The sequence below is a fragment of the Parus major genome, chromosome 1 (genome assembly GCF_001522545.3).
Source record: "Parus major isolate Abel chromosome 1, Parus_major1.1, whole genome shotgun sequence".
Lineage (NCBI taxonomy): Eukaryota > Metazoa > Chordata > Aves > Passeriformes > Paridae > Parus > Parus major.
In genome coordinates this window covers 26250495-26307475 of record NC_031768.1, presented here as the reverse complement: position 1 = coordinate 26307475, position 56981 = coordinate 26250495, and the positions used below count along the sequence as shown (strand labels likewise).

Genomic DNA, 56981 nt, shown 5'->3' with positions numbered 1-56981 from the left:
TGAGGCCAGTGTTTACATTTTATTTTAATGGAGCAGATTCAGTTACTCGGCGTGGATTTTCTTTTAACAAATCACTTTTTTAAACAAGATGCATCACGGCAGCATTTCAACCATATTTCAGCAATTCTCAGGCACCCAGGTTAGCGTGGAAAATGACAGAGCAGCCATCACTTTAATCCTGTTATGTCTATTGCTCCCAGCTTGTTCTCCTCTGATGAAACACACTGCTGTGCCTCGAAGAGGCAGGAAAACATTTGTTGCACCCGTGGCCTATTTCTCTTGTTAGATCACCAGGTTTATACACACCAGCACTGCTCAGGTATCCCCAACGCTCTTACACAGGAATGGTTACAGGACAAGCTGAAAATGTGAAAGGCAACTGTGACCAGCTGCTTCCTGAGACATCACCATGTGCGAGGGTTACTTTTCATGCTGGATGCCCCATGCTGGATGTGCAGCAGCTTTAGTGCCAGTCACTGCAAAAGTCAGAACTTCCAGACCTGCTCAGCACAGCGCTCCTGCACAACGCTCCGCACTTACCGGGGCACCGCGCCACGCGTGCCGCGCGCCGGGCCACCATCTGCAGCAGTGCCCGTGCTGCCATCTGTGCCCTGTGGTATTTTCCACTGGGAAATAGTTTTCTTTAGTCTTGTCCTGGGAAGGAAGAGGTGTCCATGGCAGCTGGGGGCGTTCAATAACTCGAAGCTTTCAGCACCTTGCAGAACTGGTTTCCTTGAAGTTTTTCCACTCCAAATTTGTAATCTAATCTCAGAGCTTGATTTAGACTTCTGCATTTCTCCATAAATTAAGAAGCAAGCTTGAGTTTACTCCAAGAGTTTTGCTCATCTGGGAGGCAAAGGAAGGAAAGGATTAATGTGTCATTTTTATTTTCCCATTTAAATATGTCTCATACAGAAAAATGAGCATGAATCTTTGCAAGGCAGGAAAAAAGCAACAGATCTGTAAAAGCTGTGTGTGTCTATAAATTGTTGGGCCTGTAGACCACTTGGCGTAGACCAGCCAAATAACTCACACAAATCCACAAATAGAAGGACATTTGAATGTAAGTGGATACAACAAGAAGGACCATGATAGTCTGGATTTGTAGAGAAGGAAATCAGTGAGTAGTGATTGTAGCCCCGTTTAGGAAGGGGTAGCCAGGATTTTGGGTACACCCACTGCCTCTGTGACAGAGACCTTTAGGGACCAGCCAGGGCATCCCTTGAAAGGGACTCACTAAACCACGAAGAAGGTTTTGCAAATGGGCAGTTTTGCAAATTCGACCAATTTTAGAACACCTGTTTAACTTACTGCTGTTAGAAAACATAGCAGGTGATTTTCCAAAGGCTTTGATGACATGGCTGACAGCCTGCAGCTCTTGGGAGCAGCTGAGGGACAGACGGTGATGATTGCTCCACAAGCTGAACACAGGGTGTGACTCTTGGGGTGTCCTGTGCAGGGCCTGGAGTTGGACTCGATGAGCCTTATGGGTCCCTTCCAACTCAGCTTATTCTGTGAACATTCTGTGATGGACTTTGCCTTCACTACTGTGATAAATACATATATATAACACATAAACCACACACATGTATATGTGCATTACATACACATCTCTTTATGCACATCACCATCACTTCTTTAGTAACAGAAAAGAGACAGTTTGATTGATGATGTGACTGGTTGATGTCATTTAAGCTGATCCAGGCCTACCTGTGTTTGCAACCAGAGCACAGGGTGCATTGTAAGAGTTTCAGATTTCAGCTGTGAAACAACACCAGGAAGTTGAGAAAAACCACCCTGAGGTCTGAGCTGTGATTCCCTTGTCTGAAGGGCATGGCCATTCTGGCAGTTTCTGAATTTCCTCTGATGACCTCCCACTAGTTTGGAGATACAGGATCCATTTAAGAAATCATCCAATGCTCAAACTTTCTATTAATGTTAGAGGTCTCTGAAACAAGTACTTTAAAAGGAAACTGAAGCAAAGATTAAGTCCTCCTTCATTCAATTCTCCAGTCCTCACAGAAGAGCCTTTAATCAAATAGAGCAGCACTCATTCAGATTTAAAGGCAGTAAAATGCATTCTCAAGCATTTCCTGTGGTTTAATATGAAAAACAGTTGCCATATTGTACCTCCATCCATTTACCCTGACCATAGGACAGTAAATTGCTCTGGAAACTCATACCAAATTAATGCTGGATTTTGCCCAAGACAGTTTGTTAAAAGAACTGCTTTGCTTTGTCTAAATAAATACTAATTACCTGAGAGAGGGGAGCACAAAAAAGCCAGGGAGAGTGATTGGGGTGGGGAGGATTGGGTCTGGCAGCATCTGGTTATTTATATGAAGCAGAGATCTGGTGAGTGCCCCAATGCACCTTCCAGCCTCCACATTCCCCATGCTGGGAACTGTGCTGGATGGGGAGCCAGCAGCTCAGGAGGTTGTCCCAAGGACATGGATAATCACATCACTGCCTCAATACTGGCTGGTGCCTGAAGCAAAGCCACCTTAGACATGACTGGATACTCCAGCAACTAGTGGGGCAGCATCTCCCACCACCCCTTCTGCACTGCCAGGCAACTCCTGAGGTGCAGCACAAGCAGGAAGGGATGGAGCAGCCCACAGCACTTTGGCCCAGCCGCAGAAGTGCTGGGATGGAACTCATCTACCAATAATACAGCCCCTTCCCTGTCATCCCCTGTGCCAACTCAGGCAGCAGGAGGGTGCAAACCAGGCCAGGTCAGTGTTTGAGACCCCTGGGCAGAGCTGGGTCAGACACCAACCTGTGGGCACCTAGCGGGCACAGCCATCACTGCTAATGAACCACCTGATCCCTGGGGAGCTCAGTCCAAAATCAGGACTGCTAAATGTGCATATCCAAACCTGCTCTGGGCTGTAGGACGGGGTTTGGGTAAGGGCTGCTGCCAGCATGGCTGTAGCCCAAGCAGGAGCTCCGCAGCTCAGCCAGTTTTCTCACTGACTACTTCAGGTTCACACAGATGCAGAGAAGTTTTTATTGTGCTGCTCTTCTCAGCAGTGAGGAGAGGAAACTGCACTCTGGAACCCCTCTACTGAAGTGTCCTGCTGATTTCAGTGCTAGGGAGGCTGGCAGCAGTGCAGACTGGTCCTGCAGCAGTGCAGGCTGGTCTCACAGCCCTGCAGCTGCCCAGCACTGCATCCCCCATTCAGCACAGCCCTAGTGGGATGCAAGGATGCAAACTCACTGCGTGATGCTGGCACAAGGGAGCTGCTGCTCCACCCTTGCTCTGGGGCAGGACCACAGCTCAGAAAGGGACCAGTACCTCAGTAGTCATGAACCACTCTTGGTAGATGTTTATAAATGGATTTATTTTGTCATCAGCTTTATCTTGCTTTCTAAAGCTGAGTTAGTTCCTAAACTGTATTCATTTTTGCACTTCCATTAATCTCCTTGGTTTGGTAGACTAAATTAACCTTTTTGAGGACAAATTAAATTTCTTTACCATTTTTGTGGTCAACCAAATTCAGGGGAACTTTTTCCCCTCAGTTACATTTTACAGAAATATCAGAATTATACTTGTGTGCATCTCTGTAATCCAAGCACTGGGGATTTTTTTTCCTGAGGCCTCTGCTAATTTTTGTATTGAAGCCTTCCTACCACATCCCAGATGTTAATAAAATTGGAAATGAGCTACACCAAGAATGCAAGGGAGAGAGAAAAAAACATGATGAGGGACAGTCCTTCATATCAATAAAATCTGCCACGTTTCTCCAGGCAGTGTGTGAAATATAGCGGGCACATAATCCACACGGCAATAAAAGGCTGCCACATGCCTCCCCAGCACCCGGGGAGCTATCATTTTCAATTAGGAACAAAAGCCTCTGGCATGTGGCAGCAGCAGCAGCAGAACTGAACACAGTTAAGGCAAAATTTAGTTTCATTACGGCTTGACGCTGATTACAGTTTTTTCTTTGTTTTCTCAGCGAGTCCCTCTGTCATCATAGGGGAGGTAGAATGGCAGTACGGGCTTTTCTAGTGGGTTGAGCACAACCAGAAGTGAGTCAAGGAAACCCTAAATTGGTGTTTTTAAGAGGACTGCAGCACAGACCTTTATAGCAAACTGGGCTTTGGGCTTGATTTTAGCTCCTTTAAGCCATCACTTTTCCACGGGCCAAACTGTGATAATATGCATTTGAAAATCCACTCTTGGTGCCTGCTCCTTTCTCTCTGCTGACAGCATCAAGTGCTCATATGATGCAGCAGTAAAGTGAAGGAAGGCATGGTGCCAGGCATGCCCCAGACTTAATAAAATTACATCAAATCCAATATATTAGTCAGAACACATCTCTTTTGTGTCTCACTTAAACCTCCATAATACCCTAGTAAGTATAACTCAGTTCTTACCTCAGGTTTTCAGAAGCTAATCAGTTACAACATTGCCTTGTGTTTATTAAAATATTTCTTATGTTTTTAAATGAATACATTTTGCAACCTGGTTCTATATAGTTTAGTTTTTTATATGTGTCAAATTCATATCTTTTCCTTCTGTTTTCCTTTTTCTAAATGTTTATGAAGTCTTTTCAACACAGGGAGAGAGATGTGAGCTCAGATCAGCCTCTGCCACTGTCACACCTGACCCCGGCTGAGGCCACCCCATGCTTTTGCACGCTGCTCTCGGGTTTGGTCTGGGCTCAGCAGGGGCTGAGGCACACAAGGGGAAGTGGATTGGCTGGCAGGGCTGTTCCAGCCCCAGGGAGATGCCCAGCGAGGGTGCAGCTCTGGCCCAAGGGCTATGGGGCTGCCATAGGCAACACAGCAGCAACCACAGAACTGTGAGTGCCAGCGGTGGGGCAGTGTGGAGGGCACCCCTCTGCCACCAGACCCAGGGCCCCAACAACGTCTGCAAGTAAACCCATGGTTATCCTTCATCTGCTGGTGGGTCCTGCTGTCTTCTGCTTCTGCACCACTGGCTTTTTCCTTCCCCCTGTGTTCAGCCCATTTCTGTCCTCCATCCCTTGTGGTCCCAAAGCTACTGCAACTCCAACCCTTGTCCAAGACAATGGGACCTGTGAAACCTGTAAACAGACACAAAGCAGACTAGCATATCCACCAGCATAAAGCAAAAAAGACCTCCAGGCTGCTAATGTTTTTTATCCAGCTCTTGTGAAAATATAAGGGCAAAAAAACATTAAATAAGTGCTCTTCCTGCTCTAATCTGCCTTTTGAGGAATTACCGTATTTTATGCATCCAGTGCAAAGGGTTTTACCTCTGAAGTAATGGATATGTATGCACAGACTCACCCATGTAAAATTGCCCACAGCCCTGGCTCTTATCACCTACTCAATTTTTGTGCAAGCCTAAGGGGAGCTCCAGCCCTGAGACAGCAATTACCATACTTATCCCATGTCGTACAAAATGACAGAAATTGAATCTTTGATAGGTGCTTACATTAGGCCCAGAAAGATTATTTTCTAGTGCTCTTGGCCACTGGGAAATCTCCTTGTTTCAGAGCAAAACATGAACAGAGATCCCAGGGCCCATGGGGATCACAGAATCATAAAATATCCTGAGTTGGAAGAGACCAATACGAATCATCAAATCCACCTCCTGGCCCCACACAGAACAGCCCAAAAATGACACCAGGAGCTTGAAAGTGTTGTCCAAATGCTTCTTGAACTCTGTCAGGCTTGGTGCTGTGATCACTTCCCTGGGGAGCTTGTTCCAGTCCCCAACCATCCTGTGAGTGAAGAACTTTTTTCTAATACCTAACCTAAACCTCCCCTGACACAATTTCAGCCTGTTCCCTCATGTCCTGTCACTGGTCACCAGAGAGAAAAGATCAATGCCTGCCCCTCTGCTTCCCCTTGTGAACGAGCTGCAGGAAGCTATGAGGTCTCCCCTCAGCAGGGAAGAAGGCTTAAATCTCAAGTTCATACCCTCTCTCTCCATACAACTTCTTCCACTTTAAATACTGAGGCTTCTTACTAAGTGTCCCTGGCCAGGCTGCTGCCATGCCACTACATAAATACACTGCCATACAGATAGTTTGGAATCTCCAAGCACCAGCAAAGGCTAAAAGTTCTCTCTGGTATCAACACTTCCAGTAGAGCTGTCTACCCATTCCATCAGGGTTTCAGGCAGGGCCAGGAGGGGTTGGAGAGCCCCCACTCCTCAGGGGTCCATCAGGACCAATCCAGCTTTTCCCACCAGTGGCGTGCAGATGGCCCAGCCTGAACGCCCACCCAGCCGCTCAGAGCTGAGCCAGCTGTGCCACGCTCACCAGCAGGAGCTCAAGGCACAACCTCACACCCCTGGCTGTCAGACAAGTCACTGCTTCATTCCTCCAGGGCACACAGCAGAGGAGCAGTCTAGTGGGGAGCACGTGTCCTGGCACATAGCCGAGTTGATGTCAAGCTGATGTCTTCTCATTAGCGTTTGTAGGAAATAGCATGCTGCATTTGGAGCCAATATGGAGCCAGGAGGTGCTGCAGTCACAAGTGAGCACAGAGAAATGATACAAGGGGGCCTGAAAAGTTTGCAAATCCTGCACAGACAAACTTCTGGAGAAGGTGCAAGCCAATGTTCCCAAGGAAAATAATCAAACTGAGACACATTTAATGGAAGAGGCACTCAGAAAGCAAGGACTAATATATGCCTATAAAGCAAGAGATGAAGAATGAGCATGTGCATGGTCTCCAGAAAGAGACCAAAGAGGAGCCTGGAAGAGCTTTTCTCGGTGGTAATTACACAGCACTAAAAGCATGGGGTCATATTGCAGTTTTAAGGACATTGAGATCCATATTTAATTTCCGCAGTCGATCCTGCAATAGCATTGTCTGCAGAGAAGGATGCAGAAATCCCTCCTTGCCCCTGGGCAAGAGCCTCTGCCTTGCTAAGAACCATGGTGCAGGGGGCCACAGGCAGCTTCATCACAGCCACATGTCCCCAGAAAGGTGCCACCAGCACTGCAGTGTTTCCTCTCTCCTGCTGCTTTCATTCGGGTGCCATGGCACACAGTCCTGCGCTGCAGACGTGACAGACTGTACAGCAGTGCATAAAAAACTGGTTATTTGATAAATAATGAGCAAGCCCTCCCAAACAGGATTAACCAAGCTCTTATGTTCAAAACTTTTGCAAAAGGATGGCAAATGTTACTCCTTGTCCATGCTGCATTTGCGTTACATGAGCCAAAAAGCTTGCAGTTAATCATCATGAGCCTGCACTGCATTCCCAGGGAAGAGTCCCATCCCTCCAGGGCAGATCGCACAGCTGCATCAGCCCTGCTGCCAGAAGTTCCCTGGCAGGCTGCAGACACTAAGGCAAGGGGATAAGACCCTTATGACCTACAAATGAAATCACAGAGAAGCATGGAAAGAAAAAGCAAGCTGGTGCTGGAATGGGAACCAACAGAAAAAGAGACATTATTTTTCTCTTTGCTAAAAGGCTCAGGTTTAATCCCCGAATTCTTTAAAAATTAGCCCCGAAGTAAAAACATCATTACATTTGAAAATCAGCCCGTTCCCTGCTATTACCAGCTGAGCAATTGGGGCATTTATCTGAAGGGCAAAGAGGTAGTGACAGCCGTCATTTCTTTCTGAGTGAAGACAGACCAGTTCCATCAGACTCTAAAAATGTTCCACCAGCCACCAAGCAAGGCTGAGGCTGCCCTCTCATGCCAGAGAACAAAATGTTTCATGGTGTCCAGAGGAACTGTTTGTGCAGAATGAAATGAAATGACTGGTTTTATTTTATTGGGTTTTGTTGAGAAAGGAGAAGAAAAAGCTTTCTCTTCAGTGTTCCGTAGGAGCCAGGACTCAAGTCTTGCCTTTGACAGAAAAATACTACTCCTGCCACTGCTGAATCTCAGCTGGTGAACCTTCCATCATCTCTAACATTCACTGCAACAGAACTCCTCCTGTCCTACTACCCCTTCTTAAGAGGATCAGACATCACCCACTACAACAGCAAAAGAAGTCATATCAGAAACCCCAGATGGAAGTTCTTTCTTTTAAATAGGGAGTTTCCTGTTGTCTTACCTGCTTATAGCTGCACTTTCACTCTCTACTTTGATCTACTTCCAAGCCCATCCTCAGACACCACAGGAAGCAGTGAGCATCTGCACCGTGCCTGACAGAGCCAAGGTGCCTTCCAGCTCCAGTGTCAACACAGCAGGACAGGGACATCAGCTGTGCAGTTTTTACTTTGAAGGGTATTTCTTGGATCTAAACCACTGAATATATTACCAAAGAGCATTCTTTTGAACCTAGGTAATGCACATTTTCAGCTTTAAGGCTGAGAACCTTCACCATATTTAGCGAGCAAGCAGCTAACATGAAAGAGGAAGGATATACTGTTATGTCTAGAATTAAAAGAAAATAAAAATCTGCAACGATAAAATACACCGTTAAACTGGTTTAAATCAAAATAATGTCTTGTGCATTTGAAAACTAAGATGAGACAGAGAAATCTCAGGAGTCTTCAACATCCAAGCATTAGAGCAAACTGTATCAAACTCCCCACTTTGGGAAGGTCAGGATTTTCCTGACTATCATGTTGTGCCGACCCCAGCCGCTCTCCTCTCTGCCCCCAGGTTGCTCATGCTGAAAACCTCATCCCTTCCAGACACCGTTTTACATCCCATGCTACTGAACCCTTCCTGCCACTCCACTCTCATGGAGTACAAACTGCCTGAGGATTTCCATTCTGGCTGTTCCTGAGGAGTAAAATCCTGACAATCCTTTAATCTTCGCCTTATAAAGTGTGGCTTTCACAGCTTTCCTTTGCTCGGGGGTTTGTTTTTATGCTTAAACATAATTTTTGGCTGGCAGCAGGACACAGATTCAGGAGCTCCATCCTCTCTGGGGTGATCACATAGCACCCCTCACTGGCAGCCTCTGGGAAAGGGCCTTTAAAATACAAAGAGAAGAACAAAACCCAAAAATGTACCAAACAAAAGGTAGAGAAACCCAGACTGACAGCAACCACAATATACCTTTCCCTCCTAACTTCAAAGAAATTACATTTCCGAGACCATTGTAAGATTTTTTTTAAAACAGTCTTTCCTACAAACAGATCTGTTTTTTGAAAAAACAGAAGTGCTGAGATTCATATCCATTTTTTTTTCTGTGAAACTACACAAAAACATTTTATTTGAAGAATCCTTTTAGTAAATCATTAACTGAGTTCCAACTATCAAAGGTGAGCAGACTAAGGGTGATACAAAAATACACATCCAGAGGATACTTCAGTTGGTGTGTCTTTTACATTTGCCATCGTTAAAAGATTAGGGATAATTTTGTAGTCTTTGTGCAGTCTTGACTGAATGCTGGCCAGAGTTAAATTAATTTATTTGAAATCACATACATCTGTAAATTCCTCTGCAGTTATGGATGGGCTGCTTGCCATTTTACATTTCTACATTTCAACTTTATTTCATATCAAACACGAAATACTTTCTTTTTTCCTATCCAGTTAAATTCAGCAATGCACCTGCAACTTCCCAGGCTGCACAAGGCAGAGCCCAAGAACTTCTGCATGGGGGTTTTGTCTTTCTGTTAAGAGGGCAGGGAAATTATTGTTTCAGGTATTACATTCTGAGATATGACATCTGTATTATTACACCTTATAAAAATTTTAAAGCTGTAAATAATCTTTTAGAAGCACATAGGGATTGTATGGGCTTTTTTTAAACATCCTATCCAGGCAAATTTCCAAGCAAGAAATTCAGCAATAGGCATATTAGGCTGCAATTCCTTTATTTGCCTACTTAGCCTACTCAGCCAACTGTTTGCAGCAATTGTTAATTCACAGCATGCACTGCAGTAGCTTTACTTATTGATCTAGTAAGTTCTGCCAATATACAAACTCCATTATATCATCCCATAAAACCCTCAAGGAACACTCCTGACCTCACAGGCACAGAACAGCACGTTTAAAACACACAACCAACATGCAAGTCCTTACTGGAGCAATCTGCTGTGCCACCCACCATAAATACATTACACTTAGTAAGAACATCACCAGCAGTGCCCTCAGGTTATTGTGATCTTTAGTTTCTGTGATCATATTTGCAATGACTGGATTCATAAACTGAACTATTTCTAGCCCACCAAAGCCAGACTAGTGAGGTCAGGGATGAGCCTGAGGCCTGATCGAGACAGGAGGTTACAAAGGGAGTTCTGGCAAGCACCAGCTCCCAGGGCCAGAGTGCTGCCTTCCCAGAAACAGAAGTTTGGGGTGGAGCTTGGTAGAAGTGTTTTTTCTGTTTTTTTTTTTTTAACTTCTGATGACTCCAGAGCCTCCAAGAAGTCACATATAAAACAACTGCCTTCCCAAAGATCACTGTCACTCAGCAACCACAGAAAGCCCTGCCCTGTAGGAAACTACAGGAAATATATTCACAAATTATTTCAGAGTGTGAAGAGTTTTAAACCCAGCCCCTTACTCTGCCAAACTTGGAGAAGGGATTTGAAACGAGCTTTCTCACATTTCAGACAATGAACTTGTCCACCAGGCTAAGGAATTTTTGAGAAACTCTGCTCATACTGGAGCAATGAGAAAAATCTGACATGAACTTAAACTTGGAAATATTTTTTTCTTTCACAATCCATGCATACTTTACCATCTCAGTAAAGCTGGAGAAGGCCAGCAAGATGGATTAACAACCAAGGATAAATTACTTATCAGGGAAGCCTCTCCTCTGATGAGGACACACTCAGACACTGCAGGTCCACACCACAGACATATTCCTTCAGGAAACCCAGTATGGTCGTGGTTTGTGGTTAAACATGTATGTGAGTTCCTCTATAAAATCCAAGTGGCTGGGAAATTGAGATGCTGCAGCATAAAGCATTGAAATTTTGTATTTAGGGAAACCAAGGTCTCATATAAACCTAACCCAAAGTAGTCAGAATTGAGAACACGTTCTCTTCCTTACATAAATCACTTCCCATAAAAGCGCTTCTGTTTTATTTATCAGTCAGAACAACACTAGGATTGAGATCCATGTACAAGTTTGGGGAGCAGAAGCCTGTGCTTTTTACCAGCAAAGGATGTTAGCCCAAGTACCTAGTCCATCACAGATTTCCTGCAGGACTGTAACTACACATTAAAACCTACAATTTATTTACTTCCATGGCTCATTTTCACTGAGTGGGTGCAAATTTAAAAAAAGAAATCTAAATATTTTTATATTTAAAATCTTGAAAATCTGAGCCCTACCCACTGTGGATCTCATTTTCCAGTGCAGAATCTTTTAACTTTTTAGTGCATTTTGTGAGAATAAATACAATGAAGATTGAGAAGCAGTCAGAAGATACTCTGACTTGCCCAAGAGATTTTTTTTCCTTGAGAAGTTAGTATAGGCAAAAAGAAATCCTGTAACTTTGGAGACAAAATACACGTGCCAATCTCAAACCCCACCAGGACAGGCAATGGAATTATTTCTCACATGTAGGTATTTGCACTGCACATTTGTACATTTTAAATTATTAGGGGTATATATTGATTTGACCTTGGGGCAAAGCTTAGATGTCATTCATCTGCTGTGAACACAGCCATAAACCAGCACTGGTATTTTGCATTCCTCTGCACAGTGCATCAGTACTGCCTGCTATGTTTTAACCTGGTATGCCTTTTTCACCAGAGCCTGCAAATCGAATGAGTCCTGTCACACCCTCTGATGTGATGGGGGTAACAAACATTTGAGGAAAGGCTGTAACAGAGTTCTGTGTGTCCCATCTGCCTGGCTGCTCACACACCTTGTCAGCTGGATAGGCCAAAAGGCACTGGGATTGTTGTTTCCCCAGAAGCTCAAAGGACTGACCATCTTCACGCTGCCAGCATGAGTGGGAATGGAACTCAATGCCTGCCTTTCCCCAGACTTACCAATGAAACCGAAGTAGAAGCCATGAAAAACAGCTGTGCAGACACCAGCACCTTCTCATCGTCTTTCTAAACGTGCCAGTTATCCTCTTCTCTCCAAAGGGGTGATGACTACCAGTCTGCTTCTTCTAAGCCTTGGGTGAAGGCGTTAACATCTTCCAGAGGAGGGAACAGGTCCACATTTCCACTCTGTGAGGACAGAGGTGTAAAATCTGCAGAGAGCTCTGCCCTGTTGTCTCTTCTCAGTGGGAACGATCAGCCCCGCAAAGTATGTGGACTAACGGGGTAGTAAAGATTTCCATCTCCCAGCACAAGGGAATGCAGAAACTGCAGACAGGCATCCAGACCAAGTGTGAAGCACTAAAATAGTCCTTGAACTGATCAGGAATCACACAGCCCGAGGACCACACTTAGCTAGCCTCTGTCACTTGCTGTGGGTGGTCTATATATCCACAGACACCAGCAAGTATGAGACACATATATGTAAATTACAAATAAGTATGGATTTGTATACATGAATAAGAATATACCACAATCCTTCACACTTGGATATGAAACTCAGAGAAAGGCAAATTTCTGCAGGAAGCAAGAATTTAATTTTGAAATCATTGGTTATGTTGGCTTCTCATTTATGAAAACGGCACTTAAAAACTGTGATACATTGAAGTACCCAGAGAAATTATTCCTTAATGATTGCAAGTACAGGTAGCCCCAAAATAAAGAGATACAGATCTGTTACCAAAAGACATTTGTGTAGCTCCATAAATACTCTTTTTCAGAAAGTCTAAAGCTCACAGGATGGTCACCCAAAATCATCCTGACACATCTCACTTGTAGTTCTCAAAAAAGAAAAATATGCTATTTTCTCACACCTTTCTAGGAAGTAATTTTAAAAGATTCTGTCTCAGAATGAGGAGCAATTGTACTCTAAGGTTTTCAAACTACAGAGACTGATTCCAGCATTTTAATGCATCCACCACATCACCTTAGAGCTCTCACAGCACTTACTTTCATGCTGCCTTCTGTGCTTACAACTTTCTCTCTACAGAAAATAAGTTAATATTTTCTTAATATTTGAAGGGAAAAAAAGAATTGTTCATGACAAATGAGCTACAGCATTATGGAACTGCTGATGTTGGAAGGGGCGTCTGGGGCCCACCTACTCCAAACCCCGGACAAAAGCAGGTTTAACGAGACGGGGCTGTTTAGGGCCAGGGCGCAGCTGCTCAGTGCCACGGTCCTGTCCCCAAAAGAAAAAGCCATGTGCTTCGAGCGCACCCTGCCGATCATCCTGCTGAAGCTTTGTTTGTCTAGTTCTAAATCCTGCAAGTTTCTATGTTTAACTATCAGCGCTTTGCTGCCTCGATGGTAGGGTCTGGATTTTAAAAAATACATTTATTAAAGAAAACGTGGATACATAGGTGCCTCAGTTCTTCATAAAAATTCAGTTGGGTATTTTACCCATCCATGAATTACACTCAATTATTTTTGCAATGATTCGCTGAATGTGAATTACAGAAGTCTTCACAAAGGTCTTGAAAAATTATTCATTTTTCTTTTAAGCATTTTTCTTTCTATATAAATATTATGTTGCTGCTGTTACAAGAGGCTCATGTTTCCATAAGTCAAAATCATAGAATCACAGAATATCTCAAGTTGGAAGGGACCCATGAGGAGTGAGCCCAAGTCTCTGCTCCTTGCAGGACTACCTAAAATTAAACCATATGACTAAGAGTGTATTCCAGATGCTTCTTGAACTCTGACAGGCTTGGTGCTGTACCCACTGTCCTGGGGAGCCTGTTCTAACCATCCTCCCAGTGAAAAGTCTTTTCCTAATGTTCAATCTGAACTTCCTCTGACTTTCTGGCACTTGCTGCTGTTAATTTCCATCAGCTGGGGACTGCACAACTCTGTAGCCTATCCAGATGTCTCTGTAAGGCCTCTCTATCCTAGAGGGAGTCCACAACTTCCCTAATTTAGTATCATCAGTAAACTTCCTTAATGTACATTTAACTCCTATGGACAGTTCATTTATAAAAACATTAAAGAGCACTTACCCTAAAAGTGAGCCTTGGGGTGACTGACTGCCAACTTGATGTAATCCCATTTACTGCAACGCATTGAGCCCAATCTGTCAGCCAGATTTAAGATAAAATTCCTTACTGGCTGTGTCTTGTAACTTTAACTAAAGATGTTTGTGAATAAATATACAAAATATATATGGAAAATAACCTTAAGAAAAGGATTCAAAATGAACAAAGCCTTCAGATTTGTAAAAGGGTGTAAATAATCTTGCAGCAGCCACTTGCAGAAGGTACCATAACAATAAAGAGACCTTAATAAGTGGTTCTGAAACCATTTCACATGCAGGATAAACCTCTCTGAAGTGTCCAGCTGAAAAACACACAGCTAAGATAAACCACAAGGAGATATATGTTTTTATTTACCACCACTATTAATTCTCTACTTCCAGACAATATTAGTTAGTTGCTCCTTTATAATTCTTTGAATTGCATCTGACTGTCAGGCTGTGCACTTGTGCTCTTACCTGGTATCTCATCTTTGGGCAAACTTAAACAAAATAGTAGTGGAATTTTCCACACTTCCAGATGATCTCCACTATTTAAATGAATATAAGGAAATGAAAAGGAAAACCCACCAGCTCTCTCACTTTGTGCTACGTTGTTTTTGTGCTACAACTGAACAACCCCCCTTTGACTGTCACCTGTTGCAAAGACCTGCACAGGTGCCTGCACCAGGTTTGTTTTGCTGCTGAGTCCTGCAGGGCTAGCACGTGCAAGTGCACAGAAACCCATCTGACCAAGACATGTGGTAGCACATGCCCCTGTTCATGGTTCCCAGCTGTCAAAGCACAGCACATCCTCTAACACTGGCCAGGCACAGAGCTATTTAGGTCAAACAGTACTTAACTATTCTCAGTCTTTGTCCTCAGCAAAGTGGCCAGACTACAGACAGCTAAATCTGTCTTTTGATGCAGTTTTGTAACACTCATGAAGTGTCTGAGCTGTGCTTGAGCTAACTAACATCAGCAGCTGGAATAGCACACTGGGAGATAACTGAGCGCTGACAATACACATCATTCAATTTTTATTACATTCTGTTCAAGGTCAGTTGATAACACTTCCAAATCATTTTAAAAAATACCTTTTTCTTTTCATTTGGCTATTACCTGCTTTAACAAAGGCATATCCCTTCTTTCTAATGCAACGAATGCAAATGGCCCATTCAATGGTACAAAGTCAAACCAAAAATAGTCTTTCATCAAGCTACATTTTGGTCAGGAAGGAGCAATCACAGGGCATGGCCCTGCCCCATTTTCTTCTCTTGAACAAAATCATATGTTGTCCAAGTGTGTGGAGTCTCCTCTTAAACTTTCCTCCTATGTTACAGCCTGTTCTGTCTGTAGAGATGATTGAATTAGCAGCTTGACCCTTTCCTGGTCAATGAAGGGTTTTATGTCTCATTATATATTCCCTCTCACTGCTACTGAAGGAAAATAGTACTTTATGTACAGGTTTAGGCAGAGAATTGATTGAGAACAGCCCTGCACAAGACCTGGGGATGATGGTTCATGGAAAACTCAACATGAGCAGGCAATGTGTGCTTACTGTTCAGAAATCCAACCATGGGCTGCATCCCAAGCAGGGGGAGGGAGGGGACTCTGCCCCTCCACTCTGCTCAGGTGAGACCCCACCTGGAGTCCTGCACCCAGCTCTGGATGGAACATGGAATTCATGGACCAAATCCAGAGGAGGGCTACAAAGTTAATAAGGGGACCAGAACACCTACCCTACAACAACAGGCTAAGAAATCTGGGGCCGGTCAGTCCAGAGAAGAGAAGGTTGTGTGGAACAAACCTTCTGGTATTTGGAGGAGGCCTGGAAGGAAGCCAGAGAGACTCTGTCAGAAACTGTAGTGATAGGACAAGGAGCAATGGGTACAAATTAAAAGAGGGGAAATTTAGGTTAGATAGTAGGAAGAAATTCTTTTCTGTGAGGGTGGTGAAGACTGGAACCCTTGGGAGGTTGTGGATGTCCCATCCCTAGCAGTGTTCAAAGCCAGGTTGGATGAAGCGTTGAGCAGCCTGGTGTAGTGGGAGGTGTTCATGTCCATGTCAGGGGCTTGGGACTAGATGATCTTTAAGGTCCATTCCACCCATTCAAAACTGTATGGTATGCATCACTGTGTGAGTAAAATAGAAGGTGAGGTTGGTGACTGAACAGCTCCCCAGGGCAGTGGTCATGCATGACACCAAGTCTGTCAAGAGTTCAAGGAGTGTCTGACAATGTTCCTTGTCACAGTTTGGATTTTATGGTAGTCCTGCAAGGAGCAGAGAGCTCGAGTCAAGGAACCTTAAGGGTCTCTTCCAACTCCTTACAGTTTTCTTCCAACTTGAGATATTCCATGACTATATGCTAAGTGGTACATGACAAGTATATCACAAATCACACTGCCCTTCTGGTACGGTTCACACAAATCACCTATTTTTTCCAATCAATAAATGACGTGAGATATTTAAAACAGATGCAAAACCTTTATATTTTTCAGTTCAATGTGAAATCTTACTCCTTTTTAGTAATTCATGAGGGATAGGAAGCAGAACAAGAGTAACACTTAAGCAAAACAAATCTATTTTATTTCTGTCAGTTAGTATTTCATTTTTAAACAGTCCAACAACACAACTCCAGAGAACCGTACCTCTTAAAGTTTCCCATTAGTTATCATGACTACTGAAATCATACAAAGCACTTAGAACTTGTTTTAACCAACCTGGAGTTTTTGTAAATCTTCAACTGTAACTGATTACCGCACTCAAAAACCTTACATACAGGTACTTTCCATACTGAGTTAGTAATATCAAATGAACCATCCTGCAACAGTACAGGATTGCAAAAACATCTCAGTAAATTTCTACTAAAAAGACTGTATATCTGAAATTTAGAACACTGCTCGTGCATAAAAGCCTATAAACAAAAATCTGTCAGCAAAATGAGTAAATTGTTCAAATATGTCAGTAGTTGTATTAAATAACAGTGGACTAATAAACAATACCATTTGAAAAGAACTCTTTAGGAAGCTTGTAGTGGATATATTCATTGAATACTTTTGCAGTACACTCTTCACAGTCTGAATGGAACTCTTTATGGCAGGAACACCTTCTTTGGCACAATACATTTAAAATGAAAGCACGCTGACCACACTTATGGCGTGATGTTTAAGGCAAACACATATCAAGACAGAGCTTTACCAGAAAGCCTGTGATGATAATTACAGTAACCACCACACAGTGTGTGTACAGATCATGCTTAAAAATTATCCTTTTGCAGAATGCAGCAACAAGACCTATTAGCCAAACATTTTAGTAAGAAACTGGAACTCTTATACCTTCAAGAGCATACCATGAACCACTGCTTTCTCATGAGAAATTATCATTATTGTGTCTTCTGTCATCAGTATTACATAAAGCTGGAACTGAAAAACCACAGCAAGCATATAAACTTAACATATTCTGAAGAAATAAAACTAAACAAGAAGAATTATTCATAGTAGTGCAGATAATGACTTTTGTTACCAAGAATTCCACTTTCATATGTAAATCCAGAATCAAAGGAATCTAAGAAAAGGGATTCGGTAACAGCAGTTGAAATGCAATAAATTTTGGCCAAATTAGGCTTCTAGCATACACCCCAAAATGTCAAAGCTTGATGATATCTGTGGAAATATGTGCACCAATGTAGCTTCTAAAGTTCTTCAGAATCTAGCAGTTATAAATAAATTCAGAACCAAGAAATCTGTTTTCAACTGCAGGAAGTTATTAATTAACAAAATGTTATCTGCAGTAAATTTGTAAGCTATCAGGAAAAAAAAAATGAGTAAGTTAATTTAGTTCTGGTTTGGGAGGGGAAAAACATTTAAGTCAATTTAATTTATTATATGAGTATTTAATTCAATGTTTTTTATATAAATCAATTTGGCATGTTATTCTGAACACTACTTTTGAAAGTATTTCTGAGTTTTCACAATTTATTCAACTCAACTTTGAGAGTGGTGAAAGAAAGAAGTGGGTGGGTGGGAAGAAAGCGAAATCTTTACTGGGTCATATTCTGCACTTTGTGTTTTTACAGCAAATTTTATCAATCTCTTCTCTCAAAAATCTGTACTAGGAAGACACATCTAATATGGGCCAACAGTAGTTAGACTGCTTCATAAAACTAATAACATATCCTACATTCAAAACCTGAGTGCTGCAATCAAATACTATTCCTGAAATTCCCTGGGTGAATTTCTCTCTCTAACTCCTCCTTCTCACTCTCCCTCTTGCTCTGCTCTCCAACATTCATAGTTCCTTCATCTCTGACATGAAAGCATTGGACTTCAAGTTGAAAATCTTGGTTCTTTCATGGAAAAAAGAAAAGAAAGACAAAACAATGCTCATAGAACAAACAGCAATTACTCCAAAAGTAAATCCAAGCATGAGGGTATTTTACACACTTCTGTCTTCTTATCACAGAATAGGAGCATGTTTCTGTCTTTTCTAAAAGATTACTGAAATTTGAGTTATAAAAGTGAATGTGAAGAATTTTTTTATTGCTGCCTCTGATGACTAGCATCAGCACTTACTTTTTGCAGTCCTCGTGTCTTCGAACTAACAACAGGGGTAGAGACAGGCACTTGTGACTGGATCGATACAGTGACAGCTTTCTTTTCAATAAACTGAGCTATTTCATCTTCTAGAAGTTTTTTCTTTTCCCCTAATTTCAACTCCTCTTCTTGATGCATTAGCGTAAGACGTTCAAATTTAGTCAGTACCTATTTAAAGAAAGCACAAAAAATAACATTTCCAACTGTCAACACAAGGTGGTGATATCACAATATAAAAACCCTCTGCAAATTAACAGTAAAACCCATCTCAACTTGTGTTAATAGCTGTTAGAAATTGCAGTTATTTCCCCAAACTGTTAAGACTAAAAAACAGCAATACAGAAAAATATTAACTTTTATCAGACTGTTCTCATGATCCAGGCTATTATACTCAAAGTACAGGAAAACAGGGAAGGCACTAAGTGAATACTAGATTTCCTACCACATTTTATTGTATCTTTATTGTATCAAAATGAAGAGGCCTTTAGAGATGAACCAATTATCAACAGATTAAATCAATACATCTCAAGAAGAATATAGTTCCCTAAAATCGAGTGGGGAAGTGTATATTGATCAGATTTAAATATTATTAAGAACACAGTGTTAATCCGGTTGGGGAGTTACATGTGGGCTGCAAGTAGCTACCTACTTTCCTACAGTAATTGTTCTTTGATTGGGTTTTTTTGAAATATTAATGCATTTTAGTTTCCAGACGTATTTCAACCAGTTTAAACCCACTGTGAAGTTGTGTGTGACAACAAAAGGGGTACTTAATCCTTTCTCATCTCCCATTTCCCCCCACACAAATTCTCCTAGAATCCTGCTTTTACAAAGAAGAAACTAAGACTATAAATGTAACAGGATGCCTGTTGTACATAGCAGAGCTGAAAAATTATGTAGGTGCACCTACAAGTTTCCTCTAAATGAAGGATGTGAAAGAAATCTGAAGTACAACAGAAATTCTTGGCTTTCTTTGGTTTCCAGATACAAAATACAGCAGCGAGAGTACATAACAAATGTTGTTTAGGAGTGATTGCATGATCACTTTCCCACATCAGAAACTTGGAAAACTAATATCCATAATTCTGCAATATGCAGAGTTCACAAACAACTCAGTATAAATCATACAAGGATAATATCAAAGGGTTAGTACAGATACTGTGTAAGACCTTGCTGAACCTGCTTTGAACATGGCTAAGCATTCTTCCAGTTGGACTGCCTCATACTGAGAACAACTGGATCTGACTTTTTTTTTCTCCACAAGTAGCATGGGGGTCTTAACAGATTTAGAAAACAAATATTAAGCCGCCTTCTTATTTAAAACATGCACCTGAACATCTGAAAAAAAAATTGCTACAGCTACTGCTACAGAAAAGAAATTAATAAAAATACACAGGTTTCCAATTTCAATTAAACCAGTGTTTGAATATAAACACGCATGACCATGATAAGAGTCTGGCAGAAGGTAGATGAGAAGATCCTATTTTGCTAGTCCAGCTTGAAGGGACTAGATCTTCAAAAACAGAGCCAAGAAATATACCACATCTTCAAATAGTCTTAAAGCAGCTGGGATGAGATGAGATTTTGAAACCAGAACTGAAACAAACCAACAGAATACCAGACATACATACACACTTTCAAACCTCTCAGCATGAGTGCTGAGCTTAGATTAAATAACTGAGTCTGGAAGTCAGGCAAACACACATGGCCTGCTCTGAAAAGCCTCTGAAAAGATTTTTTTCCTAAAATCTTGGTTTTAACAGGGCAATCTATGCACGAAAAGCACCTACTGTGTTGTTATGGCATGGTAATGTTTCTCACCACACTGCGGGAAAAGACAAAGAAACACAACCACTATATTCATCACTCTTACTTCACCATATCAACTCCCACTCTTCTATAGATGCATACCAGCTATCCACCAAAGCCTTTAGAACATGAGCTCCAGCCTTCCCTTCTTGGTAACAAGAGTGCCATTTAGAGAATCACAGAATCACGTACGCTGGGAAAGACCTTTAAGATCATCAAGTCCAAGCATGAACCCAGCACTGCCAAGCCCACCACTAAACCATGTCCCCAAGTGCCACATCTGCACATATTTTAAATACCTCCAGGCATGATGACTCACCACTTCCCTGGGCAGCCTGTTCTCCAAGCTTAAAAACCCTTCCAGTGAAGATGTTTTTCCTAATATCCAGTCTAAACCTCCCATGACACAGCTTTAGGTCCATTTCCTCTCATATTGTCACTTAGCACTTGGGAGAAAAGACAAACCCCAAACTCACTACATTTCTCCTTTCAGGTAGTTGTAGAGAGCAATAAAGTGTCCTCCGAGACCTCTTCAGCCTAAACAATCACAGCTCCCTCAGCTACTCCTCGTAAAACATATTGTCTTCTTTGCTGGTGTCTAATCCATCTGCTAATCAAATCAATCTGTGTAGCCAAACTGCTTTTGATTTAAAGCATTGCTGTCCTCAAAATATTAGGAAATAATAAGTATCAACCACTGATTTTGTTAAGAACTTAGCTGTTCCAAATCTCAGAAAACAAACTCAAGACAGACAGGCATGCTTGCCTGTTGCTCTGCTTCTTCCAACATTGCTGCTTTCTCGTTCACTTTCTGCACAAATCGTTGCTCAATCTCCTCTTCTTTTCTTTCCATTTCAAGGCAGAACTCGAGCCTCTTTGCCTCAATAACCTCCTGCAGACTGAAGTTCAAAAATGTAAGCAACTCTCCAGCACGCTGTTCTATTCAGGGTGGAAAACCAACAATCTAGAAGATTATTTAAACAATTAATACTCATCTGAAATATTAATTTCTACAGCTTCCTACATAAAAAATCATAAAGAAACCTAAACAGAAGCAAGCATCTTATCTTCCTATTTTTTATTTACATAAACAACCCTGAGTAAAATTACTTATGTATGCTAAGAGCTCCTGGGCAATTTACATTTTGAAGTAAATACACTTTAGGCATCTCATGTTCTACAAACTTGATTTATACCTTTCTGACTCCAACAGGCACAACTTTTTAAGTTGCTCAGTACTCAGACACTGAAATTGCTGGAGAATTCTCCCAAAATTTTCTTATTGTGAAACCTCAGTCTTCAAGTAGGACCATACAAAAACAATCTGGAGCATTAATTTAACAAAAAAACGTTCCTATATGAAAATGGAAGAAAATAACAGGATCTTCAAAACATATGAAACTCTTTTTGTAATGTCAAAATTTAAATAGGGCACAATTACAGCAATATAGAATGAATTCAATTTTGTAACTTGCTCAACACCCAAAATACAGGGTTACTTTCCAACATGCAACAGCCAAAACCTCAAGACTGCTTGTTTTTTTCTGAACCCTTGTTTCCAGAAGCAAATAAACTGCATACATACTATACTTATATTTGGAACTATATAGGAGGAATAAATTAGTTCAGATCATTGAGCAAATCCCTGGCAAAAAAAAAAAAAAGTCAGCAAGTAAATCAAACATTTGTTCACTTCTAAATCTATGCCTCCCTTCTCTTTTCAGTACACAAGATACATTTTTTTTTTCTTCCAAACAACAGGTACTTGAAATTGAGATACTTCTTTCATGTCAAAGCATATCACAGCAAATTAAAAGAGGCTAGTAATTTATTCATATGAATAAACTACTAGAGATTTGACATTTTCAGGATCTATACTACCACTGCCAGGCAGTGCTGGAGGGAAATATGCTTTTCAAGAAATGTGAATGCAGCTTGTACACAGATGTACCTCATACACTGAACTTCCTCTGAAAAGCAAACCTGCTTAATGACACAAGTTCTTCCATGAAAATATTTACCATTAACTTCTGTAAGTCACATGATTCCAGAAAGCAGAACTGGTGGACCACAGCTATGTTACTCGTTATTGGAAACTCAAAGGCATTGTCTTCTATGACACTGGGCTTAAGAACAGATTAAACCATGGATAATGGTCTAGCTTTTCTCTGGGGCTCCTCTTTACACCTTCCATCTCTCCTAACACTTGCTGAGAGCTGACTGGTCAGCCCTTCACAGCTAACATGAGTTACTGTCCTTTGCCAGGTAACTCATGACTTCCACCCTCATGTTAAATAAACAGGTGTATGTACTAAGTGTTTCATTTTGATTTATACTTTTAATATACACACACACTTGTGTTTTTGTCCTTTTACTGTTTCTATTAAAACCATTTATAAATGGAAAAATTTACCAAAAAAAAAAGTCTAAAAGTCTAAAGAATTAATTATTTAGAGCACCACTAAGCTTAAACAGCTCTATCTTTAAATTTAGGGTGACTGGGTAGTTTCTCAACACCAGTTTCTTATTTGTATTCAAAATATCATGTTAAGAGAGAAGAAATATCTTGAAATTGCACATGCAGACAATGTTCACAAGATATGAAGGCCAGAGCACTCCTCCTATGCTTACTCAAGCACTACATGGCAACAAAATAAATTCAGAACAATTACCCTCTTGTGTTTGGGTTTGTTTGGGGGGCTTTTAATCAGCTGTGAAGTAACTTAGGTCACCCTGAAACTCTAAATCCCTAAAATCCACATGAAAAGAGGCATGGTTTTCACACTTATTAATTCACACTGTCTCTAAGTTTAGACAATAATGCTACAGCACAGGTTTTTCAAGTGCTAGCAGTCTCACACCATACACATTTCTGCACACAGTCAGTTCTGATAGATAAAATGCTGCCTTTGGGAACAATAAAACTGCTAAAGCAAATGCTAGACTAAGTTAACATGCTGCAATCACACCTTCCTTTCTTTATGTGGACATCCTTATACCCAGACTAGGTTACTTTATCAGGTAAAAGCAATTTTGTGTTGAAATTAGTAAAATATTAACTTTGAAGACACTCAATAACTAATCATATTACACATAGAAAGAAGAGGAGAAATAAAAGTGTATTTTTAAAATTTACTATGCAGGTGGTTGTGGATGCCAGTAAGTGTTCATGTGGAAGTGTTCAAGGCCAGGCTGGATGGGACTTGGAGCTACCTGGGCTGGTGGAATGTGCTCCTGTCCATGGCAGGTGGGTTGGAACTAGATGGTCTTTGAGGTCTCTTTCAATCCAAACCATTCTATGACTCCATGAAATACCCCCTCCCCCTGGACTGATTGTTCTGGAAATCAACGAGACAGAACTAAACCAATTTCCTTTTCTACGTGTGGCAGACCAGCAACACAATAACCCAAACACTCTTTGGTGTTAGGAGATTTGGGGAAGAAGGAAAGACAGTTCACTAAATCTTAAGTCAATCCTTTCAACATTATTTCATCCACTGCTCACAGTAAAATAGTTTCTGGTTTATCTGAAGACCGGTTTCACTGCTTTTCATTTAGCACATTATGAAAATCAAGTTCACAGATTCTCTCATTCTTCTGGCTTAGACAAGTCAGACTGTTACACTCTGTACAAAGACACCTGCAAAATTTACATGTTATAACTAATTATTTAAATAATGCATTCTTACTGAGGTTTTGGAGAAAGGGATTGAGAAGACAGTCTAAACTAATCATACATACCAGCACTACTACCACTTCTACAGAAGCATAGCTGTGACATACAGTTTTTTCTGTCTGCATGAGACTGAAAGCATGGAAGCCTAAAACTGAAAATCAGACGCATTATGTTCATAAATAAAGACTCTAAAGTGAATTCAACTCTCAGTGGAACACCATGTGCAAATAGGTTTGAACAATACAGATATTTAAAGTTCATTCAATTACACTTTTAAAAGCTTTCAAATTTCAAAGTAACACTTGTAACTTTCTGCATAACATTTGGCTATCAAAATATTTCAGAAAAAGTAAAAAAAAAAAAAAAATTAACTAGTGGCAGGTATTTCTAGCACAGTCCTTCATCTCAAGTCAACTATCTCAGTTGATACTGAGCAATAGTAAGGATGTGGTAGACCTAAAGAATTATCAATTTTCCAGTAGAGACATGAAAAACGGGTATTTTGGGTGTGGTCCAATCTCATTCTAAGATGACTAAAATATTGAGTTCAAATGAAAAGGTCTGCAGCTGGTCAGATGAACTCCATTGCCAAAGACTTCTTAAGGAAAAGGTCTAATAGCCTTTAAAATGTTAGGTTTCTTCTCTTAGACAGGACAAGAATCATGTCAAACTTCCTCTACATATAAACTTATTCGTATCACTGAATCCTTCCTGGTGTTCTGTCATCATCTTCAAAAGAGACTGAAAAATAAACAAGTTCAAGAATTGCAAGGTCTGAATATCCCAGTTTCAGGGAGGAAAAAAGCATAGAATGATTCCCCACGTACTGAGAAACCAAGATGCTTATGTTACAAATATATTTAATTGCAATTAGAATGGAGAACAAATTGTAATTATGATGACAGAAAAACAACTAACCCAGAGAATTATTAACATCAGCAAATCTAAACACGCAAGCATACAGCCTGAATGTCAATCCTCAGCTTCTTTCAACAGACCCTGGTCTATCAGCTTTCTTCTTTCAGAACAAAAATGTGCCCATAGGCAACAACTTAAATTGAAAAATGGACTTAACAAAATGTCAGCTTCAAAACACTAGCGATCCTCTTCTCCCTTGCAAACACCTAGGCTAACTAGGTATGTGTGTGCATATTTAGAAGTTTTTCCTGGAAGCACTCTTCATGTCTAGATTTCTGTTTTCAACTATTCCAAACTTTACCATTCAAAACATCTAAGCAATTATCTCTTGCTGAGAGGGATCTGAAACTAGGAATTCATGTTCCTAATGGACATAACTGGACCATTGAAAAGGCAGTACCAGACCATCTGCACACACACAAAAAACCTTATCTTTACTTTTCAGCAATAAAGAAATGCAAATGCCAATTTTAAGTTGCAAAAAATTATAAAATTATTAAAAATCCACTTCCTGAATTTTATATCCAACAGATACTGCATAAAATGCATAAACCACACCCTAAATACTCTGCTATCCATTGACTTCATTACATCATTCTAGAATGCAATTGCAAACTAACAAATTAAAAAGTTATTACAAAATAGCTTCATCAAAAATACAGGGTTAGGGAATAGGTATAGTGTGTAAATGTATAATAGGTATAAGTGTGCACAAGACAGTCACTTCAGATTACCTTTATTTTTCCTTCTCACACCTAATAATAAAGGTGCAAATCTATTCTGGTTTTGTGTGCTGAAACTATCTCTTTCCATATCTCCCATAAAAAAGTAAAACTTGCCAACATGTTTTTTTCCCATGTAAGAGTGAAAGTCTCTACAGATGTCTGCTCACAAGGTAGCTGGACATCCAAGAATTACTGGTTTTGCTTTGCAGTGGCATACAATTTTGGATGAATAAACGACTGTCCTACTTCTAAATCCAAAAAACTAGTACAGGAACTTCACAGGCAGCTTCTTCCCAATATGCCAAAAGGCAGGGAACATTCGCTACTCAAGTGTCAGTGTTCAAGTGCTACAAACAGCCAATTACTCAAGTCTAGCAAAGGTTTTCTAAACTTACATTATTATCAAATTTAATATGCAGACAGCTACATCACAAGCACAAAATATGAATTCTCAACATGCATTTTGATCATTATTTACACAACTAGCATGAAATTTTAATCTTCAGGCATATACTGCTATGCAATATTAATACTCTAAAACTACAGCTCTTAGAATACACATGTATATATTGTAAACATCTTTAGGGCAAAGAGGATGACAATTTAATAACACATTTTAACCTAAAATAACTGGATAGTCCCTATTCTAAAAGTTATTTAAATGTACAAACAAACTGGGAAGCAATGAACTTCCTCTATGTAAAAAGACATTTTCTATCACATTGCTGAGGATGACACTTTTTGTTTCTTCAGTAACTTGATAAAACACCTTATGGGTAAGGCTGCATTAGTATGCTAATTACACTGCATACACATCCTCTAAATTCTCTTCCTTTTTTATGGTATCATAAAATGTCTCTCCCAAAGTACCAAATACCTTCTCTTTCAGACCTCAGCATCATTCACTGATTACTGAGGAACAACCACATCCATCCTAGTCTTAATTTTCTCTTCCTGTTGCAGTAAATCTGGGAAAAAGTTCATTTTCCTAGAGTCTTATGGGATATCTATTCTCATCCTTCCAAAACAATGACATTTTCAATACATCTGATTTACCAAAACTAATTCCTAAGTGTACTTTCTTGCCAAAACTCTCTCAATAAAATTGACATCTAGTGGGCCCTATGTAAATTCTACACACCAGAGAGAACTCAGCTCTTCTGTATATCCAAGAAGCAAACAATATCTAAATGAGCTCTGAAGTGTAAAATACTGGGACGTTCTGATATGAACCTGCCACTTCAGGCTGCTAACAAAATGCAAACTGTAGGGGTTTCACAAAGATAATTCCTTTGCTCGTGAAAGAAAATACATCTATGGATGATGGTTTTTATAATTTAACTCTTATCCTGAGACAGCTGTACACCATGAAATCCAGCTTCAGAAAAGCCAAAGGCACTGGAGTCAGTATGGCCGTGAGCAAATCTCTAAAAAAAGTCTTCCCTAGACAAGGATAACAAGGCATCAGCTGTTAACACAGGTTCTTAAATTTAAACCTAAACCAAATGAAAATTATATGGTTAATTTCAGCTGGTTTTAAACCTCTTTCACCTTTGGTTCTCTTTCTATGGAAAGGATGTATTACATTCTTGTTAAAATCAAGAAAAATGTCAAGAGACCACTGATTCACGGTCAGCTCAAGATCATCTAAATGAATTAATCTGCAAAAGTGCCTCAGTTCAAACAATGAGAAACTATTTTTAATGCTAAGTTTTATTCTGTTTTCATGCCTGGTTAAAGTCAGTATTTCCCACCATGACTATGCAGTAACGGTGCTTTGCTAAACCATCAAGGCTTGAACAATTCACAAAGCTTCAGCTCCTCCCCAGCAGGATTCTGACCAGTTAAAAGTACAGCCCCATGCATAAAGAAAAAACAAAGGCAGCTGGAAGAGGGAAATGAGAGAACTCAAAAGATTAAACAAACTGGATATAGAAATTTTAAATGCTTCCTGCACAAAGCAGCTTTACTACATGCAACAACTGAGTGCCTATAACCTCTTGCTTAACTTTAATTTGGAATCCTCTTTTAACTTCCTACAGTCCAGCAAGAGATTTCTTGACCTGAAAATGCTAAGACATTTGTTATTATGGCAGATAATATGGGAAGTCAACAGTGTAACCACTTATTTTGTAAAAGCTTTTGTTTCAGTTCCTTCTGAGCCTGGAGTCCAACCAAACCATTAATCAGAATCAGACTTTCTTAAAAGAGAAAGTAAAACATAATACTAATATATAATGAAAATAATTTAAAAGTTCATAAAGCACAGGTACCTAAGGAAAACAGACATGCTTCCTGAGAAAAATTAAAATCCTCAGGTTTATTATAGAAGAGAAAGATTTCGGAAACACAACTGGCTTTCATGTTTTTTAAAAAAATGCTCGTTTAAACCCATATACTTCTCCATGAAGGTAACTGAATGAACAGCTACATCCTCCACCTAAAAACATATATTCTATCCTTCTCAGAAAACTTATTTTATGTAGGAACACTGCTCTGCATTGGGTTGATGTGAAGCAAATGGATGCTGAAAGCAAGTGCTGCAGATTAAGTCTTTTACCTGACTGGTTTGTTCTCAGGGCTAATGTCTCTACAACCCAACTTTTCCAGTCTGCAGCGTCTGTACAGCTCATAATATGCACGAGTCTTCTCTTTCAAGTCTTCCATATTTGTGCAAAGCATTCTGCGAAGCTTTATAGTGTCACAGTGGCTCTCATTTTCCACTAATCAGTAAAAAGAGATTTTATTATTATACAGAAGTAGCAAAATAGTCATACATAATAAAATACATTTTAAACAGCATCACTTACTTTGTTCACTAAATATACTTCTAGGGAAAGGTTATCTTGTTTATTATACCTCTTACACACTTTCTTATAATTTCTAATATACACATTGAAGCACTGAAGACCTGTAAGTACTGGTGAACATATTTCATCCTGTCTCGATTTCCTGTTTGAGCTGAACAACACATTTCTCTCTTTTTTAACCCTCTTTACTGACAATAACCAAATGTTTGAAATCTGGTAGTGCTAGAGGTACCATCACTATCATAACCTACCCAAGTATTACACACACCATCTCATTCTTTGATTCTAAGGATGCATCAGTGTGGATGAAACTACAAATCAGTGCATGCCTCAAAGTATTAATTGCTAAATTCCTTATACTGTCGATCCAAAATACAATCAGCCTGGCATCAGTGAAACAGCCCTTTGTATTATTGGAATTGAATTTTATACTTCATATACTTATTTATACTTCAACAACAGCAAAAATCTCGTAAAAATACTTTTAAGAATTCCTATACCTTTTACAATGCCCCAAGGGTATTGACGAGCTCTCACCATTTTGTTTCCAATTTTCACCTTCTCCATACTTCCAACCACGGCAAATGGCAAATAACCCTGTAGAAGTCATACCAATAAAGTCGTACCTGTCAGCATTCTTATGCTAAAACATAAAAACACTTCAGAAATAAATTAGGGAGGAAAACACCATTTCAGGAAAAGCCAACAGGCAGTTTGAAACCAGAAACCAGCCCTAGGGGATCAGTAGCTAGTCAGTATCCACTGATAAAAAACTCAAACTACAACAGAAACAGAAGGAGAAGCTGATAGATCCAGATGCATGTGTTGACAGCTCAGGGGAACCTCAACAGGCTGGAGAAATGGGCCAACAGGTGCGTCAGGAAGTGAAAATGAGAGCAATGCTAAGTCCTGTGGGTCAGGAGGAATAAGCCCATGCTGGGGGCCAAATGTCTGGAAAGGCATTTTGCAGAATAAGACTACCTGGTGAAAAGCAGGTTGTTCCTCATTCAGGACGTCTGTCCCAACGGCAAAGGCAGCCAACTACATCCTGAGCCGCACTAGGAAATGTCAACCCCAAACAGAAAACTGCCCTAGAACATATGACTCACATTCAATCAAAGCTCCTATCCCAACACTCACATGACAATCACATGCTGGAACTTGTGGTCTGGTTACTGTTGAGGGCTTGGCACAAAGGCTGGGCACTTACTGCCTGCATGCTGACCCACAACAGCTGACCAAATAAAGCAACACCATGACCTGGAAAATAGATCTCTAGCAGAGCATGGAAGTGGTAAGAAACAGACCACCAGGTTTCACCACAGGAAAAGGACCTGTTACTGACTGACAGTTGCACTTTCTCACTCCCTGGCTGGGTAACAGAGGTTAGGAATGTACAACCATGGGCTCTGGCATCCTGGCTCCCGTGCCCTACTTTCAAACTCCAGTACACACAAACATGGTCATGTGTACCTACAAACACATGCACGAGAGCAGCAGATACAGAGCGCTCAAGGCAAAGCCATCTAGCTTCACAGCTTCACTTGAAAGCTGGCAACTACCCCTGGGACAATTGGAAAGGACAACAGAAAATAACCCAGAGTTACATCTGACCTTTACATCCCCAGAGAAAATCTGCCCTAATTTCAAAAGAAAGTACTAAATAAAAGAAAAAGAAGCAGGTGGAAGACTTGCTATTGTAGAAAGTTGTCAACATGAAGCACCTAAATATCTTCTCTACCAGGTGTAAAATTGAATCTATTGAGGAAAAGAGCAAAGTCAATCTGTCCATCTGTAATAATAATTATATATTAATTAACCAGATATTAGAAAAACTGTGTATGCATGAGAACCTCTCTTCTGTTACAGGTATCAACAGTAGAGGGGCAGGAAGATTTGCAAATAGGGAAAAAAACCCCAACACGTAAGAACTTTTTAAGGAGAAGAATAAACAAACAAACTTGTGACATGCAAACTTACAAGCTTAAAGACAATGGTGAAAGCAGTGACATTAATCAGCATTAGAGAATGATCCTTTAGCACTGAAATATCAATATTTCTGTCATTTACTTACATTTGTGATGGTATTAATCTCAGAAACAGTTTCATCGTCAGTAGGAAACTGGTATATCCGGATGCCATTACTAACTAATTCACTCATTATTTTCTTCTTGAACTCTTGTAGATCAGTTTTAGAAATGCTGTCTGCTTTGCCTATAACTGGTATAATGTTGACCTATGAATGACATAAATTATATTCAATGTGTGAGACTTCAGTTTTGAGGTGGCAACATTTGTAAATAGAATTGTTTTCTAATTAGCTGTTTAAAACTTCCTCCACAGTCCAAACCTTTCTATCCATTGATATCAAACTTTTACAAACAATGAAAAGCATTCTCATGGGTATCATTTAACTAACTAGCAACCAATTATTTAATATACTCCCTTAAAAGTAATTGATTCTAAGAACAAGGACGGAGGTCTCATAGAGGGAAGTCAAACAAAAGCACTGCCTACTTATTACCTAAATGCCATTAAGTATTTATATCTCTGTTAAAAAAAAAATAGCTTGTTTAGTGTACAGCAGCAGAGGACATGGCTCAAGTGTTAAATGAAAGCTAACAGTCTAAATACACAAAGAAAAAGAAGCTGGCTACCAAACCCAGCCTACCCCCAAGCCTCTTCCTTGGGTTCCTTTCAGCTACATTTCCTTCACCCCACCACTGCAGCACAGCTTCTCCAGTATTCTCCAGTATGAGCAGAGGAATGACAAAGGCTAGAGCTTCTTGCTTAGTAGTCTTTACACTCATTATTCAGAGCACAGAATTCTGTGCTATTAAACTGCCCTATTTCCCTAAAATAGTTATGGCACTAACTTGGAAGGCAGTAGATGCCGATTTTTTTCTTACAAATACTATCACCACTCCCAAAATACATCTTTTTCAGAACTAAATGGAATTAATGAATGCCAATATCCAAATATTTTGAAAAAACAACATAAATAACTTTCAGATTTCAGAAGATGAAGAGTTTTACAGAGTTCCTTCATCACAGATGAAAAAGGAGAGGAAAAGAAAAAAAATACTTTCTGTTCTTCTGAATATTCCATCTGAATGGAAATGCCTAAATGTCAAGAACAGATTCAAAATGGTTATTTTTCAAATAAGACTTCTGTCTTAAGCAAAATGTCCCCAAGAAAAAGATGCAAGCCAGGTCTCAGTATGACTTCAAGATTACCTGTTAATAGTCCAAAACTGTGTAGCACACATGATCTAACCATAGATGGGGTAAAATATCTAAAATCAAATAAAATTATGGAATATATTTTAAAATAACTGAACTAATTTAGAATTGTATAAACAATCTGTTACAGCTAGGAGTAATTCACACCTTCAATCAAATTAGCAGACGGACATCAAGTTAGGTTTTCTCTAATATAGGTCTAAAAATTGATGGAACACAGAGTCCTCAGAAGTAAATTAACCTCTATTCTTTTTCAACATGAAAGTTGTGTTTTCAATGTGAACATCTTTCAAGTACTCACTAATTAAGAGAGAATTACTTAGAAAACAAATAGCAGAGAAAGTTTACCAAGGATAGAGGAGAGCAACAAGGCTGGTGAGGGGTTTGGAACACAGACCCTGTGAAGAACAGCTGAAGGAGCTGGGGTTGTTTAGCCTGGAGAAAAGGAGACTCAGGGGTGACCTTATCACTCTCTACAACCCCCTGAAATGTGGCTGTAGTCAGGTGGGGTTGGTCTCTTTCTCCAAACAACAACTGGCAAAACAATAAGACACAGTCTAAAGCTGCATCAAGGAAAATACAGGTTGGATATTAGGAAAAAGATTTTTACAGAAAGGGTGTTAAAGTATTGGAATTGTCTGCCCGGGGAGGTGGTAGAGTCACCATCCCTGGATGTGTTTAAAAAAAGACTGGGTAGGGCACTCAGTGCCATAGTTTAGTTGTTAGGGCTGGGCTGGACTCAAGGATCTTGGCGGTCTCTTCCAACCTAATGATTCTGTGAAAATCATCAGAAACTGTGATTACAGCTATCAACATGGACATTAAATCACCACAATTGTATAAAATATTGAAAAGCATAAAATTTACTCTGGTTTTAAAAAAGCAACAAAGAGGGAAAAGAAATACATGTATTTAAAATCACTGTTGGTTGCAAGAGCAGGCTGATTTAATTGTACCCCTATGAATCAATATAAAAATTTCTGAAGATTCTTTCTGAAGAGAAAAAACCCAAACTAAATCCCCACAATACTTTACTGACTTGACCATAACCTGCATACAATTCTGAGAGAATAAATTAGAACTGCAGAGCTCTGAGCTGAATAACCACTATTTCCATCAAGAAAGTCTACAGGAAAAGATTCCTTTTGTCTGTGAAAGAAACCTGGCTGGCCTGTAGTGATGCCATCCTAAGCAAAACTACAGGATTTTCCAATGTCTAAATGCTAGAGTCCAAATTCTTAGCTAGTCATCCAGTTCATAACAGAGAAAAAGAATTTGACCATAGATACTCTGTTTTTTTCTTCAAGGACTGCAGAGTACAGGACAAACCTAATCCATTCCAAGAACCCTCTCTACCTCTAAACTGTGTAATCTGCTATTGTTTTGTAGCAGCAGACCGTAACAAAAGCACACAGTGTACACTGTAGTGGGTTTAGGAAGAAGCTCAAGACAGCTTTTGACATAGATTTACACATTTGATGGATGCATGTGGCTGCACCATCTTCTCTTTATGGAATCTTGTACTCAGTGAATCCACCCAGGGACTCCTACATCCTGGGAAACTCCAAGTTCTTAACCGCCACTAGAGAATGCAGTACTAAAAGCACCACAAACATGCTCCACAACAAGATGGAAACAAAACTACAGTTAAAAATACAGCCTTTCTGTGTGCACATGGATAATTTTGTAGTAAGATCAGAAAGAATCCATTGCAAAGGGATTAAACATGAGCGTGTGGTTCATGCTCTCTCTGTGCCAAAGCAGAATCAAAAATATTTGCAGTAGGTGGCTAGAGGCCAAAATTCCCCAAAGTTTTTGGTTTATCCTGTGGATATTTTCTTAGGATGCTGGGACTCAAAGATCTGTATCCTTTTCTTCTGAGAGAAACACTATTTTAAATGGTTTTAAGAGTTTTAAATGAAGTCCAGTAAAGAGAGGGCACAACCTAGAAACCAACAACACAGCACACAGAAATGACCCCGATCTCCTCTACCTTTGTTCCACCACACCTTCCCTCTGCTTGCTCTCTGCTATTGAGAGGTTCAGAATGCAAAATACAGCCACAAACAAAGCAACAAAAATCCCATATGTGCTTATCAACCACAAATGTGGTCTAGACAACTGATTAAATCCTTGTTATCTTGGAAAAAACTTCTCACGAACAAGAAAATGCAGGAATTTAGGAGAAGGGGCTCTAGTAAAGCACAAAGGAAAAGGTGAAAGGCACAGCAAATGCATTTAAGTTTTCAAATTTTTTAACATTTCAACAAATTAAATCCAAATAATATAAGGTTTCTTAAAATAGGTTAAACATTTAACTTCACACAGCTAAATGTTTCATTACAGGAAAAAAAGTTAAGGATTTAGAAAATCCAAGTAATTTCATTAGAAACTGCTATTTTAAACCTTCCTAAACAAATCAAGATGTTGAAACGCTACTGCAGACTATCACAGAAAAAGCCACGTTGGCAGGGTGTTCTGTTCATGGCTCTTCATGCATCTTCAGTTATCTATAATGAAGATCTTCATAGTGCTGCATAGCTTTTTATATGCCAACTTTCTGGCAGTCCCAAAACTAAAAACAAGCTTAATTAGAAATACTGCAGCACTTATGGAAGGTACCCTATCCAATCTCACTATGCTGTTTATAGTTTAATAAAAGTAAAGTTGGTGTGGTTCTACTTTTTTTAACTTTGCTGTGCTTCTTTTTTCAGTGTTCTTGCTATATGTCTCTCTCCTTTGGATTTGTAAACAAACAAGTGATGAACTGCAAGCTACTTGCACAGCCCATTTATTCTGAACTTATAGTACAGTACCAAAAAAAAATTACAAAACCAAATGCATTGATATAGAATTGAAATATGGTAATGGACCTAAAAGCTAAAAGATGCTTTAGAAAGACAAATTCTTGGAACTGTTTCCAAGTCTTACCTTACTGTCTAGGCTTCTCATAGTTAACAAATCTATGGTTTTTAGAGAACGGCCTGTAGGTGAAATGAAATAGAGGCAGACATGGATGCGAGTATCATGGTAGCTAAATAAAGAACGTATAACTTTCAGTTCCTCCTCGAGATAGGCTTCAAATTGTGCATCTATATAATCCACTATTGGCTGATAGCTGTAGGAAATAAAATTTAACAACCAGATATTAGCTACTCCTAAACAGAGACAGACTAAGAAAGGAACTCTCTTATATTGTTCTGCAGATTTTTGCTTTACATGTCAAAAGGCTGTTCAAGTAGGGCAGAAAATTATGTCTAAAAAACAGACTAATCCTAATTTCTGAAAAGCTACTCAAAAAATAATTGTGCCTCTAATAAAACAAAATATTTCCTAGCTACCATTAGTGGAAAAAAGCTACATAAAGTTAATTACGATTATAACTAAACTTCCCAAGTGATGTTTTTAAATTTCTGCAATTAAGTTGTGCAAATGCAGAACTCTTAAATATAAGGAAGATACAACAACCTCTTAGGTACAACACAAGAACAGAAAGAATATGCAATTAATAGTACCAAGAAACAGGATGAGCTTTATCTTCTGAAGCACTGTACATGAGAGAGCTCTTAAACAATACACAAAAACAAAAATGAGAAATATTAGAGAATAAAAATCTGATTTATAGTGAGTACAGTTTAAGTATACTTTATCTTACTTAAAACCAGATACTAATCTGCTTTCAAAAAGAAAGATTTGCTAGATGTAGAAGCAGTGCACCCTTACACTTCTGTTACACAGAACGTAAGTTTACAAACCAGATCATTTGCTATTGAAATCCAGAAGCAGGTATTACACACAAAATCAAAAGAACAAAAAGGCACCTCCTATACCACACATCAAAACCTCTAATAGCTATACTAGTATCCACTTGCATCTCCTTCATTCAGTTCACCAGCAGTAGCTATTATGCAGTCATACCATAAGCCACAGCTGTCATGATAGTCTCAATGTGACTCTCTAACCTCTTATTATATGCGTACCACCATTTAGGTGCTCACATAGCATAAATTCTTTACAATTAAGCCAGAAGAAACAAAATCCGCTGAGACAATTCAGTCCTGTAAAAAATTCACACAGTGACTCAAAAAAAGTTCTGAAAGACACCAATGTGCTGCCTCTACATCTTCTGTCTAAGCTGACTGACACAAAAAACAAAGATTTTCAGTAATCCACATGATGTTACTTCCAGTTTAAGGTCTTCAACAAGTTACAATTGAATTGTTAACAACCCTGTAGATCTAATCTATTTAATCTACAGTACTTTATAATCTTCTTGGCTGTTTAAAAAGCCTCCCATTAAACTCCCTGCTTTTCTTCACCCCCCCAAAAAAATACTCCATATACACAAATTTATAAAAGATTATATCATAAAGAAAGGAGCAGAGTTCATCTGAATTATAAAATGATTTCTTACATGAGAAGAACAATGTGTTTACTTTGGCACACAAGGAAAACAGTTAACCATCTATTCAGAATACATGTAAGACAACCACTTACTACAAAGCCCAAAGAAAAATCAACTTGCAATTAAGACCAAAACTTCAGCATAATATAGTGACAAGAGGGCACTTACCTATCTGCTTTGTTCACCTGGTCACCAAATCCCACTGTTTTTACAACAGTCAGCTTCAAAAGCACATTACTTTCCTGGAGTTCATAAGTCCGGGCTCTAAGTCGCACACTTGACAGAAAATGTGTTGATGGAGAGTCCTCAAAGTTGATGTTAAACAAACTACTCATCAAGGCTGATTTCCCAATTCCAGTTTCCCCTAAGGTTAAACAGAAGGGTTGGAGAAGACATTTTGCACATTAAACACATAATAATCACAGAAAGCATACACAAAAACTTCTCAACCGATTTCTCTGAGCAAAACGTATTTGTACATTCTTTTAGTGAACACTAAATTTTCTTTTATTGTTTTCATCCTCCATATAACAGTAATGAGTAATTACCAGCTGATGAGTAATGAGCAGAACAGTGACTTGACACTTTGGTTTCTTTAAAAGTGTAAAACCATCTTCCTATAGATTTTAAAAAGTTAAGCAGCTAGTTGTGAAACCAGAGAGTCAACAGATGGTTTTTAAGAATAAGGATAAAATATTAGAGCAAAACATTTGATAAGTATAGAAACACTTCAGTAATACCACCCTAGAATTTCAGAATTTTTTTTAATCTGAAGTTCTTTGTTAAAAGCATAAACCCAGTTCACTCAAAAAAATCCAAAAGGCTGCTGATAAATTAATAAATAACTGGCATCCGTTTTCAACATTTTTTTGGTCTTCACATTATTTATGAAAATGCTACATACAAACCCAAATAAACAAAGCTGGGAGAAGGGGTAGAATTACTGTTCATGCTTAACATTAAAGAAACTGTTTAACAACACAGCTGGATTTAAATCTCAGTCACTTCCTAAAATGGGTATACCACTAAAGCCTTAAAGCACCAGGTACTACTCACCAATGCAAAGAATGTTGAAGCAGAAGCCATGCTTGATGGATTTCCTAATCAGCTGGTCAGGTAAGCTATCAAACCCAACATGTGCAGACAAGGACAAAGTTCGACAGCCAACATTTTGCTACAGAAAAATAATTTTAAAATATCAGTTAACAATGGCAATAAATTAATTCTACTAAAAAGCTAGAATTCATTCCTTATGATTTCACATGCAATGAAGAAAAGCCAAAGTCTGAAAAAAAAAAAAAAGACCTGCCAAATCAGCTTTATTCCATGATTTGAGAAATCATTTAAATTTACTTTACAGGACTATCTGCAGGCTTAAAATAAAATCCAGGTTTTGAAAACAAACACACAAAAAAAAACCCAAGCCAAACAATCTTATGAAATGTGAATGAAATAAAGTAGACAAGTCCAACTGAAAATGTAAACTGTAGGGAGAAAATAGATCACAGTTGGTTTGCTCTTAGAAATTAGGAAAAAAGTACTAAAAACAATCTAAGCATCAGAATTCAAAATAGAGAGCATAATCAGAAGAAGGGGTACATTATCAAACAGAACTCATTCTGAAAAGCTGGACCTGAAATTGCTATTTATGTAAACTAAAATATTATCTACACTCATTATATGGACCAGAACTCTGAGACAGAATTACATCTATTTTATTAGAACTATCTAAAGGGGCACATTCCTTTTCAAACATCAGACAGCAATCTAGAACCACAACATCAAGGCAGTGAGCATTCTAAAATGCATAAGGCTAAAAGGAAATATCTTGATTCATACAAATGAACCATATTTTTTTTAAAAAATTTCATGTCAAAAGTAGAAATGGTGACAGGTCCATGATATTCTTTCTCTTGTATTTCCAATCCACATGGAATGGGAAACCATTACTGTTTCCTGTGAACATGCATATGGTCAACAGTAGGAAATTTTTTAATTTAAAACTTAAAAGCCCATTAAAGTGACAGTTTTTCTAATAGGTATGCATAACAAGTCTCGGAATTCCTGTAGCTAGAAGGATATGAGTATTCCTCACAGCATATACTCATCTCTTCTTTATTTGCACAGGACTTCCTTGTATGAGCTTACAGACCACACTGCACTAACTGCACAAACTAATTTTAGATTTCTGTAATTAGATAATTCCATTTTAGACTAACATGAGGGAAAATGCATAGGCAAAGTGAACAATTTAAATAGAAAATATGACATCTTTGGGCTATTAAAAAATGTACATTCAAAGCATGTCAGAAAACAAAATTTCTCAAGGCATTCTACTAGAAGAAAATTACTATTAAAAAGTCCTGAGAAACACTGAGAACTGTCAGGTTTCTGTCTATTTAAAGACAAGTGTATCTGAGACAGAGTGGCTGCACATCTAAGAACTCTAGCTGATGCTCAGCCCAATACTCAAAGCACCTCTATTACCACTAAGCTAAGACAGTTCCTCTAACACAAACCATTCACCCTCCACACCAAAAGCCAGTCCAAGAAGCACCGTGTGACTGGAGAAAGGGAGGCTTTTCACCTTCATGTCACCAGCCTAAATCCCAACCATGCTGGACTACCCTCAAAACCTCTGCACTGCCATTTGTAACTCTCCAACAAAAAATCCTCGCAGGATGGGTTCTTCCTTCTGATGTCCAGGTGTTAGAAGGAAAAATTACTTTGTCAGTAGAACTGCCTTGTTAAGATTTAGGGCTTGACATGCCTCGATGATCTCAGACCTGGAGGAGGTTAACAAAGCTTGGGGAGAAGGATGTGCTTATGAAAGTGGACACAAAGAATGCAGAATTCACGGGCCACAAGGACATTTGGCAGAACTCCCAATATAGGGAAGAAACTAACCAAGCCAACTCAGCAACTATGCTGAAATCACCTCCAACTGACTCAGCTCCAAGGCAATTTTGGCAGGAGGAGATTGTGACCACCAACTCATCGACCACCAACTCAAGAAACCCACCAATCCAAGAGAAAGACTGCGAATGTGGACTAATTAGCATGACAAGAGAGAATCACCAACCAACAGAAGGTAGAACACTAATTAAGAAAACTGAAACTGGTAGCAAATGACCCTTGATTTCCTTGTTTGCTAAAATGTATAAATGTAGTTTTGATGACTGGGCAGCTAGCATTCTGTGCGTTATAACCTAGCATCCTACTTTGCACAAACTAGAATAAAGAAATAGAAGTAGCTTGTCTCAGTGTGTAAATTGCTGCTGCCTATCAAGCAGTGAGCCCTCATTCAGAACACCTCCTTTCCTTACAGAAGAATCACTGTGTAAATCTATTCCACCTGACAGCAACTGAAGCATTCTCTTAACAGAAAAGCAGTAGCTCATAATTTTCCTTCTGAAATTTTCCAAGGACATTGGGAATTTGTCCCTCTGCTATTGTCTAACAGGCAGAGAAATTAAATCCACAAAACTGACCACATGATATCTGCATTCTTACTACTTCCAAAAGAAATATCGCCTAATTGTTATCACCTAAATATCACCCAAATCACATCCCATTCATTTCCTCAAACCCATTTTTAAAGGTTGGTAGCATAACTAATGTGTCTGGATTTCTCCAGATTCATTACATTGGATGGGACTAGTGAAAACTGTCCCCAGAGCTGGAGGGTTGGAATCAGATGATCTTTTTCAGATCCATTCCAACCCAAGCCATTCTATGATTTAATCAAATATTTTGGTTTATATAAAGTTGCTCATTAAAAATAGCATAAAAAATATGAGACGGTGTAACATTTAATTTTTTTCCTTTCAGAAAAAAAGAAACTAAAAAAAAATAGTTATGTTTAGAATTTGCCACATATGTCTGACTAAAACTGCACAACTCCATGCTGTACCAAAGCAAAAGTTAGGTATCAGACTACATGCATCACTCTGCATAAGCCTCTGCAGAACCAGACTAGCATCCAAGCAAGAAACTAGCTCACTACTGTGTTTGTAGACGTGACTGAAATTTGGGACATCCCCCCACTAATGTGCCCATGGGCACCCCAAATCTGACTCTTCCTAAGCCCCGAGTTTTCCACTACTAACAGCAGGCACAGGACCACGCTCCGGAGGAACTAACGCTCCAGCACTGCCATGGGGATGGGTTCAATGTCTTCAGAACATAGAGCTGATGACAGCTTTGCCATTACACAGAAGTAATTCTTCAGTAGATAAGATTCAACTTATTACTTGAAATACTCGATACGCCACGGGAGCGCTAACAGTGACATCCGAAAACAAGTTCCTTTAGCAAGTGTACTAAAAGCCTGGCAGCTCGGGGAACTAGACGGCGTGAGGTAGGAGCCTTCATCTCCCCCGCTAACCCGGCCCTCACCCTGACGCGGCCCTCACCAGCGCCGCTCACGGACCCGGAGCAGCGCCCGGTGCCCCACCAGCGAAGGCAGCGAGGCACAGGCGGCACTTCACCTCTTCGCACGGTGCGACCGCCACCCTCCCTTCCCCTCCTGGTGCCGGCACAGCCGGGGCCCTCCGTCCCCTCAGCCGCGCCGGGCTCACCCCCAGCGTTCCCCTCACCGCGGAGGGGACTTACCAGATACCGACCGGCATCGGAAGCAGCCATAACCCGCCAGGCGAGACAGAGAAGGAGGGAGTAGAGCGGGGAGGGAAAGACGCGGCCAAAACTGCCGCCGAAGGGGAGAGGCACGCGGCGGGGAGGAGCGCGGGGAGGGGAAGCGGCCAGGGCTCCGCCGCCGGGGCGGGCGCTGTTGGCGGGCGCCTCCCGACCTGAGGGCGGCGCGGTGCCGCCGCCGCGGCAGTGATTGCCGGGCATGCTGCCGCCGGGAGGAGGGGCTCGGGTAGCGGCGGCTCCACCGCGTCCGCACCACCACTGCCACCACCATCGCCAGAAGCGGCGGTAGCAGCAGGAGGAGTGCCGGCGGCGCGATGGGGTAGCGGCGGCGATGGCGGAGCCGGCGGAGCTGCAGCAGGAGTCAGTGGTGCGGTTCCTGGCGGCGCGGGGCGGGCGGGCGCGCAACGCGGAGCTGCTGGAGCATTTCCGGGACTGGCTGAACCCCGCGGAGCCCTCCCGCCGCGCCGCCGCCCGGCAACGCTTCAAGGAGCTGGTCAATGCAGTGGCCACCGTGCGCCAGGAGCCCGGCACCGGCGTCAAGTACGTGCACCTCCGCCGCCGGTATTGCGCCCCTGAGCCCCCCGTCACCGTCCCCCTGACCCCCGGGGAGCAGGAGCCGGCGGCGGAGAACAACGCGAAGCAGCCGAGCCCGCCGCCCTCCCCACAGGCAGGCTCTGAGCAGACGCCGCCGGCAACAGGCGAGGATGCCGGCAGCCGCCCTCAGCCCCCGGGGCAGCGGGGCGAGCCGCCCCGGCCGAGCCCGGCGGTGGCTGGAGGCCAACGGAGGGGCTCCCGGCGGGGGCCGCCGCCCGGGCGGGGCGAAGGCAGCGGCAGCGAGGAGACCGCAATAGCCGCGGGCCCGGGGCGGCCCCCGGCGGCGGACGAGGCGGGGGCGGCGGAGGGAGCCCCCGGGGCGGCGGCGCAGGGCGGTGGCCGCCGGAGCCTGAGGGACGCGGCGCGGGGCAGCTCCCCCCAGCTGAAGCGCGGCGCCCTCCCCGGCGGGGGCCGCGGCCGCGATTCGGACAGCGCCTCGGTGGCCTCGTCCTCCGCCGAGGAGGAGGGGAGCACCACCGGCTCCGTGGCATTGGACCCTCTGGAGCACGCCTGGATGCTGTCGGCCTCGGACGGGCGGTGGGAGAGCCTGGAGGGGCTGCTAAGCTGCGAGCCGGCGCTGCTCTGCAAGCGGGACTTCATCACCGGCTTCACAGTGCTGCACTGGGCCGCCAAGCATGGGCGGCAGGAGCTGCTGGCCAGGCTGGTCAACTTCGCCCAGCGGCACGGGCTGCCCGTGGACATCAACGCCCGCACGAGCGGCGGGCACACGGCCCTGCACATCGCCGCCATGCACGGCCACGCCGAGGTCGTGAAGCTGCTGGTGGGAGCCTACGACGCCGACGTGGACATCCGCGACTACAGCGGGCGCAAGGCCGCGCAGTACCTGCACCAGGGCACCTCGGGGGACATGCGGAGCCTCGTGGGGGCCTTGGAGGAGGAGGAGGAGGAGGAAGGGAATGCTGGCAACGGGAGCGGGCGCTGGAGACTCTCCAAGGTGTTGCCGTCTAATCTCATGAACTACCGGCTCTCCCACCACCATCACGGTACTGGGGAGGAAGCTGAAGGTACCGATGGGGCAGCGGTGCCAGGCAAAGGCAAGGAGATGACCAGGAAAGCTTCTGGCAGTGGACGGATGAAGCCTCGGCTTAATAAGATCCGCTTCAGGACTCAGATCATCCACAACACGCCCTCCTTTCGTGGTGACACTGAGGAGGAAGAGCATGAGGAGAAATCCCTGAAATCATCATTCAAGCTCAGGCCGAAGTCCAATGTGTTTGGATAAGGCCGGGGAGCAGGAGGTCTGGGAGGTGGATGCACAGACCAAAGTGCCCTCAGGTGTAGCACAGAAGGTGAGGCAGGTACGAGTGGGCGCTCATCTACACTCATGGACTCTGGCCAGAAGGGTCCTGAGTAACTTGTTTTATCTCCTGGTTCGGTGTGAGCCCAGCAGATCAACAGGGCTCTGGGAGCTCACAGCTCCTGAGAGCAGCTGCTTCAGCCAGGCCCTCAGTGCTGAAATGGGAGGCAGTGGGGGTGGGTTGAGAAGCACTGGGGTGTTTAAAAGCTGTGCTCCTTTCTCTCTAAAAGCAGGCTTCGGGATTGTAAACCTGTGTTAGTGGATCTGCTAGGATTAGCAAAGTGAGTGGGGGAAGGAAAAGTGCAAATGCTTTACTCTTACATTATCAACTGGTACTATTAACTATCAGCAAACAACTTGCTATGTCAGAAGAGCACCTCAGTAATATCCAGGTATACCTTAAGTTTCTCTTTAACAGCAATACCACCTGGTGCGGTGTGGAGTTTGGGACACAAAATGAGATGGTAGAGAATGGTTTCCTGTCAGAATCCAAGCTTCAAGCCATCAAAGAGTTGAGCCTGTGTTGACTTTATGCATTGAAAACTGCTTAATTTGACATCATGAATATATTGTTATTAAAAAATAAAAGCATCTGTTGCACTGCAAGCAATGTATAAAGTTAACCATGTGCAAAGTCTTTGCTGTCTGAGGTACTACTGAGCTTGCTTATCGCTGTTGGAATATTAATACAAGATAATACAAGCAAAGAGTTTTTATATATATTTGGTATCTTATGTTTTGTCTTAGGCAAAGCATTTTATTTTAATCACTGTGAGTTCTCAAGTGCCAGACCTAGTGCAGTTCCAGTTATTAAGTCTGGTCAAGTCTTGTTAATGTTCTTTGTGTAACTCACTGCATTTAAAATCAGAAAATAGTGTTGTATGTGTCACCTGTGAAAATCGTTCTCTTTTAGAATAAAAGAGCACAGACACCATTGCATGAAATTTTCATGAAACTCTAATATGGTTCTGTAATGTGATACCTACAGTGTTTGCTAGTAACTTGTGTGCCAATCCCTTCAGCTGACACTGTGTGGAAATACAGAAAAAATAAAACAGAGGGGAAGGAAAAAAAAAAGGAGGTGTGCGAATTCATGCAAGGGTGAAAAACTAGAACTCCAAAACTCTCTCCCTGTTTATCATAATGAATGAAGCAGCATAATTACATATTCTAGTTAAGTGGTGGCAGTGGTGTTTGCGTTCTTTTAACCTATATTTCTAGAGAAGTGATAGCCAAGGCTTTGAACCGTTGTTTGACAGCCTACTAAGTCTTAATCTGATTGACGAGCCTATCCGTCTGCTAAAGCTTTCAGAAACCTTGAATCTTGTTTCTCTGCTTTAAAGGTAGCAGTTACAGTGAAATCTAGGAGGCAGATTTAAATCCATATTCAGCTTTCCTTAGGAGCTGAGGTATTGAGCTGACCCTGGATCCTGAATGCTACTCAGTGTAGCAGCTCATCTGCGTTTAGTTGTTAAAGTGTGGCCAATTTCAATGCAGCATCTGTCAAAGCATGTTTGGAGTTGGCTTCCTTAAGATGCATGTGCATGCCTGGCCTGTAACTAACCAAAAATAGATAGGTTTTGACATGTTAAAATCCAAATTTGAGACACTGATTAAATACATGCCACAAGCTCTAGAACACCTCACAGGAAAACTGCTGCTAAGAGTGTGCACTTTTGAGGTAACAGCTCATCTGTGGCTGTTGCTAGTGACTTAGATTTCTTGTAGCGACACGGGAAGGAAGTGCTACTGATGCATTGGCATCAGACTTTCCATGCAGATAAACAATCAGTTTCTGCACTTCATGTCAAAACCTAATAAATTACAGTGTTTGCACAGGCATGCAAGTGACACTTAACTATTTCTGGAAAAAGCTGCATTAAAAAGTAATATAGAACCTCTACATAGGTGCTGGTCATTACTTCTGTGCAAAAGGACTAGAAATTAGAGAGGTTCAGCTTTAGTTTACAATTTATAAGCTATAATGTTACAGATTTCACGTGCCTTTATTTTGGGTTGGTTGACATAAATGCAGTGGATAAAATCAGTCTTGCAAAGCGCTTTGTCTTTATGTCTGTGGGATGGAGCTAGAAATTTTCCCTCAGTCCTTCCTGTTTAAACTGTACACCTGTACAGTGGGGGGTCTGAAACAGGGGGCATTAATCATGCACGTTATGATGTAGAGCTAATTCTGTTGAAGAATAAGAGAAGATAATTAAATGCCTAAGTCTTAAACTTCTCACTGCAAGACAAATAGGTTTTTAGACTTCTGTAGGAAGGAAGTTTTCTGACTGAACACTTAAAATATGAGCATTCTTCAGTATGGGCACATCTGAATTTAGCACATATTCCATGCAACTACTGATGTCCAAACCTTATTAAAGTTGGTTTCTGCTTTGAGAGCTTATAGTTCTTTCATACAGGCTTGGGTGAAGTGTTTCTCTCTTCACATGCAAGTAGCAAAGAATTGCACAAAAATACTGAATCTTAGACAGCTATTGGGCTCTAGGGAAATATTTTGATGGTTTCAAATAGAGCATACCTTGGATTTTAAGAGACTAACTGGAATATAATGTTACATAAGACAGTAGAACTTTTCAAATTATTAAGGGAACTTGAAAAATGATGAAAAGATGCCTCATTTATAACTTACTATTTGAAGTATCAAAGTGAAATTGCAGGTCCGCCGATACTGTTCAGCTGTCAGTTAATGGAATTTCACCATAATGATTCAAAGGTCTTTGCAAGGTGAGGTGCAAAAGGACAATTATCTCTTTTGGTGTTTGAGATATACTAAAGAATGGCTGCATAACCACTCGTGTCTGTCTGTGCTATGGGAATAAAGCACTTTGATTTCACATTACTACTTGTCACATTCCACATGGTTACTTTTTATAACAGGAGCTAAAACTTAATGGGTTTTTTTTTTGAGGTAGGAAAGACATGATGCCCTATTTCAGTATATTTGCAGTCTAAAGGTATGCTTGAGTCAAATATTTTGGATACGTTGCCTACAAAGATGTGACTGAAATAAAGTTGTATGGTACAGAAAACTGGAGCACTTACTGGTATCTTTTTAATGGTACGCCTGAAGTTGCTGAATGTCTTTGTTCACTTTTTATGATGGTGTGTAAGGCAGCAAGACTGTAATGTAATGTGGTATTTTTTTTTGTACTTTATGTTCGAAAAATTTTAGAGGCCTGGAAGCCTGTTGGGTTTTATTAATACACTTTTTGTGGTTGTCTTTCTGAATGGTTATGAGTTGAGAATCTGTAAGCTTTAGTTTTATGAAATAAAAAGAGCCCATGAAAGCTCTTAATTGGCTCCTGTATGCTACATACTTAGATGCATATTGGCTGTTAAAACTATCTACTGGTTTGTGTTGGGTTTTTTTAATAATCTATTATTTAAATATCTACTATTTAATTTTTAGGATGTTTGATGCTGTCTAGCACTCAAGCAGTAAGACATGGAAAAATACACTACAGTTGTTTGCAATACAGTAACATTTTTCTTTGACAGCTACTTTCTAATAATTCATTTCAAAGTAAATGAAGACACAACAATTTTTGGTGTAGACAAATATGTCTAAATAAGGGCCTGGGAGAGTTGCTTAACTTAAAATAGCATCCTGACCTTACTCCTATGCAGATTAATATCTCTGACTCTGGAAAGACTAATACTAGTTTTAGTCACTGTGTAAAGGTCAACACCTAATTAAAAAGGGTTTAGGATTAAGGTATTTTGTAATGTGTCTTAACTACAGCTGGTGGCTACTGTAAAGGGAAGTTTCATCACCAAGCTAGACTGTGGGATTTTGGTCTATCTAAAAATTCTTTGAAGCTGTTGCCTTACCAGAAGATACATTAAAACCTCATGTGGCCAGTAGCTCCTAACAGACATCCAGATTGATTCCTGAACTGAGTAAAGTGTCAGCTGTTACCATGCTGGTGGATCAGGATGCATGCAGCTCCAAGGCAAGCCACCCAAAATCAGTAGTATGGTGACGCAAGCGAGAGAAGGGGAGGAGGAAGTGTTGTGGGAAACTTAGGAGAGAAGGGAGGCATGTGAAAGCAGCTAAGGTTATGTGGGAAGTGGAGGACTTGGTAGAAGAGCAGCCTCTGTGAGGCTTGTTGATCATACAATGGCTTGACTAGTTCTTTAGAAACTTGTATTAATTTATAGAAATTGTATCTAAAAATGGATCCCTTCTTCTACAGAGTAGTAGTTGACAGAGTTGGCTTGCTGAAAGCTCTTAATATAAATTAATGTCTGATGCTAAGTATTTTAGTTGGCCCTCTTACCAGTATCTCATTGTGTGACTAGTACTGTTTGCAAAAGCACGAACAGCTCTTGTGTTGAGTGTAGCTACAGCTGTTGCAGCACAGTCCTGGTACATCAGAATAGCCCAGCTTAACTTCAGTTTTCTCACTGGAAGAGAAGCTATTCAGCATTGCATTGCTAACTTATTTTTCCATTAGCTAGAAAGGAGAGTAGAGGAGATTAGAGTCCTAACTTAATGCACCTTGAGTTATATGGAATGCATATGAACCTGGAGGCAATAGGCTAAACTTCAGAGACTTTATCCAGAAAAAAAAGTAGTTGAGTTATGCATTTTGTTTCCTTGTTGGCATTGAAGGAAAAAAAAAAAAAGTACATACTTTCATTTTTTCATGTCCTCTTCTGAGTGTACAAAGGAGGAAGAAGTCCAAGATTAATAGAAGGGATTAGGAGAGGGGCTAGCTTTTTAGTTTATGCTAAACTCTGAACAATTTGACAGAAAAAATGAAACATGATTTTGATTTTCTAGTTTGTTATAATGAAACATCATATATCACATAATCATTTTACAGCTGTTCCACAATTCATCTTGTGATTTTTTTCAGTTTAGCCAAATTTAGTATTGTTGTGTTCTAATGGGCATTTGTTACTGGAAAAAACTGAGCCAACCTACCAGGTTTTGTGTCTGCTTTTAATAAAACTGTGTTACAAGTTAGGTAGTTTATCTCCTGTAGTAAAACTTTGAAGAAACTATGTTCTGAGACTTTTACAAGGAGTGAAGCTGCTAGTGGCACATGAGATGCCCTTAGAGCAGGTAATACTCAGGTCAAGGTGCAAAAGCATTTTGTGTTCTTTCAGCTAGACCAGCCATGCCAAATGAACCATTGTAGTGAATTTAGGTGCACCTGCCCTTCTGCATAGACAGTTGTAAACAGTCTCCTCCCATTCCAAGTGACATTAAGTAATTTTAACCTGCCTTTGTTTCATTAAGAGGCATTTGGCAAGCCGGGATTGGGACTGGCAAGAGTGATGGAATTGAGCAGATCCGTGTTCATGCACGGCTCTGCATCCGCAGGTAAATGAATGAAGCTGACTGCTATCAGTCTGAAGCAGAAAGACTGTAGAATGTATCCTTGCATCAACCCTTGTCCATGAAAAGAGACTTTGTAAACCTAATCTCAAATGCTACTAGCTACCAGAATAATTCAGTCACATGGGCTCTATCTGGGCATTTCCTCAGTACTCCTCTGCTGAAGCTTGAAGCCTTTCACTTTTTCTGGCTGGCTGTTGAGCTCCCCCAGTTATTTCACTATACAGTTCCTTAAGAGTGCCTGTGAAACTGATAGTAGGGTGAGCATAAGTAACAGATGTCTCATTTAAAAGCTGGTGGGGTGGTGGTTGTTTGGGTGGAGCAGTTGACTATCCTGGAAGTGGGGGTGGGGGAGTTCCTTTTTAAAAAGAGGTAAAGCATGTCTGCAGTATATGTTGAAGCACAGAAATACCTTGGGACATTTCATACTAAAGAGGTGCTGTCCCTTTTACTGCTTTAAATACAGAAAGACAAAATTAACTGTGCAGACTATAAAGATGTCCCTGTTCACTGGACATACACTTGCATGATATAAAGCATCTAAGTCCTAGAAAATATGTTTGTAACATTTGAATATATAAGGACATCTATATTTGCTAGTTCTTTTCCTTGTTACCTGTGGCATAGTATCTTACTATAGATACATCTTATGGAGATGCTGTGACAGTTTGAGGCAGTATACTTAAAGAAATGCAGGCAAGTCCTGCTGATTCAGCTGCTTCCCACAGCAGGACCATTAGCTACCAACCTCACACTTCTGCATCTTGAAACATCCCCTTCTGTTGCAGCTGGGCTGGGTGGAACAGACTGTGGGTGTCATAGCTGCCATCCCTGCAGTCTACAGCTGCACAGTGTGGGCTCCAACACTGGTAAGTCTGAGGCCTTTTGAAGTTGCTGTCAGCTCTTCCTTGGATGGGGGTGGAAACAGAGATGCTACATCATTTCATCTGCCTGCGACATTTACACAGGTATTACACTTTCACATGTGAATAAATGACGTGAACTGAACTATGGGTGAAACTGGAGGGCTGAGAAGACTTTTGGTGTTAAATGGTGCCAAGTACCTCATACAGCTGACATAGTTAATTAACAGTCTGTTATTAATCTCTAGCTACTGACAGAAATCAGTTGGATAAACGCTGAACAGTAGCTACAGGAAACTAAAGAGTTGTTGCAAGATTATCATATCTGATCATAAGATTTATCATTGTTCTTAAAGATATCTCATTAAGGATGATTTTTCTTTGCAAAATGAGTTAGTTGTGTCTTGGGTAAGAGCTTGCAGTACTACATCCCCCAGTATGTCTTTTAAGGGCTGTATAGTAGGTCACTGACAGCTGTCAGCATGCTAGGCAATATTAGGCTTTTGGGTATTGACTTGATATGTTCTCAACTTTGACAGTCTGCTTCAAGTTCCTGCAGTAATCTCAACTTCCTTTTAGCCAAATTTTTGTTTCTGGCACAACTAAAATGCTGGGCAGTTCTTGAACTTGTGTATGCAAGAGAAATATGGTAGTGGCCTTTATCCAGTATTTACATTTGTGGGGCTTAAACAAAATGAGAACCCAAACCTTTTCCCAGATATGGAGTAAACTTATCTGAAGCAATGTTTGCAAACAGGCAAACATTGAGCAGAGACTTCTGCTGTATGCACTGAGGGACTGCTTTTTTCTCTCTGATATATCTGTTGTACAAAATAGTAATTGTTATGTTTTACATCATTGCAAAGCTTACAATTTAGGTCAGAACAGATAAGAAATCAGAGAATTCTATATTAAAGTGTGATTCCTTCTAGACTGGAACTTTGGCTAAAAACAAAGCAACTCGTTTTCCACTAGGTAGCAAAGTCCTGCTATGAAAAAATCTGCTAATGTTGCTTGGCAAAGCACAGAGCTCTTGGGAGCACAGTGCTGTGCGTCTTCATCCCTTGTATACTTATCATCTTCTTTCCTAGCTACTTCCCATATGTCCCTTTTTTTTCCTCTCTCTCACTATTTTTAAGTGGCTTGATTGTATAAATATTGATTAATAGAGCTATTGAGCTCAGAAAATGGGAATGCTTCAAATAAAGAAGTCTCTTTATTAAGAATTAAATGGAAAAAATAAACATAAGCTTTATTTTTCCACTTGAAATTTTAAGAGTAGAAAGAACAAAAATTGTTTTGAGATCAAGGTCTCCACATGTGTGATTTTAATTATAACACAGGCAAAACTTAAAGCTGGTGGGCAAATGTAGAAAAAGACCACACTTCCTCCTTCAGGTTTTAGTGTTGTGGACCTTAAAGTCAACACTTTAAATTATACTCTGCTTTGAATAAGAAACACTACACAAATTACACAGGATTTACAGTGATTATTTCATTAACTATGTCAAAAGCAGTACATTTTACAATGGGTCCTTATCAGGATTTCTGGATAACTGGAATGTCCACATCATCCTCTTATAGATGAGCCCCTTTTGAATCTAAATTCTGGAAAACTTTGCCTCATGTCCTGTTGAAAGTAGAATACTGTAACTTTACAGATGACTAACATTTTGAAAGTTCACTTTCTTACACACCCTTCAAACTGAAATGCCTTTTGTAAAGACAATGGAAAAAAAAAAGCAACCCATCTCAAACTTGCCAGTACACACAGTGAGAAGGCAGTACAGGAAAACAGCTCCTGTCTTTGTAACTGTTGAATGATTTTAATATTCCACATTCCACACTAGAGCTCTTCAGGGCGCCTTTTCTGGTTTAAATCCCTCTGACCTGTTACAGTAGTGGGTCAGTAATGAAGAATTACCTATTTTCAGAATACTGCTTTTTCACCAGTGCTCTTTTTGGAAAGGAATTGTTGCCACAAGCTGTGGAGTTCTTTCTGCCAATGTTGCCAGTGTGGCTTTTTTTTAATGGTCCTTTGCAGGCTTATGAAAGTTTTGCCTGCTTGTTTGACTTGAGATTGAATGAAGCAAAAGGGAAATGATACTGAAGAAGTAGAAGTTGATTGGCTGGGAGAAAAGGAAATGCATTAAGCTGTCAAAACTTGTCCTGGTGACATTGCACAGTCAGTATCCCATAATATTGGATGTTGTACTAATACAGGAAAGGATGTAGCTCCTCACCTACAGTCCTTAGAATCTTCGTAGCCTGCTTAAATGGTGGCAGCCAGGCAGGGATCATGCCTTCAAAATAGATCAAATAAATGCAGACACAGAATAGAAAAGGCATAAAGCTTTTGGCTGGATGTTTTCCTACTTTTCCCTCGCACCGCTTTCCTGGGAGCCAGTCAACTCATTTCAGAATCTTCTAGAGCATTTGACATGCATGAAATTTCAAGTAACACTAAAGGGATATCATTAAATCTTCAACTCTTTATCCTTGAAATTCAGTTTAAAGGACACAATTGCATTCAGGATTAACTGATAAAATATTCTTATTTTAGGAAGGAACTTAAGCTCAACCTAGTCAATGGATGTATGTGCAAATCACTGTGTGACTTCAAGACTGGCTGCAAGGCTTTAGCTGACAACTTGCATTTATATCCTGGCATGGATAGCTAACTGCTATAATGATGAGTGTTACAGAATACCTACTATGTGTGCCTAAGAAACTAATTGCTGAAAAAGATACCTCTGTTGAAAAGTTTGGTTCTGAAATTTTGTCTAATATTGCAGTGTAATTTTAACTATCCACCACTTAAGAATCATATTAACCCTGCTGCTCCCTGTAATCTGGTTTTTTTTGATTTGTGGAGTGTGAAGGAAAGGAAGCCAATTGTTATTACAGGATCTTCAGGTTCCTATGCTTCATCAGAACAGCAGAATTTCCCTACCCACACAGAGCCTCTGTAGATTCTCTGCAGACACTACTAAACTGCTTCCAGTAAGAATGGGAAATACTGACTAAAATATACCCCAAAAATTAAAAGCCTGAAGAAATATGTGGCATACAAATACTGTATGAGTTGTCCAAGTTAACACAGGAAGACTATGAATAAGAAGTACTGTACCCAAAAAAAAAAAATCTATTTTGTCAAATTTTCATTAAATGTTCAATCCTACAATCTTAAATATGGAATTTATGTGGGATTGAAATATTTCCTAATTTTAGAGTTTTTGACTTACATCTTTGAATAGTCACAGTTTCTTCACTCCCACAAATGATAACTTTGCATTTGCTGGTTGTCTCCTTTTTTTTCCCTCCACCCTGTGGCTTGTAGTGACAATGTGGCAATTCACAAATGAGTGGGTGACATAAAAATGTCACTGTTAATCCTCACTGGTATTGATGCAAAAGGTCTATTTATGTTTGCTGGCTAAATCCGGCATCTAACAGAAGGCATTTATTAGTCTGTTGTTAGAATAATTTTTTCTTTAATGACATGTGATGTTATATCTGATTATGCACAGAAGCAGAAAAGACAGCTGATGGAATTATAGTGCAAACTGCAGTCTCACTGGGAAATAATAATAAAATCTTAGGGTGTTTTTTTTCCTGAGAATTGCTCTGTATTACACTAATTTACGTCCATTGCTTCTACTTCACTCCAGAACTATGATTAACTAGAATTTCCTTATGTTTGACTTCATATCAAGTGCAGGAATAAATTTGGGGCAGGTGTCTATCAGACAACTTGTATTTTATCAGCAGCAGTATCAGCATCTTGATTGAGCAGGATCTACAGAACTGATATGGTCATCAAGATGTTAAATTACTGTGTCAGTTACTCTTTTTAATCTTTCTAAAGCTAAAGGAGGGAACAAGGCTTTCTGAGGATAAGTACTTTTAAGCCAGCATAAATTGTTATGGTAATTATGCAATAAAGAGACAGAGTTCTCCATGATTTGCATACCACAAACTATGTCACAGCAAATTATGGCATTGTAGACCAATTGTTAGTCCACAGATTTGAGAGTAAATTCAAGAAGTTACTCCATCCAACTTTTATTTCTTTCATTATGTTCTGGTAATCAGCTTCAAAAGAGCCACATTAGTGTACAAGCCCTGTACCATTGCGTGAATAACCAGCTGCTTCTCCGAGCTCTGCCACAGAATGCTCTGTGCCTCAAAGCTTAAAAACTGCTCCTTCTGAGTAAAAAGTGTTTCCTTGTTTTGGAAACACTAAAATAGTCAACAAGCAAGTTGGGTGTTTTGAAATCCTGGCCATCAGAAAAGTTCTGAAGTAGCAAACCAGCACCTGGAGGTGACTTTATCCACAATCCTTGATCCTATCCTGTGGTTTGATGTTATACCTATGTAGGGCCACCTGGACTTATACAGGAAAGACATTGATTTCCCTGTTCCATCCCCATCCCACTCCCAGATATATGCACACACAGCCTCTGACAAGGGACCATGGAGGGGGAGGTCCTTTAGCCTGCTACCGCAACTGAAAGCTGAGCTGCCATTGCCATTGGAATGAATTATGGTCTCCCTGAGGACTGTGGTGATTGGGGAATTTAGTTCCTGCTCAGGGTCAAAACCAGATGAGCAAGGATTCTATGAAAGAACTTTTTTATTTGGACAGTGGGAAATATTTCAAACCCAAAAGCTACAAAGGGAGTTGGTTCTTACTTGTTTTCTCAAAGGGACTTGGTTCATAGTCATTTCCTCAAAAGATATTGGGAAGGTCTCAGGCAAGGATAAAAGTCTGTTCTTTCATGGGGGCAACAGGCTGATATATCTTGTATCACTAGCTAAATTAATTTTCTGTGTAACTCTGCAATAATTCTCATTGGATCTCTTTTCAGATCTATTCCTTTTTGCTCTTCTGAGAGTTCTACAGATTTGTTTCCTCACCTTAGAGTTCAACCTGTTAGGCTCTCTGTACAAACAGGTAAAGGTGCTCACATCAGGGAGCTTCCAGGGGCAGAGGAATATAGATAGCACTTTGCAGTACACAAGACTGGTCATCTGCAGCATTCTTTGCAAACTCTTCAGCAGTCATTAATGGGGGGGGGGGTGGTGGGGTGGTGGAAAGGAACATTGACAAACAGAAGAGATGACTTAAGAAACCTAACATCTCCCTAGTTTTCACTCTGAGCATATAAAACTACAGTTCTCCCCTGCTTGGATTGTCAAAGAATGGGAACTTAAGCTCCAAACCCATCAAGCTACCTCTGTTCATGTAAGATTTAAAAGAAACCGTGGCCAGAAGGCAAGCAATGGAAATTTGCACTGAACTAACCAAGTCCTCCTTAACAAATTTTTGTGGGTTTGACAAAAAACAAATGAAACCAGAAGTTGTCAGAAGTTTAAGAGAACAACATAATAACAGCTCCCTTTAAAATAAGTGGGATAAACTCTAGCACAACTGGCTCCTGCTTTACCAGAAAAAGAATAATAACAATAACCTTAGGTCAATGCTCCTTTTCCTGCCAAGTTTTCTAGATTGCTGTAGCCCCTAAATGCCAGCTTGAGTTTAAGAACTTGATTGTTTTTATTATTTATTTTAATCAAAGTGTTCAATTTTTCAGCACTTTTGTATGTGTAACAGTTTTTCTGTGTTTGTTTTGTGTCATTATATTCTATAAGTTTGGTACTTATGAAGGGTCAGAGCTGGAGCTAGTACTGCTCAGGAAGACAGTCATTCTGCAATTAAATAATTTATATCAAAATTTTCCAAGCTGGACATGGGGATTTCCTCATACTATTTAATGAAAGATATGTAGCTAAATATCCTTTCCTGTTCTGAAAATTTCAATCTGTTCTACAGAATCTTGACCTCCCAAATACATTTGCAGCTTAAGCTGTTCTCCTTACAAGCTTTGCTTGGACTCCAGAAAGTCCCTTCCCATCCACATTCCTCAGCATTTCAGTTCTGCTGCCGTTTAGCAGCAGTGATTGTCAAGTTGGGATAGCAGCACAAGAGGCAGGAACTGCAGCTGGTGTTGTAGTGTTCTTAGGAATAGGCTGTGTACTTAAACCCACTCAAAACCAGCAGACTTACACAGAACAAAAGGAATTGTGCCAGCAGTAACCTGTATTGACTTGGTTGCATCTGAATGACACTTTCAGCGGTCTTCACATCATTTATCTTTTTGGACTTTCTTGGTAGGGACAAACCCTGGGTATTTGAAGCTGGTTTGTTGATCTGATGAGAAGCAATGAGCTATAAATTCACAGGAATTGGGAGGGGAGGAAAAAAAGACAAACTTCAAGCAATCCTCAGTCCAAAGCCATAGCTTTCTCTGGCACTGTTGCCTACCAACTACTCAAAGCCTCTGCTTCTTCATGTAAGGGGTACATACTCCATGTCTCCAAACAAGCCAGTTTTTTGTCTAAACTCAGAAGCTCTACACAAAGAAAAAGATATTGCAGCATTATGAATCCTGGAGGAAAGTGATGGCCTCTTATAGCCCAGGAACAGACTCCTTAAAATTATACAACCAGAGTACAGTTAAAGTACATGAGCTCCCAGGTGCTGCAAACTGAGCTCTGTCCTGCTCACACTGGGTGAGAGACCTTGATCTCTTGCAAGTACTGGAATGAAGCACCAGCCGAAGCTGCTTGTCTTGACCAAAAATAACCCTACCAAAAATAAAAGCTGAGCCAGGTGAGAATTGGTTCACAGGTTCTCATCTGAGGGACAGAGGTGGTATAAACCTAAGTCCAGTGGAGAATGGCCAGGTTGCCCCTTCTGGCAGTGGCAAACTGCTTGCAACCCTCAGATGTGCTGTACTGGTGATGACTTCACATGTCCTCAGTGCATCCTGAACACCACATAATGTAGTTTAGTTTAAACCCGTTTTACTGTCATTCCCAGGCTCATGGCAGTTATTTTCTTTGTGGTTTCCAGGGTTCCCTTAATGTCAAAATTCATACAGATGTATTTTGCAATTACAATTTCTGCGCCTTAAATTTTTATCTTATGCTAATGGATTTTTCATCTAGCCCAGCTTTTCTTGCCTGTGAGGACTTCCATCCTCTTTCCAAGAAAATTGAAGCATCACCTCTCCTGAGACCAGCAAATGCTTCCAAATGCAGTACTTGGCAAATGGCAACTCACAGAAGAGTGACCTGATGAAAAAATTATTGTGCAACTGAATATGCAAATGAAGGGGTTGGTCCCTTTAGTGCACTCAGAGAGAATGAGTACAAGGAGACCAGCCAAATCAGAACAAAATGGAATGAAGATATCCTAACCACTTAAATATGTTTGCTTGTAAATGACAATGGAGTCTCACTAGCCAGAACCTGCTGTACCAGAAGACTGGTTTAGCTGAATAGGAGCCCCCTGCTGTGCAGGGTGATTGCCATCAGAGTTTCTGTGCTGTGTTTTATAGTTTTCGTGTCTTTGCTTTGTCCTGTGCCAAAATACTTTTTTTGTTTGTTTGTTTTTTAATCCATGGAGTACATAATGTATGCAGAAAGCAAGCAAACAATACATTGCAGCAATATGTCCTTTCAAATAATGACACACTGCCAAAATATTCCAATTCGGAAGTTTTCACTGAGTTATATATGAAGATGAGGCTTTATCCTTATGGGTTCACTTATGCCTCACACACCTTACAGTCCCATCTTCCATCAGATTAACATAAATATGCCTCTGCAGATGGATTCTTCTTCCTAGAAATAAGCACTTCCACCTCAAGATGATTAAGCCATTACAAGGCAGTACAGTTCATGTGCATATAAGGTTTTAGAGCTGAGACATGCTGCCCTTAGGAGTAGGAATCTCATGTTTTTTGCCAGAAATGTTTTTGCCTTCTCTGTATTAGCAGCTGATTGATAATGGCTTTGCAAATACAGCAAATACAACTTTTCAGAAGATCAAAAAGAAGATGTAACCTGAAGCATAAATTGAAAATCAAACAGAAAGTGATTTGAAAATTTGGGGTGAAATTGAAAGGTAAAAACCAGAGCTGCACCTGAGCTACCAATACCAAGGCAACACTCATGTTTTTCCCAGAAAAATCACTCAAAGCATGAACTCAAGGTGCTCAGCCC

At 40.6% G+C, this 56981-nt stretch overlaps 2 protein-coding genes across 2 annotated transcripts; one reads left to right on the top strand and one right to left on the bottom strand.

Moving 5' to 3' along the window:
* Window positions 1–16489: 16489 nt before the first annotated feature.
* Window positions 16490–41057, bottom strand: SEPTIN10 (septin 10). The gene is given in 11 exon segments (XM_015637661.3): window positions 16490–18175; window positions 18178–18276; window positions 18503–18691; window positions 21099–21231; window positions 28212–28374; window positions 28962–29058; window positions 30536–30697; window positions 34636–34822; window positions 36278–36473; window positions 37166–37283; window positions 40724–41057. Coding segments are annotated over 11 exon segments (1620 nt in total). The 5' UTR covers window positions 40964–41057; the 3' UTR covers window positions 16490–18139.
* On the top strand, window positions 40983–45993 carry SOWAHC (sosondowah ankyrin repeat domain family member C). Its single transcript, XM_015637683.2, has one exon. It carries the CDS (start codon window positions 41094–41096, stop codon window positions 42597–42599), a length of 1506 nt encoding a protein of 501 aa, XP_015493169.1. The 5' UTR covers window positions 40983–41093; the 3' UTR covers window positions 42600–45993.
* Window positions 45994–56981: the final 10988 nt, after the last annotated feature.

Bases quoted from the DNA above. Each gene is read 5' to 3' on its own strand.
- SOWAHC (XM_015637683.2), top strand. From the start codon at position 41,094: ATGGCGGAGCCGGCGGAGCTGCAGCAGGAGTCAGTGGTGCGGTTCCTG.